This window comes from Tachypleus tridentatus, chromosome 11, assembly GCF_004210375.1.
Source record: "Tachypleus tridentatus isolate NWPU-2018 chromosome 11, ASM421037v1, whole genome shotgun sequence".
NCBI classification, from domain to species: Eukaryota; Metazoa; Arthropoda; class Merostomata; order Xiphosura; family Limulidae; genus Tachypleus; species Tachypleus tridentatus.
Genome location: NC_134835.1, coordinates 39,611,012 through 39,683,100, shown reverse-complemented (window position 1 = coordinate 39,683,100; position 72,089 = coordinate 39,611,012). Strand labels below are relative to the sequence as shown.

General features: G+C 31.9%; 1 protein-coding gene and 1 long non-coding RNA gene across 3 annotated transcripts; both read left to right on the top strand.

The window, feature by feature from the left end:
* The first annotated feature begins 15,288 nt into the window (after positions 1 to 15,288).
* On the top strand, positions 15,289 to 43,421 carry LOC143231976 (uncharacterized). Of its 2 annotated transcripts, none has more exons than XR_013017316.1 (3): positions 15,289 to 16,005; positions 18,123 to 18,263; positions 43,345 to 43,421. It is a non-coding gene; the product is annotated as an uncharacterized LOC143231976 (long non-coding RNA). The 2 variants fall into 2 exon arrangements; XR_013017315.1 differs by lacking the exon at positions 43,345 to 43,421 and adding an exon at positions 21,726 to 21,936 and having other exon boundaries at positions 18,123 to 18,225.
* On the top strand, positions 32,918 to 47,276 carry LOC143231975 (survival motor neuron protein-like). Its single transcript, XM_076466903.1, has 3 exons — positions 32,918 to 36,099; positions 44,579 to 44,635; positions 47,134 to 47,276. Exons 1-3 carry the CDS (start codon positions 35,935 to 35,937, stop codon positions 47,176 to 47,178), a joined length of 267 nt encoding a protein of 88 aa, XP_076323018.1. The 5' UTR covers positions 32,918 to 35,934; the 3' UTR covers positions 47,179 to 47,276.
* The last annotated feature ends 24,813 nt before the right edge of the window (positions 47,277 to 72,089 follow it).

Sequence of the window (72,089 nt, the reverse complement as noted above, 5' to 3'; positions counted from 1 at the left end):
CTGGTGGAAAAACAGTAAAAAAACAAAAAACAGACAATTTGTGAGTTCACATGGAACTCACACACGTAAAGACAACAGAGATACTGAGTCTACATCAGCTTATGTCTCAGTGCTGGATGACTAAATCTACCAGTTTGATTGATATGTCATTTTTAATGGATAAAAGGCTTGTTGCCACTTGCTTTGAAATAATGTTTCAGTGCTATGAATAAAATGATTCTGTTTTTTATAATAATTGTCTCTACTTCTTGTTTTCGGTAATGTCCGGTGAAAATTTTGAGGTGTCCTGCTGAAAATTTAGAATATTTCTACCCTTGGAGAATTAACATAAAACGTTAGTATTTCTAGAAGGATATTAAATATCTTTATCAGCAAAATGTCGATCTGTAAACAGTGTGAACCAACCAAGTAAAGACATCTTGGTAGCTTAAGCGAGGTATAACAATATCAATTTAGTTGGGATATTGAATGAAGATTTAAAGGGATGCTGAGTACTTATCTGAGACAATACCTGATTTTGTCAGCAGAATGTTTTGTGGTATCTACTTTATGACTCCTTGATATCCTGAACTTTGAGTGAAGTATTTTAAATGGCAAAGTGTGGCTGCCAGACTTCATCCAAGAAAACATAACACACCAGTTTCTTGAGTAAGATTAAAAGTGTAATTGTGATTCCTTCCTGAGATGAATAATCTATTATTTGTTGCAGTTCTGACTGGATTTCTTTCTTGAACAAATTTGCATGTACAGTATCTGGCGTTCTGCTGTATAGGGAAACATCAGATCAAGAATTTGAGGTTGAAATTTTCTGCACATACAGGGAAGCAAAGAGCTTTTGGCCCTATAGGTGAATATTGTCTTAACTAAGCTGAAAATGTTTACCAAATCAGACAAGGGATGAAGATAAATATTTATATGATGAATAATGATCATCCAAAGGCATTGATCTGTAAAGTAAAAAAAATATTTCTTATTTCCAAGAGATTCTGTGGATAAGAAATAAAATTTTATTTGGATTTAGAAATACTATGTAATTTACTACTATACTTGAACTAGAGTAACATTACCTTCTTCAGAACGTCATAACTCCATGACGTGAAGAAGGTGATGTTAACTAGTTGTGTTTACCTAGTTTACAACTGCTAAATTATGGATGGCTACCATACATAACTATCGAGAGCAGCTTTACACAAAATGGGAACAAAACATATCCTCATGAACCTCCAGTAGACTTACAATGAAGTCTCATCAGAGGATGAAGTATAGAAGTACTACTTACTAAATAAGCATGACATGTACAGACGTCACAAACGTTCATATGTGAGAAAGAAAAGCAAGTATCATCTGTGGATCAAGCATTGTGAAAAGGAACATCAAAAGTAAACTTCATGAACAGTGTCAAAGATCTCTGCTACATATTCTATTCCTGAAACTAAATTTGTAAATACTAAAAAACAAAATGCAGAGACTCAGCTCTTGTTATCAGTAACACATTTGTGTGTTTTATAATAGTTACACAAACTGTAAATTTGCATTTGTTTATATTTCAAGAATAAATGCAAGGATCTTAACATACTTTCAATCTACTGCCCACTTCCTTTGAGAAGCTGTCTCTGTAAAATCTTAGGATGGCTAACACTAGTCTCGTTTGTTTCCTTGAGTCAAACAACCTCTAACCAACCCAATGTGGATTTTGATGACAGAGCTTCACTGTGGACCACCTGATTTGACTTGAAACTTCAATGAAGGAAGCCTTTTTCAAGACACATCTTGTTGTTGTTGTTCTTTTACCTTAAGAAAGCTTGTGATACCAGGTGGAGATATAGCACTTTGTGAGACTTCCACTCATATAGGTTTTGTGGCTGTTTGAAACACATTACATTTCCAATACCTAATCACCCATTGATAAAAAAATGGAAATATAACTTTTTTCCAAAACTCAGTCTAATTACCTACTGATAAATAAAATAGAAATAGTAGAAATATAATACTTTATTTAATAGCTAATCACTTGTGATTTATTAATCAACTATAACAAATGTCGCATTTGTGTCGTATTATATTAATCTACTGATATCAATCGTGTATATTTAAATTTTAATATTCACAAGAATGCAAAATCAGCAATACACACAATTTAATTTTCAACAACAGTTCGTTTGTTTGTAGTTAAGCACAAAGTGTTAAAGGGCTGTCAATGTCCTTCCCACCACGGGTATTTGAATCTGCTTTCTAGCATTATAAATCCAGCAGATATAGCGCCTTGCCTGAAGAAAATTTTAGCGAAAGCAATTGAATAAGTTAAAGAAAAATCTTTATTCTCGATCACATGAATTTTTTTATAGCAAAGACCCTTCAGGTTATCTGCTGTGTCCTCTGAAGGGAGTTAGTCTTCTACAATTTCAACTAATAACACAATTTATCTCCATCTTATATCGTTTGGGCAGTTAACCAAAACTGGAAAGAATAATGACTGTAATCAGTGAAAGCTTGCAGAGCTCAATGTTTAACTGTCTTAAAGTTTCTTCCATGAAATTATTTTATAAGATGAATTTAATAACTTGTTTGTATCAAATTATAATTATATAATGTAGACAGTACTATAGAAAAGTGTTGAGAAAACGTCTGTCAAAATTAGATTTCAGACTACTTTCAAAAAATAATGGTTTGGTTTGAATTTTGCACAAAGCTACACAAAAGCTATCTGTGCAAGCCGTCCCTAATTTAGCAGTGTAAGACTAGAGGGAAGGCAGCTAGTCATCAACACCCATTGTCAACTCTTGGGCGACTCTTTTACCAACGAATAGTGGGATTGATCCTCACATTATAACGTCCCTACCGCTGAAAAGGCGAGCACGTTTGGTGTGACGGGGATAGGAACCCGCGACTCTCAGATAACGAGTCGAGTGCCTTAATCACCTGGCCAATAATAATGGAAGGTAAATCACAGGTGAAACATTAAAAGTTTATTCACCTGCATATTTAGTATAACAGAAACTCAGTGGAAGTGCTTGAGTTTAGCACAGTTAATATTTTCTATGTCTACCATTTGCACTAATAATTGCAGACAGTCTGTAAGGCATTTCTGCAACAAGTTTAATCAAAGTGTCCTTTTGGACTTTACTCCAAATCCTCTCATACACTCCATAAATTTTCTTCATAATTAACTTTTGATTTGTCAAGTTTTTGATCTATAAAGTTCCAGATTTGTTCAACTGGGCTGAGATCAGAGCTCTTTGGGGACCATCACTCCAACAGTTTCTTTCTTAGCTAAGTAATTTTTGCTTAGGTTGGATGAGTGTTTGAAATCATTAACTTCTTGACAGTACAATCCAGTAATATGCAAACCACTGGGTATACTTTGACAGATCAGTATCTGATGGTAGTTGCACTGGTCCATTGTTTCAGCTATTTTACAGATATCTTCTGTCACCTCAGCACAAAAACACCACCAAACCATCACACTGGTTCCCCCTGTACATCATGGTAGATGCTCTATATTGAGGTAAATATATTTCACTTTTTTTTTCTTCTGCTGGATGTATAACCTATGTTATGAACCAAATATTGCAGACTTTAACTCAACTGTCCATAACACCCCTTTCCAATCATCAACAGTACGGTTTACGTAATTTTTAGCAAATTTCAGTATCTTGACAATACTTGAAAGATGAGGTCAAGGTTTTCTTAACTGCTACATGACCAAATACTCCATTCTCATTTTGTCTCCTTGATACTGTAGATCTGGTCACTTTTCTGTTATTTGGTACATGGTCGTTTATCTCATAGTTTGAGATCAACAAAAGTCTTCCTTCTGCTTCAAAGACTGCATAAACAAAGATATTAAAAACATCGGTATCATTTAATTTAGGTGTTCTACTTTTCCTTTCATATTTTCAAATTTACACATCTCAGTCTCTTGATCTATGGTGTACTTGACAGTGTTTGGGAAGCATTTCAAGTCAGCAACAATTTGTCAGAGTCCAACAAACATCTCATAAACCTTTTACATAATCTCTCTGCTCTACTAACTATGTTCTGTGCTTTTTTGGAAAGTGTAATATTGTTGTGTATGCTGGTGGGTGTGGCAAGAGGTGTCTGATTTTCTATCTGATAGCTCTGTAACTAAACAAGATACAAAGCTATAAATATGTTTCAGTGATGATGGTAATATAGTGAGTAATATATGTTAAATTTTGTACTTATAGTTGTGAATAAATTTGAAAAGGGGACAGTCTATAATAAAAACTGTCACATTTGTCACAGTAGGAGAAATTTGGGATTTTAAAGAATATTGCTTTATAAAAGTAAGAAACTAAAACTTATACTATTGTAAAATATAGATTTTTAGCTACAATTTTATGCTATACTAATTAGTAGAACGTAAAAATAGTTTAATTAAATCCTGAATGCAAATCTTTAAAATCCTCATGACACGTGCAGTAAAGGATGTATGTGGACACAGCTAAATTGTGTATCATTCTCTACATGAGCAAGAACCTAATGAGGTATTTACTTGAACTTAAAGAGTTAATAAAAGTGCAATCATATCAATTGTCATGAAATTATAAACCTGTAAAATTAGATATTTTGGTTATTTCAATATTTAAAAAATTGAATTATAAATATATATATGCTTGTTTGTTATTACGTACAGAGCTAGATAATGGTATATTTTGTGATGTCGAGTTTCAGCTTCATTATTTATTTTTGACTTCAAGATTTTAAGCTTTGGCAATTTGAGAGAGGGAGCTCACAAATCAAGGATCTCAAATTTGATTCCAACTAACATCAAAATTGCTCACTATTTGTTTGATATGACAAAACTACAAAGGCTATCTCTGTTGCTGCCACTCATTTTGAGTTACTGACTGGAGGAAAGACAAACAGCTAGCAACACTCACTGCCAACTTTTCTGGTTTTACTTGTACATACCATGATTTAAGAACACTGTATTAATCAGTTAATGAAGCAAGTCCAGTCTGATTAAAGTATTCATCTTTTCACTTCAGGTTCATGCTTTTATATAGCTTACAACATATCTGTATTCCTTCAGCACATATGAATATCTCAACAACAGGATTTCAATGTGAATCTCATAACTCAGTGAGCAGACAATATGACAAAACATTATTGATCATAATTACAGAAGTGACTGGCTATAATGAGCAATTTGCAATTCTTATGGTGTGAAGCATAATTATAATTAATTATACTTGTCATACAACAGCAGTATTATACCTATTGTACTTTTAATACTAAAATTCTTATCTAGACCCTCTAGTGATTTTCAGGGAATTAGAAAGTGTATATCAAAATATTTCAACAACAACAAAACTTAAGTTTAAGAATATTCGTTTCTGTAACATCTATAGTAAAACAACGTAATAAATATTCAATATATAGATATGTAATACACTGTCAACAAATGATGTTTCATGCAATGAGGTTTATGAAAACACAAATATTTATTTATAAAAACAATACATAACCTGCATAATTTCTTCTTAAAGAATTTACAAGAATACTACTTTACATGAATAAGACAGAGCAATTTCAGTAAAAACTTGAAAGAACTAATTCTTTTTTTTTGATACAACAATTCATGATGAACAACAAAGACAACATTTTTTATTGCCATGTTCTTGACATTCACAGCTTTCAGTGCGCATTTGTCGTAAGGCCTAGAACAAGAAGAATAAAAATAATGTCACTATCATGTGTTAAAGATTAAGGTTCAAAGTTCACCCTGAAATAATTATGGGTAGAAAAAGAAGGAAAGTAAGTAGTTATTATGAGAAAACTTTATCCAACAGTAATGTATTATCTAATGCAGGGTTTCACAACCTATTGGCACTCGCGACATGAAAATGTAATTGATGAAATAAAATTAATGTTATCCCAAGCTACTTTCTAACAATGCTACGTGACTCTCTGATCTAATGGTTGAGATAACCTTGTTAAAGAATGCCTGAGATCTTAACATTCAACTGCGTGTCGAGTTAACATACTAGAAGATTAAAATGAAACCAAAATATATTTAATAAACGAAAGTGTTATCTATAATGAAATTGATAACACATGCATATAGTTAAATGGGATATCTATCACATACCTAGACTTTACACATGTAAAAAAATACAGATACAATAAGTTACTCAAAGAAATGCAGCTATGTTTAATCAAAGTGATATAACCAGAACAATGGAATGTAAGTATTCACATGGATACAAATTACACTAACCACGCATTACATAACTCTAGAACTGTTTCACATTAGTCACACTAACTACACATTACATAACTCTAGAACTGTTTCACATTAGTCACACTAACTACACATTACATAACTCTAGAACTGTTTCACATTAGTCACACTAACTACACATTACATAACTCTAGAACTGTTTCACATTAGTCACACTAACTACACATTACATAACTCTAGAACTGTTTCACATTAGTCACACTAATTACACATTACATAACTCTAGAACTGTTTCACATTAGTCACACTAACTACACATTACATAACTCTAGAACTGTTTCACATTAGTCACACTAACTACACATTACATAACTCTAGAACTGTTTCACATTAGTCACACTAACCACACATTACATAACTCTAGAACTGTTTCACATTAGTCACACTAACTACACATTACATAATTCTAGAACTGTTTCACATTAGTCACACTAACTACACATTACATAACTATAGAACTGTTTCACATTAGACACACTAACCACACAGTACATAACTCTAGAACTGTTTCACATTAGTCACACTAACTACACATTACATAACTCTGGAACTGTTTCACATTGGTCACACTAACCACACATTACATAACTCTAGAACTGTTTCACATTAGTCACACTAATTACACAGTACATAACTCTAGAACTGTTTCACATTAGTCACACTAACTACACATTACATAACTTTAGAACTGTTTCACATTAGTCACACTAACTACACATTACATAACTCTAGAACTGTTTCACATTAGTCACACTAACCACACATTACATAACTCTAGAACTGTTTCACATTAGTCACACTAACTACACATTACATAACTCTAGAACTGTTTCACATTAGTCACACTAACCACACATTACATAACTCTAGAACTGTTTTACATTAGTCACACTAACCACATAATTCATAACTCTAGAACTGTTTCAATTAGTCACACTAGCTACACATTACATAACTCTAGAACTGTTTCACATTAGTAACACTAACCACACAGTACATAAGACTGGAACTGTTTCACATTAATCACACCAACTATACAGTGCATAATTTTCGAACTGTTTGACATTAGTCACACTAATTATATATTACGTAACTCTAGAACAGTTTCACATTAGTCAGACTAATTATATATTACGTAACTCTAGAACTGTTTCACATTAATGACACCAACTGTACAGTACATAAGTCTGGAATTGTTTTATATTAATGACACCAGCTATACAGTACATAAGTCTGGAACGGTATCACATTAATCACACCAACTATACAGTACATAAGTCTGAAACTGTTTCACATTAATCACACCAACTATACAGTGCATAACTTTCGAACAGTTTAACATGAGACAAAATAATATTTTAAGTGCTTCCATTGATCAATTTTCGTACTAAATTGTGGGTTTGAAACTCCATGAGTCGCATTCGTTACCCTAAAAAAAATCGCAGTCTTCACTTGGGGTTAGCAGATATGTAATAAGAGTAGCTGTCAAATCCTATTATACAGTCTGAGAAGAGTATTCCAATCGTTGACGGTGGGTGATGTTGACTTCATTCAAGTCTGTTATTTTTAAAATTAAGGACGGTAACGCAGATAATAATACCTCCTGTACCTTTGCGCAGAACCAAATAAACCAATCAAAATCGGTTATACATTAGTCACACTGACTCTACGACAACAAGAGAATGGTTTATCTCACCGAAATTATCATAAACACAAAGTGGATTTACCCTTACCCAGAGGTTTTAATAACACTTAAGGTCTCCTCTGTAATTTGAGTTAACCCTAAGAACCCGCATTTTGTCCTTCGACCTACTTCTGTTGGAAGAGCGGCATGTCTTTGTACTTACATTGCTAGAAACCGGGTTTCGATACCTGTTTTAATTACAAATAGCCCATTATGTTGCTTTGTGCTTAACTACAAATAATTGATCAATAATATTACCGAAATATTCTATTAAAAAAAATTTAAATTTATACATTTTGACTCTATGACCCCAGTCACGCAACGCTGGTTCTGTGAAAATGCGAAAATAAAAACGGAATTATTATTTTATGTCCTCAGTTTCCAACAACAGAAAAACTGTTAAAGTTTCCATGTTTAAAAATCACGTGGAACACTCGTATTTCACTTCCGTAAACAACTTATGAAATCAACGTCACAAAATTAGGCTTAATAATCGAGAAAGTTCATATTAAGCAGAGGCCAGGTGGGTTAAGGCGTTCGACTCGAAATCTGAAGGTCGCGGGTTCGAATCTCGGTCGCGCGAAACGTCCTCCCCTTTTCAACCGTGGAGGTGTTATAGTGTGACCACTATTCGTTGGTAAAGAGTAGCCCATAAGTTGGCGGTGGGTGGTGATGACTCGCTGCCTTCCCTCTGGTCTTACAATGCTAAATTAGGGATGACTAACACAGATAGCCCTCATGTAGCTTTGCGCGAAATTAAAAACAAATAAACTGTATAGATGAACGAAGGCCGATGTCTTACTTTCCCTGTTGATACACGTGGTTTCATGTAATAAACCACGTGGATTCACATGGTTCATCTACTAGATAACTGTTGTACTTCTTCATTCATCTTTAAAATTTAAATTTTGTTTCGAAGTTCTTTGCAGACATAATTAGCTTTAGAATCAGGGTAATCAAATAGAAATTTCGCTGTGTTTGTATCTATGTATGTGGCTTTCGTTTACTAAGTGTCCCGACATGAGTAGGTCAGCTGAGAGAGGTAATATCCTTTAAAGTGTAGGGTAGAGACTGATTGAAATGATCCGGTTATGCACACACACTAAGTTTGTGGTTCAAACTTACTGAAATGATCCGGTAATGTACTCTAAGTTTGTGGTGAGTGTGTGGTTCAAACTTACTGAAATGATCCGGTAATGTACTCTATGTTTGTAGTTCAAACTTACTGAAATGATCCGGTAATGTACTCTAAGCTTGTGGTGAGTGTGTGGTTCAAACTTACTGTAATTATCCTTTAATGCACTCTATGTTTGTAGTTCAAATTTACTGAAATTATCTGATGATGTGTCGTTATTTATATCTAAAAGCACCCACCGCACGCTCTTTGGCTACTCCAACAGTGGGGCCTGTCTGTCACGCTCGTAACGAACTCAAAACTTCAAAGTGTGTAATGATTTTTTGTGGGGTGGGGGATTGAACTACAGAACTTCGAAAGGATAATCAGTCATGTTAAACAATTGGGCCGCACTCGACCTAGAAAATGACTGACATAACCTTGCAATGTACTCTGAGCGTGGAGTATAGAGAGATGAACTGATGGTGGGCTCTACGCGTGAGGAACATAGCATTAGAAACCGTTGAACTTTTTGTTTAAAATTAGATCCAAACCTCTAATACTTTGCGTTTCTTTCTTTTATATAACAGTAAAAACAATTTATAATTATGTTTGTTCAACCACAGCTATCAAAACTCGGTTTCTCGCACTGCAAGTCCACAGACTGTGGAAGAGAGGACTTTTAAATTCGAATTCCAAATTATGATTTCTGGATCAGCTACTAACCACGAACTTCTGATAAAAGAATATTTACTGACATCAAACAAACACCCAAGAGTAAACAACAATCGTAAATCTTTAAAAATTCTATATTGATTCTTTTTTGTAAAATAAATAAAAATATTTTTTTTTCTGTGAAGCTTACATCAACTCATGGTACAGCTTGCCAGATTTCAGTATATCATAACAATTGATATTCTCGATGTACAGTAGTGGGAATATTTATTGAAACACACAAGTGATTGAGTTATGAACGCCCGCAGGGGGGTAGGGGCACTCGCCCCCACCAAAAATGAGAATCACAATCATTTCTTTATACATTCAGAACTTACATCTGTGTTTTTCTCATAGCAAAGCCACATCGGGTTATCTGCTGAACCCACCGAGGGGAACTGAACCCCTGATTTTAGCGTTGTAAATCCGAAGACTTACCACTGTACTGGCGGAGGACCTGAATTTACTTATGGGTAGTTTATTCATTTCTCAATTTCTTACTACTTTGCCCCCATCTTAAAAACTTTGGCCCCACCTGGAAATATTTTTGAGGACTCCTCTGGATACAGAAGTCACAAATAATCAGAAGTGATGAATTTAGTAGTGGTCCAGAACATTATGACACAAACGTCACGCCATTCTTAATAACAATAGCTTGTTTCCTGGTTTTAGATTTTTCAGTGGGTTTTCCGTTGAGACAGTGGTAAGTTTACGGACTTACAACGCTAAACTCGAGGGTTCGATTCCCCTCTGTGGACACAGCAGATAGTCCAATGTGGCTTTGCTCTAGAAAAAACACATCTTCCAGTGGAACAGCGGTACGTCTGCGGACTTACAATGCTAGAAACTAGGTTTCGATGCCCGTCGAGGGCACAGCACAAATAGCCCATTGTGTTTAAATAAAAACAAACAAGAACCTTATTTAAGAAAAAAATAATTAAAGCTTTATTCCAGTATCCAGGCAACAATCTAAGCACGTTGCTGTTGAACTGACGTTTAAAATAAAAATGTAAGAATGGTGAATAGAATGTTACGTTTTGGATCGGCATATTCCAGTCGTTAGGGCACCAGGATCGCAACCTATGGGTCACGGGGTAGAATCCCCTCACCGAACATGTTCGTTCTTTCAACCGAGAAGAAGTCATAGTGTGACGGTGAATCCAACTATCCGTTATTAAAATGATAACCCGAAAGTTGGCGGTGGATGGTTTTTTGACTAGCTTCCTTCCCTCTAGTGTGTGACTTTAAAATTAGGAAGAGCTAGCACAAACATCCCTGGAATAAGTTTGAATAAATAAACAAGTAACGAACTCTAGCATTGATGTAGAGAACTGGATATTGACGGATCCCATACACATTCAAGCAAAACGTATATACCCAGCGAGCCATTTTATCAGGATCGTGTTCTTGGAACACCATATTTTAGTAAAACTCAACCAAATATTCAAATACGCATTTTTAGCCTGTATTGCATCGTATCCCACTGCGACAAAACTCTATTGTATTTCTTGAGTTAGGCCCGGCGTGGTCAGGTGGGTTAGGGCGTTCGAATCGTCATCTGAAGGTCGTCGGTTCGAATCCCCGTCGCACCAAACATTCTCGCCCTTTCAGCCGTGGGGGGCGTTATAATTTAACGGCCAATCCTACTATTCGTTGGTAAGAGTTGGCGGTGGGTGGTGATGACTAGCTGTCTTTCCTCTAGTCTTACAATGCTAACTCAGGGACGGCTAGTGCAGATAGCCCTCGTGTAGCATTGGGCTAATTTCAAAAACAAAACAAACAATTTCTTGAGTTTTACAACTGTTTTTATTTTTATTCTACCAGTTGTAATAAACAACTTTTTATTAAATCTCGTAATCAGGTATTTGGTGAAAACGTTTTCAAATCGCACCAGACAAAAGACAGTTGTGATCAAGGCGTTGTTTATATCAGCAACTGCAAGCTGTAACCATTTTCATTTCTCCCTTTAAAGTCATCCATCAATTAAAATTAGAGTTTAATAGCACACACACTACAAATATTAAATGTCTGTGTGTGTATGTGTGATTAGAACTGTTGCAAAAATTACTAGGAACAAATCTTGAGGACATAATAGTGGTTTTATTTCGTGCGTTTTAAAGCTATATTGGTAAAGTTTGTTCTGGTACTAATAACTCCAACCCGGATTCAATTAGTAACTAGTGCTTTAAAACGCCTGAAACAGTTTCATCCGTACATTGTAGGGAACATGATTGTTGTATCATTACTAATCAGAAGATGACGTGACGAGTTAACACGTAACAGGTTTTTTATAACGTATTGACACCATATCTTTTTCATTTTAAAGGCTTGTGAAGGTCACCTTGGCTTTTAAAAGGTTAAAGAGTTCAAAGTGAATCATCTCGTGCCTCTTTAGGATTTTCCTTTGAGGTAATTGCAAATGGGGTCTTATTATAAGCGTGAAATAATGGTATACTAACACTTCCATGTCTAATGTGGAAACGAAGACATTGATAACTGGATTATATATGTTCAGCTCTCCATTGGCTCAGAGGGGAAATCTGAAGGATTATAACACTAAAAACCGGTTTCTGATATCCGTGATGAGGTCACTCTCTTGGTCAAGATAAAACCCTTTCCTCTGTACCATTATGTGAGATCTGATAACGATAGGTTTGTGGATGCGTTTAGCGTGTCTGATGTTATTGTTTATCCGATAAACTCGGTTAGTCACGTGCCTGCAAAACTTCTGAGAAGATAGAAGGTTTCAGACGTTTCTCGAAAATTAATCTGTTTTCCAGTTCATGTTAAAGAAAGTCCTTCTAACCAAACACTGAAGAAATCTCGCCAATATTTCAACCTGTGCGTATAGCGAAGCACAAAAGATATAAACTAATAAAGTTGCGGTTGGTCCCAAAATATGAAATATGGAAAAATATCCTTCCTTCTGATTACAATGTTTGAAAGGGCGCACTTTTTTTAGACGTAGTGTAACAATAGTTTTAGTAGGACAGTGTTTTGTTTTCAATTTCGCGCAAAGCTACACGAGGGCTATCTGTGCTAGCCGTCCCTAATTTAGCAGAGAGAAGGCAGCTAGTCATCACCACCAATCGCCAACTCTTGGGCTACTCTTTTACCAACGAATAGTGGGATTCACTGTCACATAATAACACTCCCGTGGCTGATTGGTGCGACGAGGATTCGCACTCGCGACCCTCAGAAGTCGAACACCTTAACCCACATGGCCTTGCCGGGCCTAATGTATTTTATCTTATAGCAAAGCCACATCGGGCTATCTGTTGAGTTTACTGAGTGAAATCGAGCCCCTGATCTTAGCGTTGTAAATCCGTAGACTTACCGCTATACCAGTGGGGAACAGGACAGAGCGAAGAAGGTGAGTGGAATATGTCTTCATACAAAACAACTTTAGTGTGATACCAGATGTCGATATATATAAATCCTTCGCGATGTCAGATGTTCTGATTTGAAGATAAGCTATAGCCCAACACAACCTGCTTAAACGTTTTTTTTTTGCGGTTTTTTTTGGGGGGAGGGTTTAAGAAAAAAAACTAAACCACGTGCTCACGTGCTGCAAACGGATCGGTTAAGATGAAAGTTCTTTGTACTTTACAAAACGTTCCCGGATGTCCTTCTAACTGTCAAGGTCAGAGTTATGAAGCGTGCACTTTAGATGCATGAAATGACTCAGGGATAAGACTTTCGTAACACCAGAATGCAGTTCTTTTCCAAATTTATCTTCGACGATTGAGGAAGGCGGAGCTGTCTTCAGGTGGGACAACTTTCTGGAGAAAAAAAAACTTATCTGCTGGCGAGTTTAATCCGGAATCTTGAATTCTCGTGCGTTGTTTATTCTAGGTCACACAAAACTCCCGCCTTCAAATTAAAAATAAACTCCGATATCTATTTTGCGGTGTCGTTTAGACATTTCAAGTCCAGAAATTTATTTACTAACACTTAAAAAAACGTTAATTAGGGACGTGCGTTAACGAAAAAGTGAATTTATAAGCACGTTATTGCTTACAACTCACCACTGTGGATCTGATATCTATGGTTGGCGTCCCGTTGTGGCAGAAAATAAAAAAAACGTCTTCCGCAACTTGGAATCGCGGGTACTATGACGTAATGTGTTTTTCTTTTTCCAGCGCTTTCGAATTGTTCAGAATCCATAATATATTTTATTTTCCCTAATTTAGCATTGTAAGACTAGAGGGAAGGCAGCTGGTCATCACTACCCACCGCCAACTCTTGGTCTACTCTTTTATCAACGAATAGTGGGATTGACCGTCACATTATAACGTCCCTACGGCTGAAAGTACGAGTATGTTTGGTGTGACCGGGATTTTATAAAACGCTCGAGTTTTAGGTCTCGTGTGAAATCTGCTACGACTTTTGTATGTAATCCTGTGTGTTAGCTTTTAACCATAAAGGTACCTGGAATCAATTTTTGTAGTACTAAGGAATTATTTTCAGTTTAAATGTATAAGACAAGATGTTGTGAGGACTTAGAAAGTCAAAGAATAAGACGGAATACGGAACAGAAAAACTGTGGACTTTCTTGATTGAAGTAGTTTTGTTTCTGAAAAACTTAAATACGTATTTCATTGAGGTGTTGTCATTATTTTGTTATAGTTATCGCGTATATTCCTGTTTGTTTTGTGTTTGAAACAGAAATAAATCTAATTATTTTTTACTACATATTTTTATTCACTAACTTGACCAAAGCTCTTTTTTATTTTTTTTCTCGTTAATGACTGCTTCTCTCTTTACTTACATGTATATATTGATAAATTTCTCGGAAACTTAAAGAAGAAAATACAAAACCATAAATAAAGTCGATGATAGTGCCATCTCACGGTATAAAGAAAAAGAAATAATAGCTTTGTTTTCTAATTTTCTGAGAGTTCCTCCTGCGGGACACCAGTAACCATACTGACTTACAAAAGTCAAAATAGAGAGTTGTTGTTGTTTTGAATTAAGCACAAAGCTACACAATGGGCTATCTGTGCTCTGCCCACCAAGGGTATCGAAACCCGGTTTTTAGGGTTGTAAGTCCGCAGACCAACCGCTAAGCCACTGGGGGGGCAAATAGGGAGTTAAATCTTTACGGAGAATACGGTAGATGGAGTGATGTGGCTGGCTTTACTATAAAACAAACAAAAACTCAAAGAAAATTTTAACATGGCTTTTTTGCTTAAAAACAAGAAAAGTTTTCCAAGCGATTTTTGTTTTGTTAATCAAAATTTCAGGTAATAAAAATTAAATATTAATTTCCGCAAATGTCATTTTGGTACGTAAAAATACCAAGAAAAATAAACTTCGATTTCTTGTTAATTTTAGTTGTAACGAACGAAAATAAATCAACAAGTAATTCATGTCAACTGTAGAAAATGGTGGGAAAAGGAACGTGAACGTAGCGAACGAAAGAGAAAACAGCGCCACCAAGTGAGACAAGTGATTTTATCCGTGCGATAAAAGGCAAGTACACATCACTTTGGGCCGAGCGTGGCGTAGTAGTTAACGTTCTCGAATAATGAATCCGAAAATTCTCGTTTTGCGACCAATTGCCCCCAAAATGCGCTCCGCACATTGGGTTGACAGATCACATACAAAAGTAACAATTAAATTTCACTACTAGGTCAGAGAATAGTAGCTTAAGTGTTGGCGGTGGGTACTTTTGAGTAGCTTCCTACGCTCTAAGATTTTTCAGTTTAAAATTAGGGATGGATATACATAGCCAGTCCTTTATTAGGCTGTATGTTAAAGTTCTGTAACAAATGTGTTAACCACGTGGCTATTCCATTGTAAAGCTGTAGCTGGTTTTCCACTGTAAGCTCACGAAATGTATTTAGTACAACGGGTGTATTGGTAATTTCATCTTACAATCTTTGTAGAATATTGCTGTTAGCTCCAGTAACCTTCTTGTAGTTTAATGGAGACAATTTGTGTACTATAAACAGGAAACATGTAATAAGGAGTAATGCTGTGTGTGCGTATCTTATAGTAAAACCATATCGGGCTATCTACTGTGGCCATCGAGGGGGAATCGAATCTCTGATTTATCTTTCAGACTTTTCTAAAGATTATTTATTTGTGTTTTTAACACATCTTAAATAAAACAAAGTGCAGTTAATAGTTAACATATATCAGTGTCACTGCTATTTTAACAAGATATTTGTGTCTTAAGTGGGACTCATGATGCAAAATAATCAGGTTTCGAAACCAGTGGTGAGTATGACATATTTTGTAGCACTGCGTTAAACAAAAACAAACAAACACAGTGGTCAAAAGATTTATTAGTGTTAAGTGTTATAGGGCAGGAAAGCCCATGTATCAGATATGGACACAACAAAAACTAATAATAACTAATTCAGTCTGTTTTGTCTCTAAATTAGAACATAAACAGCTCATGGTAGGTTCATGTGACAAACAAGATTTCGTAGCTAAAAGATTTAAGCCTGGCTGGAAAAACAGGTTACAAGGCTACTCTCCTTCTGAGACAACTTTGTAAGACAGTTTTTATGATGTATCCTCTAATAATCTGTGCTCATGAGTAACACTGTAAGTGTTCATTTTGTTTCAAGTTACCAGTTATAGTGTTTCTAAAGAAACAAGCAACTACCAAAGTAATAACTTCAACAAAATAAATAAAACAAGCAGGAAACCAATAAACTGATTTACTTCCCTTAAGTACCATACAAAATCTCAGAGCCATGATGTAGTTAGATTATTTGAAGGCATGTAACCAGTGGGATTTCTAATATAATAACTGAAAGTTTAGAAATTTACAATTGATACAAAAAAGAAAGAGAACTCTACAGTAAATAGATTGCAACAAAGAAAGTAATTCCAGGTTTCAGATAATATGTTTTGGATTTTGTTAGCTTTAGAAATTTAAAAGTTGTAAAGCACAAATTATAGTAGCTAAATGTTACAATTTTTGATAAGACTAACCTTAAAACTTCACTGTTCTCAAACTATTTGAGTTTAAAAATAAGCAACAGACATGTACAAAGACCAGATATTTTCAGCTGTGTTTTCTGAATAGATGGGAAGTTTAAATTTTTCTTCTCTGAAATAAAATTTTCAATTGGAGGATCTATATAAATGTATGAATGACAGCCTGAATGTTTTTCTGTTACTTTATTGAAAATAATTGTCAATAAGATATTTGAAGAAACAAAATTATGAAACTAAACTTTGCAGTACAATTTCTTTGATTAAAAATATATGTAAAAACAGCTTGTTTTGGTTGAGAAAATTTTTTCTCAATTTTCTCAACCCAAACAAGCCACTTTTACATATAAATTTTTCTCTACAAGTGGGTTTTCTTGACATCACTGACTATAATTTCTTTGATTGTTAGTAATTATTGGAGGAGGAAGATCAGAAATGATTTCTAAAAGTGTTAATAAAATATATATATAAAAAAATTAAAAATTGGAGCATTTCTTTTGTAGTTTATATTGTATCTGTTTAGAGGGAGAAGCTGGGTAATGTTTGAAAACTTGAGGTAGGCATGTAGCTCTCTTTATAATCATGAGGTCCTGTGTAAGTAAGTAGTAACACAAAAAGTAATTTAGAATGTATAAGAGTGATATTCAAATGCAAGTAATAAAGTAATACCACCCTAACCAACAATTTTATGGAATTACAAGAGAATGATTGTCACATGCGTTTAAAAAAATTAATGTTATGTAGTAGTTAGTCTTTGAAATTCTTAAAACTGTTTAACACCTTAAAACTTCCCCTTGTGGAGACTGCCAAATAAAACTGATGGTCGAAAGATTTTGAGATGCTTGTTAAAATGTTCTGGGATATTTGTAATCAGTATGATATTATGGTCAGGGTCGTGTAATTCTGTGATAAAATACTTAAGTCCTGTCTGTTGACTTGAAGTTCCCTTGCATATTTGGTCTGGCATGGCCAGGTGGTTAAGGCACTCAACTCATAACACGAGAGTCGCGGGTTTGAATCCCCGTCACACCAAACATGCTCACCCTTTCAGTCATGAGGTTGTTATAATGTGACAGTCAATCCCACTATTTGTTGGTAAAATAGTAGCCCAAGAGTTAGCAGTGGGTGGTGATGACTAGCTGCCTTCTATCTAGTCTTGCACTGCTAAATTAGGACTGCTACTGCAGATAGCCCTCATGTAACTTTGCACAAAATTCAAAACAAACACACAATTTATGCATATTTACTCTTATTTAAAAGAACTTTGTAACTTTGAACAGTGACATACTGGAAAATAAACCTGTTTTGTTTATTGCTAGTAAATTTTGTTATTTTCATGCCATTGAAAAATAATTTTGTTTCTCTCTTCTTCTTTGTTTATTTTTCAGAGGTTTGTAAAGAAAATCAAGGAACAATCTTTGTCACGTTGCCGAGTGTCTAGGAGAAGAAAACAAAGTAGTACTAGTCAGGAAGATTCAGAATTAAGTGAAGGTGTAGTACTAGTCAGGAAGATTCAGAATTAAGTGAAGGTGTAGTACTAGTCAGGAAGATTCAGAATTAAGTGAAGGTGTAGTACTAGTCAGGAAGATTCAGAATTAAGTGAAGGTGTAGTATTAGTCAGGAAGATTCAGAATTAAGTGAAGGTGTAGTACTAGTCAGGAAGATTCAGAATTAAGTGAAGGTGTAGTACCAGTCAGGAAGATTCAGAATTAAGTGAAGGTGTTAAATTTTTTTTATTTTAATTTAACTACTACATGAAATAAAAGTAGATAACTACCAGTTCTGTAGTGCCTTGCTGGTACAGCGGTAACTCTACAGATTTACAATGTTAAAATTAGTGATTCAATTCCCCTCGGTGGACTCAGCAGATAGCCCAATGTGGCTTTGCTATCAGAAAAACACACACGCCAGTTCAATTAGTAAAAGGTAAAAGATTTTACCCAATATAGTTATCATAGAAAACTTTAATTCAACATTTTCTAACTCAAAAATACTTTAGAATTGGTTATTTTATCATTTTGTAACATTTTTTAAATTAAAATTGGAAAGAAAATTTAAAAAATGTAAACACTTGTTTGCATACAGCTTTGAGGGGAATCTCTTGTAAATGGTGCAACTTTAAATTATTTTCAAATTTTCATTCCATCCCAAAACATTGGTTTATAGATAAATAAACTATCATACTTTAAATACATAATTAAACAGTTTCTGTTTCTTTCCTTATTTTTATTATTACAGTTTTACAATTCCACCCTTTTATAATGTCACAGCATGTAGTCTGAACTACAATGAAGAAAAGCATAAAGAATATAGCTACAAATAAGGTTTGAATGCCATTAGATGGAGCATATTATAAACTGTTTCCATCAGTGTGAAGCAAGTAAAATATTTAAGCAGAGGTCCTCAGAGATGAACAGAGGAATCTTGTGAAAAGTTTAGTAAACATAAAACTAAACTAGAGATCTGATACTTTTATTTTTAGTTTCTTTAGGTGTGTTTCTCATTGTTAAAAGGTGTTTTTTGTATTAAATTATATCTGTTTGAAAGCTATGAAAAGTTTCTCTTACGACCAGACATTAGTTAAATTTAGAGGGTAGTGAAGGTAACACCAATATATTATTTTGATTCAAATCCTTATTTATTTTGTTAGGTTTATTGTATGTAAATAACACAAGTAAAATAACTTGATGAAACTTACATGAATAGATGGCAACTGCCTGTTGGAGAAAAACAAGTGTAGATGATAACATTTGGAAAGTCTTCCACCTCTCGTCTTCAAGTGGAAGACTTCAAAATGTCATCCTCTACACTTGTGATTTTACAGCAGTTATCGTCCATTCAACTAAGTTTCATCACAAATACTCTGTTTAAACAAACAATCAAAGAATAGTAAAACAACGTGTTATTTTGTGAAGATAGATTGGTCAAGTCTAAGAATATGGTTATCAAACATATTTTTAACTACTCTGACCACTTTGGTGGTGATACCTTTGTTAAAGTTCATGATGGTAGGTTATGAATAAATCTTTGTAACAGAAAGAGCCAGAAAATTTGAAAAGTATTAATTACTGAAGAAGATATACAACAAATCTCAATAAAAAATGTATTTATTTTCATTATGATTGAATATTCATATCTTTTATCAGGCTTGCAAAACTGTGTCAATAAAGCACCAACTATCTGTACAAATGTAGCTGTTCTGTTTTCACAGTTTTCAGAAAATATTTACAGGGTCATCACTGTGACCAGTTGTACTTGGGCACAGTTTATAATTTGTCTAATTAGCTCTTCTGAGTCATTAGGTTTAAATGTTTGTGCTTTAGCACAGATGTGACACCATTTAAGAACTTTCATGAAATTGTATTTTGTAAACATGAAAATGTAATTATATAAAGCTGTAGGTTTGAATTTGGGTATTTGTCTGTAGTTTGCACTGAATACTATAAAAGTGATTTGGAAGTCAAGATAATGAAATTTCATATCCAGAAGTACTTAAAATATTATAATTGTAAATTATTCATAGTGAAATGGTAAAACACCCTTTATGTTAAAAATGTAAAACTGTAACAGTTATGCTGTACAACATAGTGATTAAATGCTAACAAAGCTTTGTGGAAACTTAACGATAACCACGATGTCACATTACATTTCCCAGATAAATATTCTTCAAGATTTTAATACATTTCACCATTTCAACTTGTGACTGGTTAGATATCTCACAATAATGTTAATATGATATTTTTATTTTAAAAAATTTCAGGATTGGTAATTTTCAATTTTGTGTGTATAGAATACATCTTTACTATAAAATATATTGTCTGGTCATTAGTAACTTTAGTGACACAGATTTTATCGTATCATTATTATTTATCTCAGATGCATTGCATGGTATTTTTAAATATTGTAAGTATATATTTTAAAGTGTCTAACAGATTGTATTATTTCTGTATAAAATTGTTCAATATTATTACATTCTTTATGACAGAGACTTTTTTACTATGAAAATAATTTATGTTTTGCAATAGATTATGTCAAACAACCTCATGTTGGATTAAAGTTATTAATGGTATTTATCAAGTTTTGGACTTCATCATAACGATGACCAGAACAGTTTAAAATAGTTCCAATTTATCTTCTTCATTTTTATGACTTCTAATCGATCAGATATTATTATTTCTTTGTTTTTTCTTGTCACATTTTTGAGGTTTATTTCAGTAATAACTTTATATTTTTCATTTATCTCTTTGTTATGGATATTTAAATATAAAACTTTGTAATTTCTCAAAGATGTGTCAAAATTCTTTATCATGTAAATTAGGGTTTCCCAGAATGGTTGATATTGATCCCCTTGGTTTGGTGAGACTGTAAAGGGCTGAATAAGGACTTAAGTGTTGATAGGAGGACAGAAATAACTCCTGTGCTATAGTTGGCCTATGCATCTAACTGCTGTATGACTCTCCAAGTTTGTATGTTGTTAAAACTGCAATTAGTCATGTAAATGGTTGGACTTCTGAAGAGACAGAGAAATAGGTTTAATGTTAGAAACTTCAGGGACTCAAACTCTGAAACCTACAGTCCGATATTCATCAGGCAACTTTTAGAGAAAACCTCATTCTTTTTCACATTTTATGTTTCCTAATGATTGCATTGTAAAAGTTGATTATATTTTGAAGTTTCACTTCTAATTTATGTTCTAAGAATTTGAGAATCAGTGACTGCTTTATAAATTTGTAAAGGGGTCAGCATCTCAAAAGGCTTTAGGAAATCCTGATATTATTTTGGTACATTTATGTGTATGGTATACGACGTACTTGTGCTGTTTATGACCTCCAAGTTCTTATCATTCATGTTCTATGTAAAGTATAAAATCAGTGGCCTTTTTTTAATCATTTCAAAGCAGTTCATGTGTTTGGTCGAATAAACGTACGACAAAAAATTTGTCATTATCAATTGGTAACTAATTTCTGTGTGTTATGAAAACAATGATTCAGGTCATTCTGAGTTAGACTTAGAAGAACAGCAGTGACACAGCTAGTTGCACCAGTGGTAGTATAACTGAGCATGGAGTCGAAGAAGAAGAGTAGAGTGACTACGGTGAGCACAGTGGACTTGGTGTTGAGAGTGTCACGAGCACTGCTGTTGATTGCAATGGAGGACTAGAAGAAAACTTGACCAGTAATAAGGCAGTTCTGCAAAATGGACTTGATTGTATTAGCAAAAGGTAATAATTGTTAGCATTGGCAAAAATATACAGTTTCTGAATGAAGTTGCACAAATTCTTGAATGGCTATAAGTAGGCAAACTATGGCAGCAAGCGTGATAGTTAAGTTTTCCTAAGACCAAGTTCTGTAGCTCTTGGCCATATTCAGTTGTACAAATGATAATTTATAGAACTGGAAAATTAACTTGATTAATCAATATAATCAATTACCTATGAGTATTTATAAATTATGCCATATAAAATAATTCATTAATTGAAGTTACTGTAAAATCAGTTGGTGTTGCAAAAGTAATCAACTGATGAAATTAGTCTTTCTTATTTATTACTGTTTTCAGTTATTGCAACTGTCCAAGTCCCATGTTATTATTAAATTCCACTAATTGTAGTTTAGTTGTTTTTTTTATAGTTTACTGAAAACTGTAGCTGTTACTGTAAACAGCTACTGAGTTTTGATGTAGGCTTCATATGGTGGTAATTCATTATTTTGATTTTGTGATAATTAAATAGTTTTTTTTTCAAATTGAACACTGATAATTACATCTTTCGTCTGAGGTATGCAAGTCTAAAGAGAGAGGAAATTTATTTAAAATTAAAATATTTAATTATCAGAACTCAGTAGTCTTGAAAACAGATATTTTAAATTACAAGAACATTTCTCTGTGTCTGTAGCACCACATCAGTATCACTAGAAGATAAAGATAATACAGAGAATGAACACTCATCAAATGGAGATGTACAGAGTAAATCTGAGGGAAGTAACTCTGTTTCTGGAATAGTGACTCTTCAGTAAGTTTTATTTCTGATTATACTATGTAACATAAATTTTGTTCCTGGACAGTATGTGTTATTTCTTCATTGCTTATGTTGTAAAAGTACAGAAAATGACTATTATTCCCTTTGAACTTTGCTTTTGTGACCTGGATAATGAAATTAACCTATTTTCTATGTAAAAATGGGCCCATTTGCACATTTTCATTTACATAATGTCTGAATGAAACAACATATGAATCAAAATTTATGTGTATTTATACTAAATTTATATCAGAATGAACAAAAATGTTTAGAAGTGAGTAGATTTTCAAGATTTGTGACTGTAATATAAATCACTTTCACGTATCAGCCCCCAAATATAGTCTCCCATTGTGTTTTTGTTATATGCTCCCAGGTCACAAAAGCAAAGTTTGAAGAGAAAATTAGGTCTTTTCCATTTACTTTAGGCACAAGCAATTGGGAAATAACACTTTTTGCCCAGGAACAAGAAAAAGTAAAAATTTTGTTACGTAGTGTTATTTTATGCTCAGATTGATAAAAATAAGTGTCTGGTATTTCAGTTTTAAGCTCTTTAGTTTTGTATAATATTTTAATATGATGAATGTTTTTGTCAGTCTTTGGATATAGCCAACACCAAAATATCTTTTTGAGTAATATCATCCTAAATATAGGTCTCTAGTGGAACAGGAATTGACACCCTCAGTAGTTGAAGTCATTAAAATCATCAACCAAGAAGGACTTTTGCCAGGTATCAAAGTTGTTGCTGATTGGCTAATCATCAATAGTGACATTATTGTAACTTATGGAGAGGTGATTAAAGCTGTTACTTTGTTTGTTTAAATTCTGGTATATTTATGTTAAATTGTAATTTTTTCTGGAGTGTTATTATCTTATGACAAGTTATTTTAAACTGTGGCCTTCATATATGATATCACTATTTTTGCTTCAAATAACCAATTTGTTCTAGCATTTGATTTATATAGATATGCATGACTAATTGCTATTTGCTTATTTGATATCGTATGGTAATTTTTATATGGAATCAAACTTTTGATATGCACTTTTGATTAGTCACTGGTGTCCATCTCTAAATGTTATTGTGTTATTGACTAGTTACTGGTGTCCATCTCTAAATGTTATTGTGTTATTGATTAGTTACTGGTGGCCATCTCTAAATGTTATTGTGTTATTGACTAGTTACTGGTGTCTATCTCTAAATGTTATTGTGTTATTGATTAGTTACTGGTGGCCATCTCTAAATGTTATTGTGTTATTGATTAGTTACTGGTGTCCATCTCTTTTTCATAACTGTTTCTTTGTACCCTTCTCTTTTGTTCTTTTTTCTGTTTTTGTTATAAGCATGAATGATAAACCAAAAATTTGAATTTGATGCCGACTGAAGAAATGTGTAAATATTATGATAAGACAGTTAAAGACTAAGTGAATATTTGTTTGAAGCTTCCTGATGAAACCATAAACAACAGAAGAGTTTTGGAGAAATCAGCACATAGTTTAAGAGATATTAATATAAGCTGTTCACCTGCTGTCTTCACAATCGTCAAGCTGTAGCAGAAAGAAAACTAACACAGGAAGTCTTTGGCTGACTTGTATGCACCATTATTCCAAAAACTGAATTGTGAATTTTTTATTAACTTTAGAGAAGTATTGAATTAATTTCATACTTCTGTTTTATGTCATTACACAAGAAGAAACCTTGCACTAATTACTAAATGATATATATGTATATATATAAATATGTGTGTATAGTTTCTAGACAAAGATGAGACTTGTTTAGTTTAGTGCCTGGGTTTTAACAAGCAGAATAAATTACTTTGTTTTTATTTAACCTGTTAAATTTTACTCAGGTATTTGTTGTTTTCAAGAGTATTTTTTAGTGCTAATCTTTTGAATTAATTATATTTCTCAGGGAGTTGAGCAACCTGTAGGTCAAAGAAAACAGATGATGTGGAACATGGCTCACCTGTGGTTGAAGGTAGGAATGTTGTGAAAAATATATTGTCATGACTCTATAGTATTATTACAAATATAAATATATGTTAACTGTCTTGTGTTGTATAAAGCATATCAGTTTATGATGTCAATTTTTTATATATTTTTTGTTCTTGTTTGCAAATTCTACTTCACTAATATTTTAATGTTAGTGAATTTTCCTTTAGTATACAAATTTTTTAAATGATGAAACATATCAGTAATATTTTTTTGATTCATATGTCTAATATTTCACTGATATGGGTATGTGGATCTAGGCTGAAGTGAATGATTTGGAATCTAAAGTAAAAGGAGGAGGATTTCCCCAACTTTCCCCTTATCTGGTTCCTGACATTAGCTCCTTCTGTCAACATTTGGCATTGTTAAAGCAGCTGAGATTATCCAAGAGATGTGTTATTGTTGTGCCATCTGTTGATAAGTACATTCAGTAGCACAGTTTACTTCTACTATTAGTTTTTGCTTCGTAATTAATAAATAAAACTGAAGGTTATAGATACTCTTGTTGAGCCAAGTTACTCAGCACAATATGAAAGTCAAACATAGAAAATTGTGTTATTCCCTTCTTACTCAGAGAGGTTGTTTCACTATAATTACTTCTAGAACCTTCTAAATGTGTGTTGAAAGTTTTTAATACAAATTTGTATTTCATCTGCTATTTTCTCAATTTTTAACACTATATGGGTGCTGTCTGTTTGACTGGCCTTGTAACCAACACAACAAAACATGATATCTTAATTATCCTTTCCTTCTTTTTAGGATGACTGCAGATTTCAGCAGAAATTACAATTATTTATCCTAAATGGCAACAAGCTTGTAACAGTGTGCTTCTGTTTTTAATTTTGTTGTTTTGTTTCTCTTTTATTCATGCTTCATTATAATCTATAGTAACAAAGTGCAGGGATTTTATTTTAAAAACAATTAGGATATGTCACCTATCATCTAACAACATATATTCTTTGTGCATTCCTCAAGGCAACAAAATTCCCATTTACCTTTTTTTTTAATCTAATCTATTAAATTTTTAATTTGTACATTTTAGGACTTTTTGGTTAAAGTTTACACATCTATAAAAAAAAACATGTTAAAGAAAAAAATTCAACACTTCAGGATTGAAACCTTTTTGATCTTGGAAGCTGATCTTCATCGAACCTAAGTTGGTTGTCCCAAAAATAATTGTATAATTTTCAAATACTCATTTTGGAAATAAAGTTCAAAGAGTAAACCAGAATTACTCATACTTATCTTTCTTTCTAACTTACCTACTTATGAAAAGGTTTAAAACATTTCATTACCTAGTGGAATACTGATATCCTTTTACTAAAATGAAACAAAGACATTACAGTCACGTAGGTCATAGAATGGCTTTTTTATTGGTTATAAATATGTAATGTTAACAAGAAAGCATGAGTAAATAAATAATTTAGAAAGAGATCAGATATTCTTATTTTAATTTCTGGCCTGTTAGTACCTGTAATCAGAGTATCTAATTACAAAGTATTGTAACACTTAAATGGAAGAAAGAAAGCTTAAAACAAATAATTCAGAGCTAAAAGGTATTGTGTGACATGTAGAAATAAAGATTAAAAATTGACATAAATATATCCTTTTTAAACTAATTGAAACTTGAATTGCAAATTATGTATTGATGCCAAGCATTTTCACGTGCATTGACAATAAAGTTGTTTAATTGCATTTTAACTGTAACTCAGTAAAAGTTATGATGTGCACTGAACACCACTATATGACTTGAAACAATAATTCAGAGTTCAATATTCATTAAGTATTTTTTTTTCCTAATTATAAGTGCTTTTTTGTGTGTTGTTTGACAAATGTAAGACATGATAGTTTGAATGTGATTTTATTAAAACTACTTTGTTTCCTCATTTGTTATTAGTGATAGCTAGTCTTGATGAACGTAAGAAAGAATGTGTGGGAGCAAGAGAAACAATTAGGTGGCTGGAAAATGAACTGAGGCATGGAACTAGGTGAGTAATGTTTTTTAGTTTTTACTGAATAACCTACAAGTAAAAATGTTGTGTTGGAATACAAGAAAATGTCTGTAAAAGTATAATATGTATCCAACCATATATTTTTATATTCAGTTAAAAAAAATTAAAAACTAACATGTAATATACGTGTATTGTGTGGGAAAACATACTTTGATTCTGTAACCTCCATTATTTTCGTTAAATAATTCATAGTTTATAATGTTAAAAACCATGTTTTAATACCTGTGATGAGCGCAGCACTGATTGGTAGCTCATTGTGTAGTTTGATTTTAAACACTAACCCGTTACCATACTCGTTTTGGTTTGGAAGTATAATTTGTCATCGGTTATTATTATTATTTGTTTGTTTGTTTCAATTTTTCTGTGCAAGTTTCATCTATGTTTTTATTCCCAATCTTGAAAATTGAAAATATTCTTTCCAACTTGTAAAAAAAAAATAATGCCCTATGTCACGAATTGGAAATTATCTCTATTCTTATACTTGCACTTGTTATTTCAAAATTCTAGGCATAGTTAAAAACATTCTTTATCTTTTAGAAGTCAGACTCCGTTTCACCTTCTAATAATTTTCATCTTTCAAAAAAAAATTAAATTCAATGAAACTATTACTGCTATTTCTTAATATTTTCAGCTGGAAAATGATTGTTATAAGGCAAATATTTTTGACTTAGTTATTACTTGCCATCATATCATTTATAAACCTCTGTTTATTTCTGTATATAAATATATAATAATAAATAAATTTGAAACATTGTTTTGAATTGGTTTGATAGTATAAAAGGTACTAATATTGTTGAGTTTGTTTCTATGTATAAGTGTAATGATAATTAGGTTTAGGATATTTTCAAAACCTCATTAAAAAAAGAGTAATTTCAAGTAACCAATCTTGGATCGAAGATCAGAGATTACAAGTGTCTCATCCTGGTCCTCTAGACAGAGGTTGGTGTCAAGGCCGAGAATGTTTAAACTAAGAGCAGTGGCGAGAATTTTGAAGACAAGACCACAGTCAGTAGTGCAGTTTTATTAAATGAGATAAGTTTGGTTTAAAATAGACACTTTTGATACAATCATAACAGTCATAAATAGAAAAGTCTTAAAGAACAGGCTAAATAAGTTTTTGGTCAAAACAAAGATAAGGTTTGCATCTTTACAGAATATACTTTGTTATAGTGGTACTCAAATGTTTTATGTTACTGCCAATAACAACAACAGATACACAAGTTTTACAAAGTGCAGTCCATCCCAGAATTTGTTGGTTGGAATTTCATCTTAACATCTGATGTACTACAAAATGGGATACTTCTCTTTGACACTGTATTGTGATTATTATTATTGCTTGCCTATTAATAATAATAGTTAGAAAAGAAGTACCATTTGATAAATATATTTTTATAAGCTATGTCACAAAAATTACCAGTTTATTACATTTTGTATAGCATTGCCAAATCAATGTGAAAACTTTTTTCTCTAACTTTATTGTTATTTTGAACTAAACCTCTGAAAATTAATGCAAAGAATACCTGAGCACATCCCTGTAATATCAGGACTACAACACAGGAATCATTTTTCAAAGTTCCTTAACAACTATTGCCATCCTTTCATAGGTTTATCAGTGACTTTTGGAAATTTGTTTTTTGTTTTTTTTCAAATTTAGCTGTTGGTTATTTATTGAAGCCACTTGTGTGCATTTTACATGAAGAGAGGTTAAACAATAATATTTATTAAATCCGTTTATAATGTGTTTGGTCTCAATGATCTTTGCCTTTCATTTTTAACACGTTGGACTCTGTTTTTTCTACAGAGAAATTTGAATATGCAAACTTGACAATTTTGGGCTGAATAAAAAAAATAAAATAAAACTGTTCCTTTAATTCTGAGAATTTTTGTGTGTGTATGTTTTACTAGGTACAGAGTATTACTAGTGACAAACAGAAGGTTAAATCTAAAAATGTGTGGTGTTTATCATACCACTCTTACTGTAGAAGTTTTACCTCAGAACTGCTTTCAGTATTGGTAAAGGTAATTCATCTTTCTTCAGAAATTTATATTGATTTTAAGAATAGTGAACTTTGGTGTAGATAACTGATTTTAGTGCAAACTGGGATGCATGAGACAGAAGAGACATATATCTTTGCTTAAGTTATAATTATTATTGCAAGTAGAAATCCTATGCTAAATACCATTTTCATTTAAACAGTGACTCAAAATATGTATAAGGTATTTTTAATTGAGTACAGGTATCATACTTTAGTAACTTGGTATTCATTGAGCTACCACAATAAACAAATTCTGTAGTAGTCTTAGTTTTGAATGGATGTCGTAAATAACTCCTGGATACTTAGGTGAGAATCTCTGGTTTGTAACAAGGCAGTTTAAGTTATTGTTATATGTTATATTAGTATTTTCAAAATACAGTAACTTTTTCACACAAATAAGCTGTGAATGAAGTGCTTTTAAGTGAAGGATATTTCTGTCTATTATTAGTAAGATGCTGTTCCTTTCAAATCGGAATTTCAAAATTTGATTTTAATTTGTTATTAAGATCATTGATATTTATGAATATCAAAAAACCAAATTATCTATATTTATTGTAATCACAGAAATATAAGAATAAACAATAACTCATAATAATTGCCTTTGCCTTTAACATTTTTTCGTTCTTCATGTTTTGATACTGAATTTATCTACATTTATACATACACAAGGTGCCTAGTTTGGTAAAAGATAACAAAGTAACATATTTAAATAATGAATGTATTCTGTTCTGTTTTTCTGTGACATTTCAGACATTTTTCAGGAAGTAAATACCATGTGACATAGAAACTGTCTATTTTGTGGTTAATATAAGAAACCTATTTTTTACTCGGTTGGATATTGCTGCAGCATATACTACTGTTTTTATAGTACACATGAAATCTTTTTAACATTATAGTAATATGTGCACACAAAAAAATGTATTTAACTTTAGCAAATATGAGGCCTTTACTCTAACGTTTTAGCTTTCTTATTCATTTCTACCGTAGATTTTTGTTTATTTCATTTATTTCTTACTTTATGTATTGATCAACACTTGCCACAATCAGGTCAAACTGTGAACATCATGATTTTTTAGAGTTACATTCAAGTTTTAATTAAACTATGGAGTTATTATGTATGAATAAAGTTGGCATCAAAATTTAATTAATATTTTATAAACTTTAAGTTCTTAACTTTACGAGGATTTATTTTTAAAATGCCCAGTTTCTTTTGATATGAGAATGTGATACTTGCTTTGCAGGTTTTTCTTCTTCTCTGATTTATTTATCAACTCTCTGAAAAGTAAAAAATTTAACATAAATTACTCATTATGATATAGATATTACTCAGGCAAAACATAATTTTCATAACTTTTTTGTTACTTATTTACAGAGCCATAAACTAGAAAATCAGAACCACCTTGCAACACCCATCTGTCATATCCTGTCTTACACAAATTGCCAATAGTTCATTTGGATATTTTATACCATATTATTTATAATGAATTGAAAGCCAAAGCTCTAATCTATAAAATAATGTATTTTTGTACATTGTCTGTTTCCATTTTTTAGTTTCACATTTGTTCTCACTGGCATCACATCAACAAGCTCAGCTGGATTTTGAGGCTCTTATCACATAGTTAGAAAACCGGAAAAATTATGATAATTATTGGAGATGTGTAATTCATCCATGTAATTTTTCTTTATTTTCTGATGTACATCATATAATAACAATTACTAAGTTAGATGAGGTAAGATAAAGAGAAACAATAATAAACATTCTTCACAAGATTATTCTTACTGTTATGTAATTTCATATGGTAATTTAAGCTTTGAGTTTCCAAGTAACTTACTACTTGTATGTGATGGGATTATTAGTTGGAGGCAGTTCAAAGGGCAATAAAATTTAAGTAAAAACAGATGCCTACTGTTTTAGTATAAATGTAGTTTGATGTTACATGTGAAGTTGCTTGAGAAGGAAACATGAAAAGATAATTTAGGTCAAATTGACCAACCTTGTATATAGGGTACTGAAAAGTAAATTTTATAATGAAAAGATAATTTAGGTCAAATTGACCAACCTTGTATATAGGATACTGAAAAGTAAATGTTATAATGAAAAGATAATTTAGGTCAAATTGATCAACCTTGTATATAGGGTACTGAAAAGTAAATTTTATAATGAAAAGATAATTTAGGTCAAATTGACCAACCTTGTATATAGGGTACTGAAAAGTAAATTTTATAATGAAAAGATAATTTAGGTCAAATTGATCAACCTTGTATATAGGGTACTGAAAAGTAAATTTTATAATGAAAAGATAATTTAGGTCAAATTGACCAACCTTGTATATAGGGTACTGAAAAGTAAATGTTATAATGAAAAGATAATTTAGGTCAAATTGATCAACCTTGTATATAGGGTACTGAAAAGTAAATGTTATAATGAAAAGATAATTTAGGTCAAATTGATCAACCTTGTATATAGGGTACTGAAAAGTAAATTTTATAATGAAAAGATAATTTAGGTCAAATTGATCAACCTTGTATATAGGGCACTGAAAAGTAAATTTTATAATTATTGAAACAGTTTCTAGAGATTGCATAAATTAGTAAATTATCAAATGAATAAAAGTATTTTTAATTTTAACATGAAAGTCACTTTGCACTTGGACTAGTTAATAAAACTACTTGATAAATTCAGAGGCAAACCTTTATTAACAAGTACTTCATTAAAAATATATATTTTTTATATACAGAGGTCTTGTAATGTTTACTGCCAAATTGTGTGAAAATACTAAAATATTAAAAGTAATAGTATGGAAATGATAATGAGTATAAAATGGTTACAAACTATTTTATATGGTAAATAGTAATAGTATGGAAATGATAATGAGTATAAAATTGTTACAAACTATTTTATATGGTAAATAGTAATAGTATGGAATTGATAATGAGTATAAAATGGTTACAAACTATTTTATATGGTAAATAGTAATAGTATGGAAATGATAATGAGTATAAAATGGTTACAAACTATTTTATATGGTAAAAATAGTAATAGTATGGAAATGATAATGAGTATAAAATGGTTACAAACTATTTTATATGGTAAATAGTAATAGTATGGAAATGATAATGAGTATAAAATGGTTACAAACTATTTTATATGGTAAATAGTAATAGTATGGAATTGATAATGAGTATAAAATGGTTACAAACTATTTTATATGGTAAATAGTAATAGTATGGAAATGATAATGAGTATAAAATGGTTACAAACTATTTTATATGGTAAATAGTAATAGTATGGAAATGATAATGAGTATAAAATGGTTACAAACTATTTTATATGGTAAATAGTAATAGTATGGAATTGATAATGAGTATAAAATGGTTACAAACTATTTTATATGGTAAATAGTAATAATATGGAAATGATAATGAGTATAAAATGGTTACAAACTATTTTATATGGTAAATAGTAATAATATGGAAATGATAATGAGTATAAAATGGTACAAACTATTTTATATGGTAAATAGTAATAGTATGGAAATGATAATGAGTATAAAATGGTACAAACTATTTTATATGGTAAATAGTAATAGTATGGAAATGATAATGAGTATAAAATGGTACAAACTATTTTATATGGTAAATAGTAATAGTATGGAATTGATAATGAGTATAAAATGGTTACAAACTATTTTATATGGTAAATAGTAATAGTATGGAATTGATAATGAGTATAAAATGGTTACAAACTATTTTATATGGTAAATAGTATAGTATGGAAATGATAATGAGTATAAAATGGTTACAAACTATTTTATATGGTAAATAGTAATAGTATGGAAATGATAATGAGTATAAAATGGTACAAACTATTTTATATGGTAAATAGTAATAGTATGGAAATGGTAATGAGTATAAAATGGTTACAAACTATTTTATATGGTAAATAGTAATAGTATGGAATTGATAATGAGTATAAAATGGTACAAACTATTTTATATGGTAAATAGTAATAGTATGGAAATGATAATGAGTATAAAATGGTACAAACTATTTTATATGGTAAATAGTAATAGTATGGAAATGATAATGAGTATAAAATGGTTACAAACTATTTTATACGGTAAATAGTAATAGTATAGAAATGGTAATGAGTATAAAATGGTTACAAACTTGGTTTATTTGACCAAGCTCACGTGAATAAGATTAATTAAAAGCAGCTACATACATTTTTGTTACCAATATGGTTTACACACTTCCAATTCCATCTGGAAGGTGCACACATCCCTTTAGTAGCTGAAATAGATAGGTAGTCTAAGATTTATACCTTTGGCCTACTTATTTAGGCAAAGTTGACTGAGATGATTCTGACATTTCATCCTGCTACAGAATCTTATAATCAGCTCATCTCACCATGGATTCTTGCTTTCTCCACTTGTTATTCCTTGAGTCACCTAAAGAACTTGGATACTTCTGCCTGAAAGCACAGTGACATTTATTTAAGAAACACTTTTCAAGTTACTCTTTTTTTACAGATAACTCAATATCAGTTGACCATGGGTTCATCTGTGGTTTGCAACAACTTTGTATTAGTTCAACAGTTTCCTTCATGCTCTGTGTTCATTATTCAGTTGTATGTAATATCACTTGCTCTGAAATGTATAGAAGTTAGCACTACTCTAATTGTTTAATCTCTACTGACTCTCTTAATACTATGAAGGCTGTGAAACCACTCAATATTAGTTCTCATTAAGTTGTCTTGAGTGTTGTAAAATGAATGTACTATTTCTCCCTATCACTTCTTTCTGTACAGTTTTTTAGCCAGCCATTTCTCACTTTTTTAACCATTCCAATCATGATCACTTGTTATGCCTGTTAGGACTCTGTAGTGTTAAGTGACTCATACTGATTCATATCGATGTGCTAAGAATCAATTGTTCATTTATTGGATCCTTTGTTTACCTGTGACTTATCTTCCATTACCTTCATAAGGTGGCTTTGTAAATGATTTACATAAGCCTATAATAAATTATCATTACAGAAGAGGAATCTTCTGTAGGTTGCATCTTACTAGATTCATCATATTTCTATGTCATTAACCATCCCAGTTGAATTGCCCTCTATAAGACATTGAGTGGGCTGGTATGTGGACTACTACTACTAATTTTCTATTTCAGTTCTTACATTATCTGGCAGTTTCCTTTTCTGAATGCTTTCAACTAACCAATGTACCTATTTTTACTACATCTGTTAGACTCTAACAGGTAATTTTCTCAATCGTATAGTATTTCATTCCAGTATACCTTTATTTTTTGCTGGATCCCTTCTCTGTTCCACACTAACAACAATTTTAATTATAATTACTATGGGCTGCAGCAGGCTGTGTTGAAATGAGGTGTTCCATAAGACTATCTAGACACCTATTGGATGGTATCACCTTATTATGGACTGCCACTCATGGACAATCACTAGTAGAGCTAAAGAAAATCCTGGTTATCCCTGCCTATCATCAGGTTGTATAAACTGGGATCAGTTTACTTTCAGACATGTAGGAAACTTGGTTCACATATTGCACAGATTTCAGAGTACTGTTTCTTAGGTCCTTCCAATGTTTTTTATCTCCCAGACGTTACCAGTGGTCCTTGGGAGTCCGTACCAACCATAGTTTCCTGTTGCTGGAGTGGCAGACAAAAGCTTTTCCTTCAGATTGTTTGAGCATGTTTCTCCACTCTAGGAGAAGAGGGCAAAGTGGGGGGCCTTCATACTTTGTTTTCTCCAAATGTAAGTAGGAGTGGCACCAGCCTCCATGGGAGCCTACTTGTAATTCTGGTTCAGATTTAACACAAAGCTATCTGGTTGGTGAGTGCATGGCCATTCTATTTTATCAATGTTGATTTCATTTATTGTTCATGGAAGGTGGTCCACTATCTTCTCATAATTCTGAAAGTGAAGTGGTCCTATTCTAGGTCCTTGGTTGAGCACAGGTACCATGGAGGCATCCTGATGGATGGGTTCTATATATATATTTATAACCATTCTGTTCAAAATACAGCAATGGTGTTCTGATGGTGTAAAGAGTATACCATCCCTTAAATTGAGTGGCATCATAGAATTAAACATCTAAATGCAGTTCTCCTCTTCAATTGGATGTGCTCATCCTATCCTCATGCAGATGCTTGAATCCTGCAGGCTGGTTTTTGAATATCAAGAGAGCCAATCAACTTTAGTCCTCACACAGGTTTGGGGTTGTCCATCTGTCTCCCTCGATTCTTCCTTCTGTGAATTGGGTTATGGAAAGTAAGCAGTATATTTCTGTTTCTGTCTTGGGCACTCCCTCATTCTCTCATGAGATATGGATGTTACTGACCTTTGAATGTTTTGGACCAGTCCTACAGTGACAGGAGTTTATTGCTTGCAGTGAGCTTCCAGCAAATACAGGATGACACATTTCCAGATTTCTGGGTCAATGCTAATCCTGTATCATGCCCTGGAGTCTGTGTTTATCTCACATCCATGATTTTAGGGCCTGAAATGACTGTGATGATCCTTGCCTTACCTTCAAGCAAATGTCAGTACCCAGCGAGGAGGTTTTAGATGTGGTTAACATGATAAATATGAGTTGGTTACGTTTGTGTCTGACATCTTAATTAGATGAACACAATCCTCCTATGGCAGTTCTTGGAGGGGCCATATAGATACAAGCCAACTTTAGTTAAAACTGGCAAAAAGTGTATGTAGAATAAACAGACATACAAGTGAATCCCACTTCTGCTTTATATATTTATATTAATAATATTTTAATGTGATAGCCTACATTTAATCCTCATGTTAAGGTTATCAGTTTAATTTTTAACATTTCTAACAAAGGTGAAGAATTGCATATTGTGTTACATAATCTAACAGCTGTTCAGTTTTTAATTAAATTATAATAAATGGTTTCAGCTTGAGTTTTGAGATAAAAGTTCAAATATGTCTTATGAGAGAAGCATAAAACTTTCACTAAAGAAAGTTTGAAATACGTTTTCTCTATTTTATTAAGCTTATGATATATATAAGAAGATTGTGATAGTAAACATATATACTGTTACTTTATAAATTGGAAGACTACTGTCAGGCAATATTTTCTGAAGATGGACTTCTCTATGAAGCATGTGTTATGAGTACTAATGAACAAGAAGGGACATGTGTTGTTCACTTTCTTGGGTATGGTAATGAGGAAGAAGTTTGGATTGGAGATCTTCTTGCATCTCAAGGAAAGCATGCAAGAGCACAGCAGGAACTTGCAGCCCAGGGTTATTTTACTGATAACATTGATGTGGAGGTAAAATATGTATACTCAGTCAGTAATTTAAGACTTGTATAACATTATACATTTATATATATTTATTATATTGACCTTTAAGTCATTGCTAACCTACATCACAGAAGCTACAAGGATGCAGCACATGTGCACCCATCTTACTGTATCCAAGAGCATAAAACTGACCTTTAGTCATCACAAAGTTACCTATCTTGGCTGAGCTTTAGTGGGCTAGTATTTTCAGTTATATATGTATTATCATTACTACAATTAACAAATATGTTTTTAAACTTATTTCTTTTGTAAAATATAGAACTGTAAATAAAGAAGTAAAGCAAACAATTATCTCTTCCAGTTACAACCTTTGTACTCAGTTGCTGTTTGTCTCAGGTTGCTAAGATTTAAGAAACTTCACACGTGGAAGATGAGAAATTAAATAATTTTTTAAAGGTTTTATATATATACATTTGAATAACCAAAAATTTATAAATTACTATATTGATACCATTATAATTTATCAAGTGTAGTAACTAAGCTGTATTTGGGTCTTAAAGAATATGAAATTTCAAACGGGCTAAAGACCCAACTTACCAGCACAAAGTAATACTTTAAAATGGTTGAGAAAACCACTTGAGGGATATTTTAAGCTTTTGATTGGTTATTCACAAGATGTAAATGCATATAAGGACCTGTTTTCAAAAATGGGAAGAGGTGAGTAGAGCCACTGTGTTTAATTCAGTATATGAATGATATATCAGCAAATAGAAAAGATAGGAGGTTCTTATTTCATATTCTAGCTTCTCAGTATCAGTAATTTGAGTTCCTAATTTGTACAAAACAATAAGCTTCGTACTTGGACACCCAATCTGAACCAATGCTGCATTTAACATACCTTGTGACACACAGAAATCAATGTTTAAAAGTGTTTTTTTAATATTTATTTTTAAATTAAGAAATCAAATAATGTATAATATGAAAATTTACAGTATAATCTACAATTTGATACCAAACATAATGACATAAATTCATAAAATAGTATTATAGTAGTATTATAATTGCCTGAGAACAAGCTATTTTTTTTATGTAATATATTGTAATGAATATATGTGTGTCCATGAAAGATATCATAAGTGAATGTTTTAAAAGTATTGCATGGTATTGTAAACAGTATAAATACAAAAATGCTTTGTTTCTAAACTCTGCCACAGTGATTTTTGTATCTAAACTTTATGTAGTATTTGTCAACCTTTGACTGTGTTCTTTTAGGTTTATTCCCATTTTGTTTACAACTATTTAGTCTTAGTGCCAATGGAAGTAGACAGCTTTGATGTCACTGGTTGCTCCACACATTTTTATTTTTGTGTGTTTTATCTTGTACAAAATAATACTTTTTCAAGAATTGAAAGAAATCCTTTTAATTATTGCACAGAATAAGTTTTTCTCCTTCAGATAACTTAATACTTGCATGTCAAAATGTTTAAATATTTAGTATTGTACTTAAAGCTGGCAGGAGTATGTGTAACATTATTCTAAAACTGAAATCTATAAAGCTATAAAAATTAATGATAATTATTAGAATTATTATTTAAAATACTAAAGATTACTTGTAGTAACATCATTCTTTCTAAGAGGTAACTGCTAAAATTATACTTCTAGTTTCATTTTAAAGGTATTTTAGTTTAAAAATAAAATTGTGTTATCTTCACCAGGGCCTGGCATGGCCAAGCGTGTTAAGGCGTGCGACTCGTAATCTGAGGGTCGCGGGTTCGCATCCCAATCGTGCCAAACATACTCACCCTTTCAGCCGTTGGGGCGTTATAATGTTACAGTCAATCCCACTATTCGTTGGTAAAAGAGTAGCCCAAGAGTTGGCAGTGGGTGGTAATGACTAGCTGCCTTCCCTCTCGTCTTACACTGCTAAATTAGGGACGGCTAGCACAGATAGACCTCGAGTAGCTTTGTGCGAAATTCAAAAACAAAACAATCTCTTCACCAAAAAGAGTTATTACCTGAGTGTGCACTTCAGTGTAAGTTCCTGAGCATGCTGCAGGCCTCTAACAAAGCTCTCATTCTTACATCTGTTAATGTGTATTGTACCAGTCTGTTGTTTCATCATTATTAAACCATAGCCCCCCAGCAGTAGGAGGGTGACACATCTTTTATGTGTAGTAGTCACCACAAACACCACATCAGGTAGAATAATACTAAGTTTAAACTTAACAGTTAGAACTTTCATTTGAATTACGTTGATTTTGATTTTCTTTTAATTCACCTTTTATTGTTAGGGGAAACATGTCCTACTACCTGTTATTGTTATTTAATCCAATGTACAAGTTTCATCCAGTAATCTTCAAGGTCATTATTAGGTCTATGACTATTACCATACTTGTTTTAGTGTATTTCTAATTATTGCCATTATTTTCTTTCTTTATGATTTAAGAAAAAGGACTATCATAATATGAGCTTCATGTTTTCTACTGAATGTTCCCACATTAATGATATCCTTCAAGGTTTTTAAAACTCTTTGACAGAAGTCATACTATACTGTAATGACAACTGCAGACAATGATCAGTGATATTACTGCCATTGTGCACAATTTGGCTGGTTTGATTCTTATCTCTGATATAGGATACTAACTACACTTGCTTTAACTTCTCAGCAAAGTTCTACTTTTGTCTTTCTATGCTTGGGATTTACAGTTATGTGTCTTTTGTTTTCTCTTTGTGCAGTTAATTTCTGCTATATCTTGAACACCTGCATGGTCCTCTTTCACCTGATTCTTTGAGTCTAGAGATATATTTTTCTTACATTTTTCTCTCAATCTACCCTTTTTCACCTTATTTCAATTTCTTTTTCATTCTTCTGCTCCTTTTTATCCATCATGACCCTTCCAGCTTTTGTGAGGCAGCTTGCACATATCTGTTTTCCACTTTGCTCTGGGTTTTCTTCCATTTAGTTGGATGTTTTTTTTGGACTGCTCCTTGTTAGGTTGCTTTATTTTCTGTTTAACCCTTATCCAGGACTTCTGTCTTGGGTCTTTGTGATATGGTGTTTGGGTTTTTTGTGTTTTTTTTTAATTAAGTTTGTATTCTCAGCTGATGATGCAGTTCTTCAGCAGTGTTCGTATTCACCAGATTTTTATTTTGTGTGTCTATGTATATTGTTTTTTTGGAGTGATCCTCCTCTTTCTCTTGTCCTCTTCTTACTATTAACTATCTCCCTTAAGCCATGGAGGCAATTCATTCCTGGAGCTGCTTGTTGACTTCAGTCCTGTAAAAACTTTTCCATTGGTGAATCCCTTTGCTACATCCTATGAAGTTCTGTAGGTTCTTTCTCAGAGGTTTTTCCTTCCATCTTTTACTCTGCACCTCTCCTATTGCATAGGCTGTGAGGTAATTCCTCTGCTCCATTCTAGAGTTCTACTTCTGTATTTTTTATCATTCCAATGAAGGCAGAAGGCTATTAGTCTGTCCCACTTAACCCAATTTTGGTCTTTCTTTTGGTCAGTTTTCTCATCATGATGGATAACTTCCACATCTTGATTTGTCTACATATTTTTTTGCTTCCTTTGATTTACCTCAGTGATCAAATATTTGATTCTCAATAGTTCCTTTTCAGTTGGTTATGGCCCAGACATTTTTTTTTTCTCTGAGGTCATATTCTTGAAGCCTATTATATCACTAATCTATAGACACTTGGTCTCCACTTACCACACCCAGTGTGGCTTACTTTGTTTTGACTTCCATTTTCCTTCAGGAGTAGTCTCATTTCAATCTCAATCCTCCTCTAACTACATTCGTGGAGAAGGCACAGCCTACATTTTTTGTCTTTGTCACTTGGAGGTTTTTGATACTAGGACTCTTGTGTTTCCTTTGTTTCCTGCATGAGTTATTTTGGAGGATTCCCTCTTCTCTTGAATCTTTTGTTCCTCTTAGATTTGCCCATACACATTTCCTTCAGTAGTTTATGACCTGTCAATGCAGGTATCAGTTGATCTCACATGGCCCTGGATACCCTTTTTTTCCCATTTATACAGACTTGCATATGATTGGAGCCTTTCAGATCTCAGATCAGTGACTGTGTGCTCCTTCTGCATATAAATGTGAGTTTCTGTAACTTTGGTGACTGTAGGTGATACTTAGTGCTTAACAGCCACCAGTTCTGTAACTACACCTTTCAGCTGCTTCTGTTCCAATGAGGTACAGCTCTGGATGGCTGATCCATTTCTGATGCCAAGGGCAAGGTTTCTCTGGTTCTACATTTTTGAGCTAGTCTCTCCTCACAGTCTAACCTTCATTTTCTGTCTCATCTGTTTGGTATTCTCATTGTGATCCATTCAAAAACATCTGTTGTTCCCTCCCCCATTGTGGAAGTACTCACTCTCAGAACTTCTTTTGTCTTGGTTCTGGTTTTTCTCATATACGATCATAATCATCACATTTAGTTACTTATGAATCATGTCTTGAAAACTTAAGCTTAGGTGATAGAAGAACAACTCTCTCCTAGATCTGGTACCTTTACATACAATGGTTTCTCTATCTTCTGTTATTTGTAGTGGATTTTTCTCTCACTTTTGACCTCCTATCATTACTGCCTTTCCACTCACTTTACTTTCAATCTCAGATACTATAGGATGTGATACAATAGTGTCCAATAACATACACCACAGTAACGTTTCATGTATCCTGGCTTTTGTCTCCCTCTTGTTGTCAGTTTCCACTCCACAGAACAACTCTCTCCCAGATTTGGAACCCATCCATACAGTGGTTTCTCTATCTTCTGGACTGCTTGTTTGTTTTTTTCTTTGTTTTTTTCTGGTCTTATAACTACCTTATTCAACATATATATATATTATCCAGACAATGGGATGTACCAATAAGCAGTTGGTGTGTAACAGGAAATACTTACCCACAATATGCATTCAATGGGTAGCATGGAAAATGTTAAGCCATCTGTCTCTCCTTATTGCCTGCTGTTGATATGGAGTTTTATACAAGACCAGCCAATCATTGATTGACAAAAAATGGAAAACAAATTGACAGTCAGGGGGTGTATATACACAAACACCTGGTGTCTTTAGTTGTAGTAACCTTTGTGCTGTCTCTAAGTAATGGACATAATTCCAGGTGATTGTGTCTGATGACAGTGGTCCATTCATATCTTCAGTATTCTCCCCATGCAAATTTCTCTCTTCCCCTATTTCTTATAGTACATTTGTTTTGTTTTGTTTCTTTTGGAGGGGGTGGCTTTGCTTCATTAGTTACAAGCTGCTGAGGAAGTAGATATGGAGAATTTCTCATTTAGTGATGTGATTGCTGTAATACAAAACCAAGTGAACACACACCTGTATTCAGAAGTAGAGCTAGAGTGTTACCTGGTTGTGTAGTACAAGACATGTCATTAAATTATGAATCAAGCCAATTTTGACTGTTAGATCCAGACCAATGAGCTGTGGGATGATATTCTTTGTACACCTCATTTGTATGATATCCAGTATTGAGTAGCCTGAATTATAGCTTTAATAACACTATATGCTCATGCCCTGCTATCCATCTGCAAGTTAATGAACAGTTGAACAGTCTGCCATTCTGTCCATCTCAGTGATATGTTGGCATCCAAAAAAAAGAAAAAAGTTTTCTATGGCATTATGTTTTGCTCTACTACCTCTATTGGGCAAAGAGTATTCTCAACTTGAGATGGACATAGTCTTTCAACAAATGCTCCCCATTAACTTACCCCCCACCTTATGGATATCACACCCCATGAGCTTTCCCTTCCTGGTGCTGTTTCCAGAAAAGAGTTTCTTTCCACCATTTCAAGGTGAGAATTTAGCTCTTAGTGATGCAAAAAAAGATTAGTAACATTTCTAAAGTTAACATTTATTTTACCTGTAAATGTATTTCAGATTGATACACCACCTCCCATTCTTCCTTCACTTTTGATATATTTAGTTTGCCTCATGAGGCAGATGTTTGTATGGATTACTAAGTGTGGATGATGTGTTGCTCTCTTATTGGTGAAAGTATAGTTAGTTATTATTACATTTTAAGAACAAAAGAAGTATGTCATCAGTTAAACCACCAAAGACAACATGACGTTTACTACAGATATATTTATTTTTTAATATATACTATTGTAGATACAGCCCTTTGGGCAGTGCCCTTCTTCAGCTATCTGTAGTTGAATAGTAAATTTGTAAAAGAAAATGTTCTAAATCATCAAAGGTTATATGACTTTAACAAAGAAATGTGTACAGTAATGATTACAAATGGTTAAAATAGTATAATAGAGAGTTAGTGAACACATGTTATAAGAAAAAAAATCTATGAATAAAATGGATCATTTTAACTACATATAAAAATGCATCATATATTCCATCATATTCATGTGTTGTAGAAAATTATAAATAGGAAAAACCAACACATTATTCATACATTTTGGGGTCACAGTAAGTTGTAACACAGATAAACCAGTGGCTTAACACTAGTTTGCAAAATAATTACTTTAAAATGTCCAAAGATATCTTGATAGGATAAATGAAAGCTTTAGGTTTTTTTAAAGTTTCTGTTCTTTGCTTTAACTTCTTTTAAACATTTTTATACAGTATTATGCATTTATTTAATCATGTATTATTTTTTCAGTGATGTTTTTTTTAACTTTTATCAACTAATTTTTCATTTCTTTTACAAAATTTTCAGTTGTGGATTTTTCTTTTTAAAATTATAATATACATGTATATTGTTTTATATGTACAAAATAGTCTAATTTCTTTATTGTATTGTTTTAAACATTTTTAAACATTGTTATATGTGTTTATCTGTTATATTATTGTGTAATCTTTAATTTAAGACTTTTCCATTTACTGTTCAGCTAAAGGTACCTGAAGAAAGTATTACCCAAAAGTTTTATCCACATCAGTATGTATTATTAAAAATATAGTTCTCTGTAGTTAACATCTTATCATTGGTGGTTTAACCTACAATATACTTCATTTTTCCCTTTCAATAACTACTATGTGTAATTTATTATACAGTTTTATATATTATAGACTAGCACAGTACGCTTAGCATGTGTAGAAATGGGAGCTTTGTTAAAGGCTTGTAGAATGTGCAAGAACTTATATAACTATGTGTGTGAAGGAAATCACTCACTCTTTGTGGTGCAGAGAAGTAGGTATCTCTTAAATACATTTTTTCAGGTAAGAAAAGTTTTAACATTTGAAAGTGAATTGTATTTACATTGTATCATCTAAATTCATTATTTAGAACCATAGTGAGAGTATGGAATGGATTGGAACCAGGTACGGATCTCTAAAGCCTGGAAACAAAACCTGCAAAGAAACTGTTTCACATCCAATCATTTATGCCACTTATTACTGCCATTGGCTATGTTGTATAAGAAATGAGACACTTACAATAATTTATAGACAAATAAACATTTCCTGGAAAAACTGGATGACCTTCATAATATCACTAAACTCCCTCTCTGTATATAAATATCATTCATTTGATTACACCACCACCACCAGTTTGCCCCTGAACAAGAAAAGCCCACCTTATGAAAGAGCTCGTGTTGCAGTGGTTTTTATTTCATTTTATTTTACGACTTCAGCTTTGTTCTTATTATCCTCCTGCACATTTCCAATACTCTCTTCAATGAAATTTATTTTTGTTATTAATTCTCTTGTTTTTACCTTGTGTGTTTTTTGATCTTCTAATTTTCCTTCTCTTTATTCTAATTTCTGTTAATTTATATCACATCTATTTGTTCTCGTTTTCTTCACGTTATTACCACTGTTTTGTAATTTCCAACATGTTTTTAATCTTGGTTCAAACATACACTGTCATCTTGAAGTCTTGATTCTATTTTATTTACGCTAAAATATTATTATTCCTTATGCTAATATTGCAACAGTCTCTATTGGTGTGTTGTTTTCTTTTATTACTTAGTAAAAATATTACTAATTCCAGTCTGCTTACAGGAAAAAAAGTGATTATCTCTTTAGCTGAAATCTCTAGAACTTATATAATTTCATGAACTAACAATAACTAAGGGATAGGTCTAACTCACATATAAAATAAACTTTCCTATCTGTGGTACTAAATCAAATCTGGCTGTTTAACCTTCACTAATTCAGTAACTGATTGAGAACATGGTAACGGACTTACTAACTAATTAACTGACACATTATGTGACAGAGTAACTATGTGATACATGTTTCAATATTAAAATATATTTTTTCCAAGTCTTCAAAAACTTAAGATGCAGCATGTAAATCACTCCAACTGTAAACACTTATAGACATCATAAAATACAAAACATCTCAATTAAAATTATAACAAGAAAAACATATCTCTAAATTTGTATAACTGAATATTTATTGTAATAAAGCTAACGATAAGTCAAGGTAATTTTTTCATTGCTTTTTTTTATTTAGATTGTCACTGTTTATTACTTATATATATATATATATAAGGTTTTGTTCAATTGTATGTACAGGGTTCCAATCCAGCTTGGCAGTATGCTGATCAACTCCATGGACCATCTACATCTTTTGTAAGTCCATATATGTTGAACTGACTCACTCATTTGTCTTTAAAAGAATGTAAACTCACCTCTCAGTTCTTAAATAATTTCTCAAAAACAAAGAGTACATATGTTTATGCTAATATGTTATTTGGTTTACTAGCTTGCAAGGTTATACCACAGTTTGCAAATGTTTTCAGACAAATAACAGAGAAACTTACATATGGCATCACTGTGGTGAACAGCATTTTTTTACACACATTTGTCAGAATTTGTAAATATTTTCTTAATAATACATTAGTGAATTTACAATATAATGCACACAATTTCCAACAATCAGTGAACAGTATCATTGTAATATTTTCTTTTATCTGAGTAGTCATTTTTCCAAATATCACTTATATGAACTTGTTGCTACCTTTCTTCTATTCATTGCTCATTTAATGAAAAAGATATGTATCAGGTTTTAAGTATGTATGGACTGGATTTTTTGCAGTAGGTGTTTATAACTTATTGGCAATAAATTTCAACAGTAAACAAATAGGACACATCCACTTGCTTTTAAAAATGTTTTAAAATAAGTCAAATTTACATACAAATGTTTGTTACACTGTTGGTTATCAGAGTTGTATCCAGAGCTTTAAATAATTGTTTCCTTTCATCAAAGTCCACACAGGCTGATTCAATTATTTTAGAATGCAGTTGATAAGACAAATTATTTTTCTCTACTCTTATCACAAAAGTACCAGCAAATAATTCATTTATATTACCCTACGGGTTACCACAGTTGTATCAGACTTTATAAACACTCCTTAACAGTACAAATTTTTCTTGTTATCTGAGTTAAACTGTAAATCTCCTTTTAAGACATCAATTATTAACAATTTTAAAATATTTCTTTTACTTAACTTTGTTTGGTGATTGCCACAGTTGTATCCAAGAAAAAAAATAGTTTAAAGTTTTAAATAAAATTGTGATTTCCTATACTGAAAAGAATATTTTGTAAATATATTTGACTTGTTTTGATTATTTCAAAAGTCAATTGAATGCCACCCAGTTTGTGTTCAAAATTTTAACAAATGCTTATTTTTAAAGAATTCTTCCCTCTTTTGCTATTAAATTCCTGATAACATGACTAGTCTGTGTGATAAATGGCATTTGCTAATTGATCAGTTAATAGGCTCATTAATCAATTAGGTTTGATTAATTAATATGTGCACGCTCCCTACAATCTATGCAACCAAATTGAAAGAAATTTTAAAATTGGCTATGTGCTGTCTTTATAATATTTTTCAGCAATGCTCTTTTTTTAAAATATGAAACTTCCTGGTTTTATTCACATTGTTTTGATTTTGTTAAACAGTTTTGAATTACTCTTAATTTTGTATGATAAAACTCTTCCAAATACCCTTGTTTGGATATTCTTAAAAATGTGCTTTCGTCTAGAAATAAATTTGTTATAAGTTTTACATATATCCCCTACTTAACAAATTTATTATCATTATTGACTAAATACCACAACAAGGTTGATATTATATTTGTTTTCCTAACAAATAGTAATCTTAAGTCTTCTGCAAATTGAAAACATTTTTCCCTATCACAAATAAAGGCAGTAATGTGTTAATTTATTTATTTTGTTTGAACAGGATTAACAAGAAACTAATATCCAGTAAAGATCTGAGTCGTCAGAATATATTTAACTGCGTATCGTACACTGAACGATAGACTTATAAATATTGCAACTCAATAACACTGTAGTATATCATTCAATTAGTAAAAATTTAATTTTAAACAAAAAATCAAAACAATAGTAAAGTATCTTTATTGAGCCTTTAACAGTGTTCATGTGATGTCTGTGTTTCATACATATACATATGCTCATCAAATTATAGGAAAATTTTAAGCCAATACTAGATACCACTATTTAGTGTGTTTGTACTAAATATCATGCACTTTGATTAAATAGTTTCTACTTTGAGAAGTAAAAAAAACCAAAAGGTATCAGTGACATTGCTTTTGTCTAGAAATGGTTAAATGAGCTAAACAAAAGCTACTGTTTAAAATTAACTGTGATGAACATATTGTCTGCCTCAGTGTTCATCTGTCTGCCATTCGAAAACTGCACATGCAGGCAAAAACCAACATTCACTTCAGAAGTGATGTGAGAACAAGCAGGAATGATGTTGACACCAGGTGTTCTTTTCTGCAGGATATTCTAAACTAAATTATTAAGAATTAATAATACTGTCATTCACATTTGTAAATTGTGACATAAATAATAAAAATGTTGATTTATTATATGTTATTATTGAGCAGCTCTTAGCCTGACTTAAGTGCTGTGCAGTTACTTTTCATGCTGCGTAACATAAATAGCTCAAAGCTTTACTCTAAGTGAATAAAATCAAGAGTGCAACACAACTAACCTTTTTAAAGTCCATAAAATAATTAAAAAAAAAGATTATCTTAAATGTTTTCTGTCACTTGTAATGGGTACTTTTGCTTCTAACTTACTATTTTACTTAATTAAGATTCCAGATATTCCACCACTACCACCTTTTCCTCTGGATGATTAAGGTGTCACAGATGACGAAGCTCTAGCTTCAATGCTGATGTCATGGTATATGAGTGGATACCATACTGGTTACTATCAGGTACATTATAAAGAAACCTTATGAAGTTATCAAACATTTTTGGTCAAAAAATTGTCCATTCTATTTTACTATTATATCCTTCAGTATGTTCAAAAGTTCTGAGTAACTGTTTTTGACTCTGTTACTAATGATTGATGATTTCTGTCATCTAATTCTTAATGTATGTACACTTGAAAATTTCGTTTTTTAAATATCTGCATAAGTATTACCTCTTTTGTATGGCCTAATAATTAGTATTTCAGGTTGTGAGGGTGGATAACTTGAAATTGTGAGTAGCAGAACTTGAGTTATAGGAAGTGTTTGACTTAGCTGTTTAGCCCTCATGTACATAAGGTGCATCTTTAAGTTGAAAATTCAAATTTTCTGATTTCTTATCTTCTTTTTTATAACACATTGAGCAGTTTTATCACTGGTATGTGATTCCATATTGGATTTTGTTTACAGCTAAACAATACCAACAAGATAAATTCTCTGTTAATTTATTAAAGTTACATTAATTACACTGCACAACTATTTTTTTGAAAAGTTTTGCTTTCCAAAAAGTTGTTGCTGATTGTGGCAGGTACCTGGTACCATCTACCATGACGTACAGGGGGAACCAGTGTGATGGTTTGGTGGTGTTTTTGTGCTGAGGTGACAGAAGATATTTGTAAGATAGCTGAAACAATGAACCAGTGCAACTACCATCAGATACTGATCTGTCAAAGTATACCCAGTGGTTTGCATATTACTGGATTGTACTGTCAAGAAGTTAATGATTTCAAACACTCATCCAATCTAAGCAAAAATTACTTAGCTAAGAAAGAAACTGTTGGAGTGATTCAAATGATGTGATGGTCCCCAAAGAGCTCTGATCTCAGCCCAGTTGAACAAATCTGGAATTTTATAAATCAAAAACTTCACAAATCAAAAGTTAATTCTGAATAAAATTTATGGAGTGTGTAAGAGGGATTTGGAGTAAAGTCCCAAAGGACAGTTTGATTAAACTTGTTGCAGAAATGCCTTACAGACTGTCTGCAATTATTAGTGCAAATGGTAGACATAGAAAATATTAACTGTGCTGAACTCAAGCACTTCCACTGAGTTTCTGTTATACTAAATATGCAGGTGAATAAACTTTTAATGTTTCACCTGTGATTTACCTTCCATTATTATTGGCCAGGTGATTAAGGCACTCGACTCGTTATCTGAGAGTCGCGGGTTCGTATCCCTGTCACTCCAAACGTGCTCGCCTTTTCAGCGGTAGGGACGTTATAATGTGAGGATCAATCCCACTATTCGTTGGTAAAAGAGTAGCCCAAGAGTTGACGATGGGTGGTGATGACTAGCTGCCTTCCCTCTAGTCTTACACTGCTAAATTAGGGAAGGCTTGCACAGATATCCCTCGTGTAGCTTTGTACAAAATTCAAACCAAACCATTATTTTTTAGAAGTAGCCTGAAATCTAATTTTTGACAGACGTTTCCTTAACACTTTTCTGTAGTACTGTCTACATTATATAATTATAATTTGATACATACAAGTTATTAAATTCATCTTATAAAATAATTTCATGGAAGAAACTTTAAGACAGTAAAACATTGAGCTCTGCAAGCTTTCACTGATTACAGTCATTATTCTTTCCAGTTTTGGTTAACTGCCCAAACGATATAAGATGGAGATAAATTGTGTTATTAGTTGAAATTGTAGAAGACTAACTCCCTTCAGAGGACACAGCAGATAACCTGAAGGGTCTTTGCTATACAAAAATACACGTGATCGAGAATAAAGATTTTTCTTTAACTTATTCATTTGCTTTCGCTAAACTTTTCTTGGGGCAAGGCATTATATCTGCGGATTTGCAATGCTAAAAAGCAGATTCAAATACCCGTGGTGGGAAGGATATTGACAGCCCTTTAACACTTTGTGCTTAACTACAAACAAACGGTCGTTGAAAAATAAATTGTGTGTATTGCTGATTTTGTATTCTTGTGAATATTAAAATTTAAATATACACGATTCATATCAGTAGATTAATATAATACGACACAAATGCGACATTTGTTATAGTTGATTAGCTATTAAATAAAGTATTATATTTCTACTATTTCTATTTTATTTATCAGTAGGTAATTAGACTTGAGTTTCGGATAAAAGTTATATTTCCATTTTTTTATCAATGGGTGATTAGGTATTGGAAACGTAATGTGTTTCAAATAGCCACAAAACCTATATGAGTGGAAGTCTCGCAAAGTGCTATATCTCCACCTGGTATCACAAGCTTTCTTAAGGTAAAAGAATAACAACAACAGAAACAAGATGTGTCTTGAAAAAGGCTTCCTTGATTGAAGTTTCAAGTCAAATCAGGTAGTCCACAGTGAAGCTCTGTCATCAAAATCCACATTGGGTGGGTTAGAGGTTGTTTCATTCAAGGAAACAAACGAGACCAGTGTTAGCCATCCTAAGATTTTACAGATACAGCTTCTCAAAGGAAGTGGGCAGTAGATTGAAAGTATGTCATAATGCCAAAGAATAATGAAGTGTGCAGATGAGATCTGACATTAATTCTAATTGTTTCTGTAGTGTACTTCATAAAGATAACTGCTTGTTTGTCATTGGCATAATGTTCTGTTAAGTTCATACTGAAGTTGTGCTCCTGCAGCAACAGAAGCTCTTGAAAATCGCTGAATGGTTTGACATTCAAAGCCATATAAAGGGCAGTCCTGGACAGTACAAGTAAACAATCTTTCTCAGTCTGGTAAGTTTGCTCAATTCTTTCATCATGGGAGTTAAATCAGGTGTTTCTTTTGCTGTCTTAGCTTGACAACTTAGACTGTGGGTGTGACTGTTTTCATGCTCCTTAACATCACTTGCTCTCAGGTTCGAAGATCCTGTTATGAAGGTGTTATTCTGCCTTCCACTACTTTGGTCATATTCCTGACAAATTGAGCAAAACATCAGTCTGGTAACGTTATTATGCTCCAGCCATCGTCGGCCTCTATTCCATTCATTCTGGAAACGATGAGTAAGCATAGCTCCAGTACTAACAGTAACAGTTTATGCTTTAACACTTGGGCTTGGGTCAACAAGCTTGGATTTTTCACTCAGGGTTCCATAGTGTTGTCTTCTGATTCATTAGTCTTGCTCGTGAAGCCAAACTGAAATAGATAGTGAGACTTTCCTGTTTTTTTACTGTCGGATGCCATGGTCAGATCGTCATGAATGTTTGGCAGTCACATGACTATTGGGAAGGCAAGGATAAGGCAACCTAAAAAGCACATTTTGTGAGCGTTCGCGACCGTTTTTAAAAATTGTTTTTTTTTTGTCTTAAATTAAATCTTAAATTTTCCAAGTTATTTTCCACTCATTATAGAATATACTTTTAAGCAAAATCTTCGAGCTGTGCATACACAGCTTTTGCCTCATTTATTTTTGAGGGGACGATGTATTTGTGTCTGATACGTTAGGAATATGACCACCAGTCACGATGTCCGGTGATAGATGGGAAAGTGCCGGTCAAACTTGATATTTTAACGGACATGTCCGGCTTAGTTTTACAATGAATAAACATCATTTACGATTACAGTTTCAAAGGCATCTAGTATATTGACCATAGCAACCAACAATATAATTTATCTCGTGGCATGTTGGTTTAAATAGTTTCAAATGAGAATCTCCAATGTTCAAAAACACACTAACATTTTCATAAAATGAATGCTGTTGGCTCTTACTCTCTAAAATCTTCTACAAATTTAGAGAGTAGCCAGGGCTGGCACAATACATATCCAACAACACATGAACATGTGTCACACAGAAACAAGCATAGGTATCAAAATAAACATATAATGGTAAATACTTTACAAATACAAAGTTCACACACATAAATCATTGTGATTTAAGTTATTAGCTTCAATATAATATTACACAAAAAACTTTTTAATTTTGTTGCATTTTTGCATTGTCTGTATTTATAACAGTTTAAGGTTAAAGAAATATTTTTTTTAAAAATTGCCTTTTTCTTGATATTTCTTGTCCTATCAATGTTACATGGGTCAGTTGCACTCCTTTGTTTTCTTTAAACTGTACAATGAATTTTTGATTTGCATTCAATGCTATACATTAAAAGTGCCAACCTGAACTTTCTCTTTTAAATTTAACAAATCTATCAATATTGCTCTTAAAAATAACAAATCTGGTATATTCTTATTATCTGGTATTCACACTTAACTGTTTTGTTTTTTTTTTCATCTGGCTGCTGATGCAAACTCTATTGTCTTGATCTCTCTTCCTTCAGTGTCAAAAAAAAATTTGAGGTTAAACACTTAATTTTACAATATGGATTTCCAACTTCGCATAAGTACCCGTAGATTTCTGGGGCAACCACTCACTCAAAATGTTAAATAGTGTCTGTATAATGCCTTGGTAGACAAATCAGTGGCAAGTGGTTTTACCAACTTATTATCTGTTAACATGTTACATAATACGTCATTCAACACAACATGGAATACAACATTCTACCCACAGTAACTCTTTCCCCTTCCATAATCACCAGTTTTGTGACCACACAAATTGATGCAAAACTCTAGGAAACTGACAACTAGTAAAATCAGAATGGTTTGGTGCTCACCACATTTACATGGGTGTTGGATCTTGACCTCTTCAGATATTTTGTAAATAATTTAACCATTAGATATTTAGTTGGCTGAAGTTGTTGGTTGAAAAGTATCTGTGGTTAAGTATTAAAACTACAAACTGTGGTGGAATAAATTTTATTCTGTACACAAAAGGAATTGTCATATACCTGAATAAATTTATGTTGTAGATGGTAAAAAACTCTTCCTTGATTGATGTCTGACTACCAGTAAGAATAATAAATATCACTTTAAACAAAAACTTTAATAAGAGTCAACAATGATAGAGTTGTTTTCTCAGCTCTACATCTCTTCCTACACATTGTCTTTTAAAAATATCTGTAATTCTCTCTGACATTTTTTAAAGCATTATTTATAATAAACACAATAAGTATATTTTAATTTGTTGAATTACAAACGGGCTATCTCATATTCACTACAGCTGTTGAATTATTCTGGCTACAGGCTAAAAATTTGCATTGCTGAGTACACCTTGACGAAGGGATGTATTTTTATATACTTATAGTTTATACTTAGAGAGCCACTTAAATAATATTAATTACACGATATTATATAATGTTTGCATGTTATTATTTTGTGTTCCTAATTTAATTCAGCAAAGTATTAACAAGTGTTAACTTTTATCCAGACTTACTACAATAAAGTACAAGATCCACAAGTAAGTACTAAAAGTCTTGCTTTTATATAAGTATATTTCTTATTTATTGTTACAAAAGTGAGTACAATGTGAAACTCAGAATATTATTAGAATAGAAAAGAAAATATGAGTGAAACAATTTCTCAGGAATCTATGCATGTAAAATGCATGTGCTACATAATTTAGTGTTTGTTTATTTTACTCCAGTTTTAGTCATTTGTCTACCAGGTGTTTATAGGTGCATACTTACATAGTTCAAAGAATATTAAAACAATAAAACTAAATGAAGACAAAATTTAAATTGTTACAAGTCTGGGATTATTTAGGATAAATAACTTATTTTATGTAACAATCTACAGTTATTCTAGAAGAAAAAAATGGTAGATTTATCTTGTATTTTTTTTCGAAACAATCCCTGAGGAAGGGTAAGAACAATGAATAAGCCCAACAGACTACCAGAAGTTAGAGTACATTCATATGATGAGATGAAGCATCAGTGAACAGATACAGATCCATCTTAGATAAAGATAGTGGCACATTGATGGTGATGCCAGAGAGGCAAGCCACCATTATAAATCCTGGGCTGGAGGAGGGGGCATATGAACTATTTTAGTCAAGATTTCAGTGAGTAATTCTTCTGTGAATGCAAGGTTCAGAGGAGAAGATGGAAATGTCTGTGTGTGATCAAAGAGTTAGTTGGTTTTAGTGAAGCCATGGTCCCCATCATCAAATTATCTCTCATGAACTATAAGTTGAACAAGTGTAGATTTTGGTGACTAGTCACTCACAGGCAGATGGAAAAAGGCTGAGCAAAACTCAGAAAGGGCTTAAGAAACACTCTCAAGTGAAACTTGAGTGTGAGCAAGGAAAAATTCAGAAGTATTAATGAACACCACAACTTCGATATACTGTAGATAGAAGAAAGTGGTTGGAGGAGAAGAGAGAGAGAATTTGGGTAAAAGACTACAGGTAAAAATACAGAATTATCCACCTCACCTGTGTACGTAAAAGTGTGACCCAAGTGGATTTAGTAATGACTGACAACCTCAATGAATCATATACAGGTAACAAAGGAAAGTTGTGAATTAGAAATTCTTACACAGGAAATTGGGGACTAAAGCAAGGTATAGTGGTGGAAGTTTCAGTTTGCAACAGTGTGTAAACTAAGGATAAAATGAAGGATTGATTTTAGCTTCTGATTAAATTTAATTAGGACTACAACAAAAAATTGTGGAGAAAAGAAACAGGGAATGATAATCACCTACAAAAATTCTAAGGAGCATGGTGCAGCACCTCAGCCTTTGGCACAGAGATGAGAGGTAAAGTATGGTTAGAAGAATCAAGTAAAGACAAAAATACTGAGAACTAAAATGTGAAACCAATACTAAATAATCTGACCCCATTCTCCCATAACAAACCTAACAAGAGAAATCCCAATTGTGGAAATCAAGGAAAAGGAATTCAGAATCATTAAAATTGAAGATATAAGAATCAGACAGGTGTGAACTTGTAAGAATACAGTTGGTCAAGGAAAGATAAAACAAATATTATTTATGGTTAGGATTAGGAAGAAGCAAATAAGACTAACTTTTCCCATAACTGGAGATGGGTACTATTGCTTGTCATTTACTAATCTGTTTGCATGTCTTTATGAAAAACCATATTTTGGAAAATTAGCTGTCGAGTTACGGTGCAAGTTTGTTACTTTTTTTATCCCTGATATTTCTTAATACTTATTATCCATAAAACAATATTTATTAGTTTTGAATTCCTTTATGTCCCTTTTATTAACATTTATATTTTAATCACTTTTCATGTCATATTATTATTTTGCTGTATAAACACCCATAATAATTTCCTTTTAAGTTAAATGTTTTAAATACCTTTTCATACTCTTTTATACCAAAAATTGTTGTTCCATAGTTTATTTGTAATCATAAAACACAAATAAAATTAGTCCCATATGTCAAATTATTTCAGTATCTAATCAAAACAATTCTGGTGTATCATGATAGTCTTCTTTTCATAACTATAATGTTACTACACATTTCTTCACACTTAATTTAGTAATTTCCAATTTTCCTACAACAAAGAAAGGTCTACCTTTTAAAGATACCAATATTATGTGGTTTCTTATTTTTCTTGTTCATTGATTTTTTGAACATATATATCTTCTGAACATCAGAAGCTGATTAATCAAAGGTATCATTATGATATCTTTGTTATATTCAATTACTCTCAACAGGCAAGTCAGTTTTTATTGTATCTTTATAATAAACTTTAAAACAAAAATGATTCTGTATCATAAGAAATAGTTTACAAGTTTATGTTACAATCTATAGAGATGAATAAATTTAAAATAAATCTAATGAAAATATTAATTTATAACTCCCATGAAAAAACAACTTGTATATATAAGAAATATAATAACGACCCTTTATCTATTTGGCTATAATATATTATGTCTTTTGGCTTTTAACACCAAATATGCTCTCGTGAATGAAAACAAAGGTTTGGGGAAATATCTTATAGCATTACATTTGAAAAGTAACACCATTTGTCTCTAATTATCACAAAGATGCAAAGTGTAAAAAAAAAAAAATTCAATTTCTATAGTATTTTGGACATTATAAAAATGGTATCCACATCACACATGCAAGATCAGAAGGAATAAAACACAAAATAATATAACAAATGGCAGTGATAACGTACAATCACTAAGCTTTGAAACTGATAGCAACGTGGATCCTGCCTGCTACTGACTGCAAGGTAGATGCTCTAAGCAACTGATAACTGCCACAGCACTCTCCACAACCCTGTGAATAGTGTCTTACAAATGGAAGAGAGTGGAGAGATGAAGTCCTAAAACATGCTCAAATACCTGCCAGTGCTGTATACAGAGGAAGTGGAAGGAGAGGAAGAACTGATCAGCTGTAGCAAGCTTCTGCAGTTGTACCACAGCCTCTTCAAGTGCAACAACCTGCAACTGATAACTAGCAGGGATGCAATAATTAGATCTATCTGAAAATGACTGGCTTGAACATAACATTCAACCTGTTGATTATTTTCATTTATTTTCAAGATGGAGCTTTCTAATTTAGTTCTCAAGAGAGGAAGAGAAGAATCAACCTGTAGACTAATGGAAACATTTTAGCTCACCATCAGTTGTTCAGAAATGTCCAGAAATAGTTTTGAACTAATAACTTCCTTTCTTCACTTCCCAGACAATGGTCTTCACAAAGTACAATGAGGTCAGCTTCGATTTTATTCTATCTGGAAAATATATCCATTATACATATCAGTTACCATTATTATTATAGCACTGAATTTGGTCCTAGTAAACACCTACCTATTAATGAAAGCATCAAATTCAAGAGTTGTGTATCTTATAGGCAATAACTGTTATCTAAACCCATCAGTCAGGGAATAAAAAATAGGCATTATGGAGTAACAAATATAGTTAGGCTTCAAACTTTATCATTTCTTATGTTAAAAGAATTATTGTCACTTCAGCTGTTTTGTTGTTTCTGAATCTATTTGTTCAGAATTACTGTAAGGATGTGAATACAGAAGTGCAATAATGTACACTGAAAGTTTCTATTCATTATCAAGTTTATTTGTTAAACTACAAAGATTGAAATTTGTCAGATAATGTTTTCTTTCATTTTAGAGAAAAATCTATTCAATGCTGTAACACTGAGTATGTACAGTTTCAAATAAGCAATACACCAGTTTATCCATATTTGATAAACTGAAAAAATGGTAATTTGTCTAATTTTAGTAATTTTCTTATTTGGGAAATGAGTAATAGCTGTGGGATACAGATATACAACTTTATCAATGAACATTCTAAAAAGCTTGTACATTTAAGTAGTTTAGTCAATATATCAATTAACAAGCTACCCATATTAACTGTAGAAAAGTTGACTCCCTTTTCATAGTATATGTCATATATTCATTAAAAAGAGCCAAAAAAAGGGGTGAAAATTGATTAATTATAATAAAATTGAAGTAAGATCCAAAGCTGTTTGCAAGAAATGTGAAATTCCTTGAAAAGTATGTCCATCTTATGGCATGATCACTCAAGAAATAGCACGAACACTTTTTTGTAAAAATGGCTGAAAATTAAGTAATTCAGACCAAAATAATAATGTAAACACAAACCAGGGAATGATGCATTAAGTAACATGTAAGATGCTAAAATCAGTGAATGATAATAATGAAAAAACGCTTCTCTTTACCAATGAATAGTGAAATTGACCGTCTTTATAACACCCCCACAGCTGAAAGGGCGAGCATGTTTAGTGTGACGAGGATTCAAAGTCGCGACCCTCGGTTTACGAGTCGAGTGCCTTAACCACCTGAGTGGAGGCCTAATAGGCAGAGAAACTGAATGGTTATTAATATTAGGCTAATAAATTTGTATTTAAATGAAATGCCATTTCATTTGATTTCATCCCAGAAATCAGAAATTTATACAAAATTATTAGCCTAATATTAACTAGACTGACTATTATCAGAAAGAAATATATGGTGAATCGCTATTATATATACCATGTTCAGTGAACAGAAAAACACTGAAATCCGAGGTTCGATTCCTCAAAATGGAAAGGACGCAGAGAATCAATTGTGGAACCCTGCTCTTAAGAAACACAGCAACAATAGCACTCGATTCGCTATTTTATCTGCATTAAATTACTTTCGCCAATTGCCAAGCTCATCTTTACTGTTTGGGATAAGGCCTATAAGTCTTTAGTTAATTTTTTCATCATTGAAATTACACATTTTAATGACGAGGATAAATATTCATAATTAATTCATTAGTCCATTGAATAATTAATCGTGACGATATATTTCCTTATTGTTTACGTATCTAAAGTTCTCATTTATACGTGCCAATTTGATATTTATTATTATTAATCGAACCTTTCTTTTTCAATTTTGCGAAACAATACTCATTACAACAGGCTTAATACTAATATATAACTTTATAAGTATTGTTACCTGAATATTATTTTTGACAATCACAATATAGTTACTAAGAGTTTTTCAACAGTTATTTAGATTATTAACATATCTTAGCAACATAAACCTTTAGAGAAAAGTAGCCCATAGAGTACGCAAATCAAAGAGACAGAGAAATTTCCTGAATAATGGATTTATTATTGCAAATTTTATTTGCCTTAGTTATCTTCCTTGCGGAAATCCAAACTACGGTGTTTGGAAGAGCTATTTTACCAAGCACACATGTAAAAGCTAAGTACACGTACATCCGTCGAGGAGAAGATATTGAAGTTAAATGTATCCCACCTGGTTACAAACAAAAATATTTATTCAGCGATGTTGTTAGCTACAAATGGACAAGCCGAACAGGCACAATTGGATCTGTAGGAAACAAAATCAGAATGGACAAGTATACAGGCGACCTTATAATTAAAGACGTTCAAGCTTTCGATATGGGTGATTACAACTGTAATGTTATTTACTGGAATGAAGACATCAGGCCACAAACTAAACAACAAATCGTTGTGAACCATTATTTAAAAGGTAGATAATTGTACTGAATATTTATAACTTCATGTGAATATTTATCTTTCACTTAGAAAATAATTTCCGCTAACATAGTATTCTAATTAACGGGGATTTAGAGTTAACATCAATTTAAATTTACCATGGAATCTAATACGATATTTGTACAACAAAAAACGTTCAAGGCTCATACAAAAATACACGTGTGGTGAGTGGCCGTAAAGTTACATACATAGGCCAAACTAAGTGCTGTTTGAAAGTTAATTTAGGAATATATACGGATACCGCACAGATCGCTTGTTTGTTTGAAGTTAAGCACAAAGCGACACAATGGGCTATGTGTGCTTTGCCCACCACGGGTATCGAAACCCAGTTTCTAGTGTTCTAACTTCACAGATACACCATTTGGGCCACTCGGATGTACATAGATCTTTACTACCGTAACAGATGGATATACAGACATTGACGTTACCATTAAAAGTCTTGTAACTGCGAAAGCGCACACGAATCAAAATATTCAACAAACACCGTTCCAACTCATATTGTTTTATTTAACCATCTGTAATTCGTGTATTATAAATTGTGATTGATGAATATGTAGCATTACAATTCTAGTTTATTGTATTGTATGCATAAATATATTTTCCTTAATTTTCATTTCTCAAAAATAATAATAGTGTTTTTATTGCACCCTATAAGCTACTCTCTAAGTTTTATATTCTCATGGGTCATGTGGACTTCGCAAAAATCTATTAAATCAAAAATACGATACCTTATATCCGAGAGCTTTCAAAAGGGACACATTTCGTTTTCATTGGCAAACTAGAAATAACCGTTTCGATTAGTTTCTGAGTGTTCATGAAGCAAAATAATCGTGAGGTATAACTACTGACAAAAAAAGGGAACACTAAACAAATGTAATAGAACAATAACCCGAAAATTATAATAAATAGATGACAGTTTATTACATTTTGCACTCCTTTATGATCAACAAAAATTAAGATTATTGAACAATAAACTTATATGGGAACAGATTTCTACGCATTCACGTGTCCGTTGGAGCTCAACTTTCGTTTATAAAAGACTCAATACTGAACTAATTTGGTGGGTATTTTCAAGGGCGGTCTTAGTCATTGTGAAGCCCCCGGGAGAATTCAATAAATGGGGATCCCATAATGATGAGAAAAGTCAAAAGTATATTGACAAGCACAGCATCGGGGACCCTTCTATGTCTGATGAGCCGAGCAATTGGCGAGTTTGGGAAACAGGTAAGACTACCTGTGAGTATTTGGGTTCTAAGATCTAACAAGCTCTTAATGAGCTTGATAGACAGAAGATCAGGAGCGCTAACAATGTTGGTTCTCTTTGCCCAAAGATACGCGGACACAGTCTTTTTGTAAGGAAAGCTCGAAGCTACTTCAGTGACTTTTAATGATGTTAGAGATCCGCAATCTTTCTATTAGAGCATTTTCCCATAACTCTCTAGACATAGTTTCTAGTTTTATGCATCATCTTGACTTTAAAATGTCAAACTCATCAGAGATGTTGCCTGTGAGTATCATGCTGACATAAGAGTCATCTGTGTTACTGAATGTTGATGTGATATAAACATTCCAGCTTAAGATGTTTAACTAACTGATGGTTTACACTTATAAATTTACAAAAAATTATAAATCGTTTATAAACAAAAAAAATTTCACTAGACAATTTCACATATCGTCATTAAAACTTCGTGTTAAAACATACAAAAAGATTGTTTAACTTATGTCAGTAAAATGGTTAACTTGGCAAATTTTAACAGTTTTATATAATTTTTTATTTCAGTTTATTCGCCACCAGATAACAACATCATTTGTCCATATGGATACATGTTAGGGAAGAGTGATTGCTGTAAGTTGTGAATAATGATATATTTGTTTTTTTTTTTTTTATGGAAAAAATTCTGTTTCGTAGACACATGTGTTTTCATTAATTTAAAGATAAAACATGAAGTACATTTGGATTCATCACAACTCAAATGTTTTTATTGAAACCTTGTAAAGTGTTTTTGTTAGTATATTTCTTCAAGTATATTTTTCACGACAGGATGATGAAAAATCGGTTGAATTTTAATTTCTTTTACACAGAGACGCAAAATAATATGTGACGTAAGCAATATATGTAATAAACTTTTTGTGACTTTCAGTTAAAACGAAATATCACACTACAAAAATACCTGTGCTAATTACATTATCACATAAAAGATTACCAATTAGGTAAAATTTCTATAAGACCTACAACTTACTATACGTGATGAAAATAGCAAGGTTTCCTAGTGGATAGCGTTGCGATCTACTATTCAAATGGCTCCAGGTTCATTTGTTTTCAACTATTCGTTGCATCGTGTTTCAGAATAAGTTTACAAAAACACAACAAATGCCCACAAAATGTTAACAAAAACATGAATAAATGTATTGCGGAAAATATCATACATAAGAAACATTTTTCAAATATTTAAATTGTGGTATTATTGTGAACAAGAGGTTACTTTATGAAAATAACCACCAATGGTACTGCGGTTTGTCAGAAGACTCACACCGCTAGAAATCGGGTTTCGATACCCGTTGAGATCAGATCACTGATAGTCTAATATGGAGCTTTGTGCTTAATTCCAAATAAACAGACTAAGTTATGGAAACTATTTTATTGATTAGTAGATATTAAACCATATTAAATGTTTCGTAATTTAACACAGAGTGAAGTTAAAATACATTTTAACCTTTTGTAAGAAAAATCTTGGAAAGCGTTTTCATTATTATGGAAACTGTAGAATATCGATTAAGATACAAAATCAGAATTTTTAATTTATTTTTGTGTATCTTAAGGTACCAAGAATACATCGATCTGCAATACATAAAAATATATTTTTCATATATATATACACATAAACACTATTTCAAATTGATCTTCACTAATTTTTTTCTGTACGTTCGATGTATCTGACGATTCTTTTGGAAAATATATTAACAAAGCAGCTTTTACAGAAAACTTATAAATACTATAACATATTTATTTATAAAAATAAATGTTTAACGAGCTTGTGTTGGTTCTGTTACATGATTTAATTCCCTTGTTTTTCTCAAATTCGTGGTGTTTAGGATATGGTTAAATACATACGTTAAAAATTATTCCTTTCATTAAGTTCCCTGCCCTCCTGGACAATTCAGAAGCAAAAAACAGGAAGAATGTGTCCCGTGTCCCAAGGATCATTACAGTGATTATTTTGGATCATACAAATGTTCGGCTTGTCCTGAAAAACGATTTACAAAACCCCGGAGCCTCTTCACGGGATGCATGTAAACGTAAGTTTTATTACATACTTATAACCGCACTAAGAACCACTTTGTCTCAGGTATATTTAGAAATTCTATTGCTGCAAATGCTTAACTTTCAAATAACTTTAGATATTCTAGTCAGTATCATTAACAAGTCATGTTATTTATGTAGTTTAATATTATCCACTTCTTATATTGTGAATAAACCAACTTACGTTATGAACTTAATACCAAGTTCAGACAAGTGACCTGTTTCTACTATTCAAACAAATTATTTTGTTGTGATTTTATTCTTTGGTACTCCTGATTTTATTAGATTTTGTTTGAAACAGAGGTTTGACTGGTTTTGTTTCGATGTTCTATATCAGTTACCTTTTAAGATTTTATTTTTTCTTTTTTGTTAGTTTTAATGTAACTTAAGTTATTTTTATTATGTTTGTTCCTAATTTTCTCCGACTTTCATGTTTTTTTTTAAAAAATACGTTTGTTTTTCTAACGATCTGAATTATACGTTCTCACAATACAGAATATAAAATACAGTAGCGTATTGTTGTATTTGCAAGTTATGGCACATTAGGCCACATGCTTAGCATCTTATATCCGAATGATTACAAAAAAATTCCGAAATAAAAATATTCTTGTGTCATGGTTGGTAACTACGTAGAAGTGAGGACAATGTTTTAAAAGGGGGCTCAGTTTTCCAATAAATCAGAAAAAACTTCAGAATTCGACAAGTTAGGAGTATAGGGGGCTCTAATCTATCCTGGACAACTTCATCATTTATTATGATTACTGAAGAGAAGAAACAATTGAAAAACAACATAATTGTGATGAAGCTGGACACATATTTCTATTGTTTACAGAGTAATAAACAATAATTTGACTTAACAAAGGATTATAGGCTAAAGGTTTACAAATCAGCAACTGTTTTCATTTGGCAAATGATTGAAATAGTGGGAATCAAACTATATCTTCAAAGTCCACAGTGTAACGATACAATGGACATTTATTCATTTAGCCGTTTTAAAATTGGTATTAGAATCCGATATACAGAGAAGAGTAAAATTTGAAAAGTGTTTCTGGTCAAAACTGACATAATCAGCGGCTACTAATAATGGTAATGAAATTGAGTACGATCGGAACAGCCCCTCTAGCTTGTAATACTTACAGTTAATTGGACAGATTTTTAATTTTAATTCAGACAAAACTGAAGCAGAAAATATAAACTCAATGGAACAAAAAATTGTACAGCCACCCTCTGAAACATTCTTCGTACGTCTATGATTTTGGACATAAAGAAATTTAGTAAAACTCCATAAATAAGTGTTTATATAAATGTTTGTACAATGATTTCTATATATAGGATGTCTTTTCGACACATTTATTTAAAAAAAAAAGATGCTATATATCTGATTTAATAAAACATCTTCTGTAATTTAAGTTACGACTAGGTTTTAACAAATGGTTTCGGTGCTTCATTCCCGTTGGTTTCCTTTAGTTACAGGAATTGAAATTGTTAATGAGTTGAAATTAAATATTATTCGCAGGTTAAATATTACCCAACTGGTGCGGCTTGAAAACATTTATTAAGAAACGATATCAATGTTAAACAATGATTATATTGTTTTAATTTCAGCATCCCTCATAGAAAAGTTATTTACGCCTCCACTTGTTTTTGCCACGGTGGGAATACCACTTCTAATACTTTTATTATGGTGAGCATAATATTTTTGTTGGTTTAATTTGTTTATTTTTAGGTGGTACAGAGGCATCCAATGGGATCGAATTCTCTCAAGTTTATAGCTAATTGGTTGGGCAGGGTAACATTTTGGATATATTTCAATATCTGTATGGTTTGTTATAAATATTTTGAAATTGATATCTTATAAGGTAAATTTTAAATGGCACTTATGAGTTTTATACTGATTAAATATTTCTAACATGTAATAAGCTTACGAATAAGGAAGATATGGAGTTTTACAACTATGAAATTAAACTCGAATTTTTAATTAGAACTTACAGTGGGTGAAACAATTTAGATTTAACTGCTTAATATCAGTATTCGTCAGAAATATTTAATCACCACCTAATTCGTTTAATATACAATTAATATTTTCATTTTAATTTCTTTCCCTAATTTAGAATATGATTTAAAATTGTTCTCTAAGAACAGAACTCTGCGACGTTGATTAAAGCAATTAAGAATCTTATTATGAAACGTGTCAATTGCCAGTGTACTAATATTCTATTGAAATATTGTAATGACGTTAAAGTTGTACAAATTATATTAAGATTGCTGCTACTTATTGGTTAGCTCATGTTACTTTTGATACAAGTGTATTGATAATCATAGCTACAGACATGTTTATCAAAATTAAACTGTTCATTTTTTCAGTATTATAATTCGTAAACGAGAGAGTCTCAAAGTATTACTGCGTTGTCAAGACAGGAATTCAGGAAAAGAAAGAAACTTCAATTTTGTAAAATATTCACCAATTAGAGATTCTAGTGTAGAACGTGTGGAAGATGCAGAAAAATCTACAAGAAGTTCTACAACGACAAATTTATCAGAAATTTGTGACGTGAGTGTTAAGAAATTTTGTTCAAGATCTTATTAAGTAATTATACAATGAATACAAAATGTAAGTTGCTTTTTTGTTAGTGTGAAGCATAAGCCCATCCAAACGAAATCCGGTTTTTAGTATTATAAGCCTTCAGATTGGACACTGAGGTACTGGAGAAAAAAACTTGAAATATACAGTGGCGAGATCGAATCTCGTCATCGAACATGACTGTCATTACAGCCTTATAGCCATTATACTGTGACGATCAGTTTCACTGTTCATTAATAAATAGTAGCACATGTCTTGTCTGTCACTTAAAATTAGGGACGGATAGCGAAGATAACCCTAGGCTTGTACAAAATTCAACAACAACAAAACAATAAAACCGATACAAAAGTTATCTGTATCACTCGTCGTTAGATTGAAAGCAGCTAGCCAACACACCAGCCGTCACACATACTTGAACTACTAATATCGAATTATGGGACTTCATCGTCACTCTTATAACACACTCATAGACAGAAAATCTAGAGAGTAAATTCGCAGTAATTGATTTAGAACTGTGCGCCAATTCTAGCTGCTAAGGCACATTTGACAAGTGATTATATCAAATTGACCGAAACAATAAACTTAAAATGTACCATATCAAATACTAAATTTACTGATACAAAATACACATTGCCAACGGACTGAATCCCGGAAAAGACGTACTTTATAAGTATTGTTCTCACACTTTAATAAATATTTAATTTATATTCTAATTTGAATATACAGATTCAAGACCACTCTTATGGAATGACAAATCATTGTTCTGAATGAGGTTCAAATTTGCTTCAAGTTTGACTCTTTGATTTTAAGGAATTAGTTCATCAACGTATTTTTTTGTGATATTCAAGATTGTTTTATTACATTTTATTATTAAATTAGGTTGAAGTTTGACTTTACGACCTCAAGGTAGGCCTGACATGGCCAGATGATTAAGGTACTCGACTCGCAATGTGAGAGGCGGGGACTTGAATCCCCGTCTCCTTCTAGCTATCGGGATGTTAAAATGTTACGGTCAAATCCACTATTTGTTTGTAAAAGAGTAGCCCAAGAGTTGACGGCTGGTGGTGATAACTAGGTGCCTTCTCTCTATTCTTTCACTGCTACATTATAGAATTTTAACATCAAAGTTTTTAAGTGAAATGAAAAAACAAACGACTTTTAGGAAGTTGTTCATCACCGTATGATATTTAAGATATTGTTTAATATTTCAATAATAAATAAATAATATAAGTTCGTTTTACAGTCTCAGATATATGAACATTAACTTAGTAGCTAAAGTTTCTATTACGTCCTTCCTGCATTACAAGTTTTGGTGGACCAGTTTTTTAACTGTTTTGTTACTCGTTTGTCACGAACACAAAGTGAGTTAGCTGTGAAGTTAAGATGAACGTAAACTGATATTGATAAATCATCATAAGCGCTGAAAGTAATTTGGCATTAATTACTTTTTCTGTATTTCAATACTTATCGAAATATCTTTATTTTCTTAAAATGACAAACCACTGTATATCTATATATAGGACAGATTAATATTTACACTAAATATTGCTAGAGGAAAATGTTAAAAACCACACATCTGATATTTAAAAATGAAATGCGTTCAATGTATTTTTAACATCAATGTTAATACATTTGAGTTACTTAATTACGAATGTTTTTCTGTTAAATAAGGATATTATTTATTTTATGTGACCGATTTTGTTTCAGACAAATATATTATTAACATATTTTTGTGTTTATTTCACAAGGATAACAAAAACCCAATGATTTCAAGTGATCTTACAAAAAGTGAAATTGATGGATTGCCGAAAACTGAAATTACCAACCAACTCTTTGAACCTGTCGATGAGAATCATTCAAAACATTTCCATTACCTGCAGAATCAAAACAAAACCTCCTACACTTCAATATACACTCTCTAAACTCACAGCTCTCGCAGATTTTCTTTGCCAGAATTCAGAGTATAGAATTAAAAATCAACCGAACTTCAATTGCACCTCTTCTTCAAAAGAGCCACAAAGAAAAGTATCATATAAAGTAAAACCGAAGTTGAAAATATACAAACACCTTACAATTATAAACGTTCAAGCTTTCGATAAGGGTGACTACAGCGGTAATGTAATTTACTGAAAAGAAGACATCAGGTCACAAACCAAACAACAAATTGTTGGACACAAACTAAGTTATGGAAACTATTTTATTAATTAGTAAATATTAAACCATATTAAATGTTTCATAATTTCACACAGAGTGAATTTAAAACACAAATAAACCTTTTATATGAAAAATCTTGGAAAGTGTTTTCATTGTTATGAAAACTGTAGAATATCGTTTGAGATGCGAAATCAGAATTTTTAATTTATTTTTGTGTATTTTTAAGGTAACAATAATACATAGATCTGCAATAGATAAAATATATTTTTCATATATATACACCTAAACACTATTTCAAATTGATCTTCACTAATTTTTTTCTGTACGTTCCATGTATCTGACGATTCTTTGGAAAATATGTTAACAAAGCAGCTTTTAGAGAAAACTTATAAATGCTATAACTTATTTATCTCTAAAACTAAATGTTTACGAGCTTGTGTTGGTTCTGTTACATGATTTAATTCCCTTGCTTTTGTCAAATTCGTGGTGTTTAGGATATGGTTAAATACATACGTTAACAATTATTCCTTTCATTAAGTTCCCTGCCCTCCTGGACAGTTCAGAAGCAAAAAACAGGAAGAATGTGTCCCATGTCCCAAGGATCATTACAGTGATTATTTTGGATCCTGCAAATGTTCGGCTTGTCCTGAAAAACGATTTACAAAACCCGGAGCCTCTTCACGGGATGCATGTAAACGTAAGTTTTATTACATACTTATAACCGCACTAAGAACCACTTTGTCTCAGGTATATTTACAAATTCTATTGCTGCAAATGCTTAACTTTCAAATAACTTTAGATATTCTAGTCAGTATCATTAACAAGTCATATTATTTATGTAGTTTAATATTATCCACTTCTTATATTGTGAATAAACCAACTTACGTTATGAACGTAATACCAAGTTCAGACAAGTGACCTGTTTCTACTATGCAAACAAATTATTTTGTTGTGATTTTATTCTTTAGTACTCCTGATTTTATTAGATTTTTGTTTGAAACAGAGGTTTGACTGGTTTTTGTTTCGATGTTCTATATCACTTACCTTTTTGAGATTTTATTTTCTCTTTTTTGTTAGTTTTAATGTAACTTAAGTTATTTTTATTATCACCGTTTGTTCCTAATTTTCTCCGACTTTCATGTTTTTTTTTTGTTTAAAATTACGTATGTTTTTTCTAACGATTTGAATTATACGTTCTCACAATACAGAATATAAAATATAGTAGCGTATTGTTGTATTTGCAAGTTATGGCACATTAGGCCACACGCTTAGCATCTTATATCCGAATGATTACAAAAAAATTCCGAAATAAAAATATTCTTGTGTCATGGTTGATAACTATGTAGAAGTGAGGACAATGTTTTAAAAGGGGGCTCAGTTTTCCAATAAATCAGAAAAAACTTCAGAATTCGACAAGTTAGGAGTATAGGGGGGCTCTAATCTATCCTGGACAACTTCATCATTTATTATGATTACTGAAGAGAAGAAACAATTGAAAAACAACATAATTGTGATGAAGCTGGACACATATTTCTATTGTTTACAGAGTAATAAACAATAATTTGACTTAACAAAGGATTATAGGCTAAAAGTTTACAAATCAGCAACTGTTTTCATTTAGCAAATGATTGAAATAGTGGGAATCAAACTATATCTTCAAAGTCCACAGTGTAACGATACAATGGACATTTATTCATTTAGCCGTTTTAAAATTGGTATTAGAATCCGATATACAGAGAAGAGTAAAATTTGAAAAGTGTTTCTGGTCAAAACTGACATAATCAGCGGCTACTAATAATGGTAATGAAATTGAGTAAGATCGGAACAGCCCCTCTAGCTTGTAATACTTACAGTTAATTGGACAGATTTTTAATTTTAATTCAGACAAAACTGAAGCAGAAAATATAAACTCAATGGAACAAAAATTGTTCAGCCACCCTCTGAAACATTCTTCGTACGTCTATGATTTTGGACATAAAGAAATTTAGTAAAACTCCATAAATAAGTATTTACATAAATGTTTGTACAATGATTTCTATATATAGGATGTCTTCTCGACACATTTATTTAAAAAAAAGATGCTATATATCTGATTTAATAAAAACATCTTCTGTAATTTAAGCTATGACTAGGTTTTAACAAATGGTTTCGGTGCTTCATTCCCGTTGGTTTCCTTTAGTTATAGGAATTAAAGTTTTTAATAAGTTGAAATTACATATTTTTCTTAGGTTAAATATTACCCAACTGGTGCGACTTGAAAACATTTATTAAGAAACGATATCAATGTTAAACAATGATAATATTGTTTTAATTTCAGCATCCCTCATAGAAAAGTTATTTACTCCTCCACTTGTTTATGCCACGGTGGGAATACCACTTCTAGTACTTTTATTACGGTAAGCATAATATTTTTGTTGGTTTAATTTGTTTATTGTTAGGTGGTACAGAGGCATCCAATGGGATCGAATTCCCTCAAGTTTATAGGTAATGAGTTTTGTACTGATTAAATATTTCTAACATGTAATAGGCTTACGAATAAGGAAGGTGTGGAGTTTTACAACTATGCAATTAAACTCGAGTTTTTAACTAGTACTTGCAGTGGGTGAAACAATTTAGATTCAAGTGTTAATTATCCGTATTCGTCAGAAATATAAACTCACCAGCTAACTCATTTAATATGCAATTAATATTTTCGTTTTTATTTCTTTTATCACTATTTATTTGTAAAAGAGTAGCCCAAGAGTTGACGGATGGTGGTAATAACTCGGTGCCTTCCCTCTATTCTTTCACTGCTACATTATAGAATTTTAACATCGAAGTCTTTAGGTGAAATGAAAAAACAAACGACTTTTAAGAAGTTGTTCATCACCGTATGATATTTAAGATATTTTTTAATATTTCAATAGTAAATAAATAATATGAATTCGTTTTACAGTCTCAAATATATGAACAATAACTTAGTAGCTAAAGTTTCTGTTACGTCCTTCCTGTATTACAAGTTTTGGTGGGCCAGTTGTTTAACTGTTTTGCTACTCGGTTGTCACGTACACAACGTGAAGTTAGCTGTGAAGTTAAGATGAACGTAAACTGATATTGATAAATCATTATAAGCGCTGAAAGTAATTTGGCATTAATCACTTTTTCTGTATGTTAATACTAATCGAAATTTCTTTATTTTCTTAAAATGACAAACCACTATATATCTATATATAGGACAGATTAATATTCACACTAAATATTGCTAGAGGAAAATATTAAAAACCACACATCTGATATTTAAAAATGAAATGAGTTTAACGTATTTTAACATCAATATTAATACATTTGAGTTACTTAATTACGAATGTTTTTCCGTTAAATAAGGATATTATTTATTTTACGTGACCGATTTTGTTTCAGACAAATATATTATTAATATATTTTTGTTTATTTCAGAAGGATAACAAAAAGCCAATAATTTCAAGAGAAATTGATGGATTGATGGATTGCCGAAAACTGAAATTACCAACCAACTCTTTAAACCTGTCGATGAGAATCATTCATAAACATTTCCATTATCTGCTGAATCAAAGACAAAATCTCCTACACTTCAATATACACTTTCTAAACTCATAGCTCTTGCAGATTTTCTTTGCCAGAATCCAAAGTACAGAATTAAAAATCAACCTAACTTCAATTGCACCTCTTCTTCAAAACACCCACAAAGAAATTTCTCAAATAATTTAAAATCAAAGTTGAAAAAAAATACAAATACCTTATCTGTAGAACAGGATACAAAATCTCCTTCACTTTAATCCACCCTTTCTAAACTCACAGCTCTTGCAGATTTTCTTTGCCAGAATCCAAAGTATAGAATTAAAAACCAACCTAACTTCAGTTGCACCTCTTATTATTAATGTATTTGATGATGTTTCAATGAAGTAGAAGATAATCGATTCCATCTGACGAAAACATTTGAAACGTAAAATAATTTTCTGAGCCGACAAATTGAAATCTTACATCTTTAGTTTATTTTGAATCCATTATTCGTTTATTTGTGTATTGAAACATGTTTGGTATGATGTATCAATGTTTATTTTCTCGTATTGTTATACAGATATAAAATATAGACTTTATCTGAAACCGTAATAAAAACATAGTGTAGAAAAGTTTAATGAAAGTTGATCTGGTATTTTATGAACTAAAGTGTTTATAGAATAACAGTGTATTTAGAAATTTTGTCAATAAATGTATCAGTTTTTTTCTCAAGCCTGTAATTTCACATTGTTATTTTAAGGTGTGTTCTACAATAACAGACATAAGTATATTGGATATATAAAATGTGGAAGAATAATACTTTGATTTTTGACTGAAGGTTCTTTTGATATGATAATTGATAAGTCTCTTCTGGTTATAAGCTATATTCAAGTGTCAGCAATATTGCTGAAAGAGTCCCGAACGTTTAAAGATATATTACTGATACTGGTCATGAAGTATACAGCAACTGTTTTATTATAAGAATATTAGAAAGTTAGAGTTGTGTCTAATAATTTTTGACAATGAGAATTTATCGAGCTTTTAATATGAATGTAAATAGTTTTAGTCAGCAAGAAAGAAGCTCAAATCAAAGATTTCTGAAAATATCTATAGAAAGACAAGAATATAGTTTTTGTTTTATTTTGTACAGTATTATATATTAAACATAATTATTTTTTTAGATAGTTGTTTAAACTCTAGTGTAATAACTCACATTGTAAAGCAAAACAGAAGATTTAAAAATCGTTCCCGATTAATACATTGATTGAAATCTCCTCAGACATAACTTAATACTAGGCATTGTACATCCAGATTTTAACTATGTTATTCAATTTTGAGAGATAAAAGTAGTTAATTATGTAGAGTTTGATCGGGAAATGTGGGATAATCGCATCGTAGTTTCAGGTACATTTGGGTCAGCTGAATAAAGGACAGCAGGTCCAACGACTACCTTGCTTCGTGTTTAGGGACCGACTTGTATTTGTTTTACTTATTAGTTGATCCAAGTTATTCAGTATACCTGAACTCTCTTAATACAGCTAAAATACTCTAATATATAATGTATTCGGCAAACTTTACTAATTTATTAGTCATTTAACTTATACCAAAATAATACATATAGAATGTATAAAAATAACATGTATATTTTAATATTTCTAACGATAAGTTTACAAATTGAAATTGGCACCGATTTCCTGCACTATAGTTCAGCTAAATAATGGGAGATTCTTCAAGACATGTAGTGTGAAATAATTTTGTAATATTAGATTACCTTAATTCGTGAGACATAAATGTAAAATCAAAGTAAATGATCCTTATTCAAACAAATATATGCTACAATGGATGGTTGCGTTTAGTGTAGAGTCAGGTTTGATGTTGTTGTAAGGTGTTTAGATGAAATCACAAGGAATAATAACTCTGTTAAGACCTTGTTCCAAACTGAATAAATATCATGTTACTAATTGAATTAACTTATTAACAACACACTCATCCAACCTGGTTAACATTACATATTTGGAAGTTAATTTTTTAAGAGATCACTCGACTTTCAATAAAAATGTTAAATGTACAACTTCACAAATAATAGATGATGTTATTGCCATTTCTACCACAAAATGACATGTAGTGTTATTTAGGTGAATGATACAAAACATGTTGAGCAAAGGAAATTTAGTGACTTGCTTGGCCATGTTATGCTGGAACTGCATAAATACCAAATGTTAAAATAAATCAGTATTAATACAAGGAGGTAAAAAACACAAGGTATGGTTATATACCACAGCCCTAACAAAGAAAGATGTTACTAACGAACTTAGTAACTTTAAAGTAACTACTTCTGAAGTTGACTGGAAACATATTATCAGAAATCAAGTTTGTCATTGATTGTAGGCATAAAGTAGTTGATATGAAAATATTATGCTTCAGATTTACAGAAATTGAGT

What these genes read in the sequence shown, in the direction of transcription:
- LOC143231975 (XM_076466903.1), top strand. Translation starts at nt 35,935, where the DNA reads ATGAGTACTAATGAACAAGAAGGGACATGTGTTGTTCACTTTCTTGGG. An exon ending in CTGATAACATTGATGTGGAG is followed by an intron (nt 36,100 to 44,578) that starts GTAAAATATGTA and finishes TTGTATGTACAG; the next exon opens with GGTTCCAATCCAGCTTGGCA. An exon ending in ATGGACCATCTACATCTTTT is followed by an intron (nt 44,636 to 47,133) that starts GTAAGTCCATAT and finishes TACTTAATTAAG; the next exon opens with ATTCCAGATATTCCACCACT.